The sequence below is a fragment of the Felis catus genome, chromosome A1 (assembly GCF_018350175.1).
Source record: "Felis catus isolate Fca126 chromosome A1, F.catus_Fca126_mat1.0, whole genome shotgun sequence".
Lineage (NCBI taxonomy): Eukaryota > Metazoa > Chordata > Mammalia > Carnivora > Felidae > Felis > Felis catus.
Genome location: NC_058368.1, coordinates 93,931,515 through 93,992,462, shown reverse-complemented (window position 1 = coordinate 93,992,462; position 60,948 = coordinate 93,931,515). Strand labels below are relative to the sequence as shown.

Below are 60,948 nucleotides of genomic sequence, written 5' to 3'. Positions count from 1 at the left end.
GCCTGTTGTAGTAAGAAGAGACAGGCAATGAACAAGGCAGCAAATAAGTGAACGACGCCGTTTCCTGTAGTAATGAATGTTTCCATGAAAACAAAACGAAACAAAACAAAACATGATCTGTGATGAAGCCTGACCTAAGCTGGGAGGGTGTCTCGGGCGTAATTATCAGCTCAGCATTTCTCTTTATACTGAATGGCTTTGACCACACAGGGACTAGTTGGAAATCACGTGTAACTACTAACACCTGGGCTACTGTGTCATGGTGAGTGGGGCAGGAAAAGAAGATGCAGAGACACTAACCCCAAGAACGTAGTCACAGGTTGCCAATCTGTCCTCAGTCTGGGGGAAATAGATGATATAACGGAACACCACACAAGTACATCCTAGCTTTCGGTTTTAGACTTTTTTCTACATCAGAACACAAACACAGGTTAAACACATGGGGCACCTGGGTGGCTCAGTCAGTTGAAGCGTCTGACCTGTGATTCCAGCTCAGGTCATGGTCGCAGGGTTGTGGGATTGAGCCCCGAGTCGTGCGCTGCACTGAGTGCGGAGCCTGCTTAAGGTTCTTTCTCCCCCTGTGCCCCTCCCCTGCTTGCACTGTCTGTCTCTCTTAAAAAAAAAAAAAAAAAAAAAGTCTTACCCTGCATAGAACATTGTGATACAGTTTTTGAGTTGCAGTTGGAGAGGACTCGTACTGTTATGTATTTTTATGCTTTATACCTTTTTGTAAAACGGTGCTGGGGAAGGTGACGATGTACTCTAGGTTGGAAGATTCTTAAACAGGAAACTGAAGGCAATACTGAATCGACAGAGAGGAATATTATAGAAACCTTGTTTTCTCAAGAGGACAATGGGAGTGTAGGCTGCTGGAAGCACTTTTATTTCTTTTTCTTTGAGTTCTCATTATTAAATAATAAAGCATGATCCTCTCTGCTTTAGCAAATCAGTGTCATCAAATAAGCCAGCATAATTAGACTCACGGATTCCAGCCTGAATTGCTGGTCAGCAAAAATGTGAAAGCAAATCAAAACCAAAACACTCTCAGTTCGCTTTTCTGAACTGTAACACTAATATAATTTTTTTTTTCTTTTCAGGAAGGAGAATGTTCTTGTTTATGGTTTCCTTTGATCAATTACCTCAGATCATTCCCAATGCTAAAAAAAAAAAATAGTCTTGACTGGAATCCTGCTTCAGCATTTGGGACTGATGCTGAAAGTAGTCTAGAAACATCGGATCTTTCGCGTGTTTTGCGACGGTAAGCTCCATGTTGTAAAAATGGCAGAGTTCTTACAGTCCCTGTTTGAGCATAGCAAATTCCTGGTCCGTGGGAGCGTGTTTGTATTGCAATGATCCTAATTTACCCATAAATAAATTATTCTCCTCTGAAGCCCATAATAAATACAGTTTTAATTGCATGCCAACTGTCAGACCCTAAAATTAGACAGCTTTAGTCCTCCTTTGCCAATGGGAGGGGCTGTTCTGGAATATTTGAGCCGAGATCTGCTGAGGCTCCAGAAGCACTTTGGGAGAGAGAGGAAAGAGGCAGAGATATTTCTGATGAGTGTCTGAACAGATTTCAGTTGTAGAAGCCTTATTTCTGGGTCAGACAGAAGTCACGTTCCCATGTCTGCCACCAACTGGAGGCGAGTGCCCGGACCCATGCCTTTTATCATCTCTCTTCTTTGGAATCTCCGGGGTCCATTTTCATAGACGGAGCCAAAGGGGGTGAGTCACAGACTGCCCTCCTGCTTGTTCCAGTCTTCTAGAATTAGCAGAGACAGCACTCACTTAGAAAAGATGTTTGTGCCCTTGTGACGAAGAGCCTTCAAATAGAGTCACTGTCTAAAAAAAAAAAAAAAAAAAAAAAAAAAGTAGGGCAATCTTATAAATTAGCTTGAGCACCAGGGAATAGAGGCCAAGTGTGAAATTGGGTCGGCCCCAATAGAAGTGAGGTTAGGAGCCATCAGCACTGCCTGGCACCCCCTCCCCCTGTGCCCAGCTTCCCAAAGGAGCCACTTGCTGGAGCTCAGTGGCGTTGGGCAAGTACCTAACCTCCTGACACCTGTTTCCTCATATGAAAAATAGGAAGAGGAAAGTACGTGTCGGCAATAAGCACTTGTGAGATTAAATCAGATGACGTTTGTGAAGTGCCCACATACAGGAGTGTCGGTAAAGAAAGTTGCTACCTCCCTCCCCTTTTCTTTTGGGAGCTGTACTCTTGAGTGAGTTATTTCCTGGCTGGCTTTACCTTTGTTCCCCACTTTTCTCTATACTCGCATTTTCCTTCTGTGAAATGAAGAAGGGTAGACGCACCAGGTAAGATGCCTTTGAGACAAGGGGGCTATGTGCTAACACTGGACCTCAGAATCCCACAGTTCTTGTCCACTGTGCCAACGGATAGATGTCATGGTTTGCAGGGGCCCCTGGGTGGCTTGTTTGGTTGGGCATCTGACTTCGGCTCACGATCCCGCGTTTCGTGAGTTTGAGTCCCGCATAGGGCTCACTGCTGTCAGCACAGAGCCACTTTACATCCTCTGTCCTCCTCCTCTCTCTCTGCCACTCCCCTGCCTGCTTGCACGCTCTCTCTTTCTCTCTCTCTCTCAAAAATAAATAGACATTAAAAAAAAAAATCATTGTTTCCGATATGGGATCCTGAGGAAGCTTCAGGACCAAGTTGTGACTAAGAAAATCAGGGTGGTCATGTCTGTGACTGTGGTGGCGTTCTAAAAACATTCTTTACCCCCTTGACTTATGACTTATTCTGGAGCAAAGCACCAAATGCCCTTTTATTCCTCAATTTCCATTTTTAACAGATGAGGGCACATCTTTTAAAACAATGTTTTAAGTGGTGTTAGAGGACCCTTGTCAGATAACTGAGGTCATCTCTCTTGCCTTTCTCCTATTAGAGATATATTTGCTTAAATACATTTGGAATGTCAACCACATGCCCGAACTCTTTATTTTGCAATTATAAAGGAGAATTTAGTTAATAGAAAAATTATTGGAGTTCCTAGTCTCTTTTCCCTTTGGGAGGAACACAGGCTTTGATTTCTCTTTCATGAGGGTCTTTTGTTCACCTCTGTGTTTTTCCCTCATTTCCTTACTCTTTAGCAGATCTGCAATTCCACGCTTCGGGGCATGTTCAAGAAATTTTTAAGAAGTCACCTAAAGCATTTGTGTGATTCTTTCTTCTTATGCTTCTTGGCTTCTTAGAATCTCCTTGGCTGGTGCTTCATTGTTTCTCCAAAGGTTAGAAAAGAATGCCAACCCTTGTGTTTGTACTACAAAGGAGTACATAGAAAGCAAGAGAAAGAGGGGAAACAAATTCTCGAAGCAAATTCCAGGTCTCAGTCAACCGCATACATCAATCAGGCCATTCAGGATTTCCCAATGATTTCTTTTAAAAATATCCCATTTGGAGGCGCCTGGGTGGCTCAGTAAGTTAAGCATCTGACTTCAGCTCAGGTCGTGATCTCACAGTTTGTGGGTTTGAGCCCCTCATCAGGCTCTGTGCTGACAGCTCAGAGCCTGGAGCCTGCTTCGGATTCCGTGTCTCCCTCTCTCTCTCTTGCTCATGCTCTGTCTCTCAAAAATAAATCAGTGTTAAAAAATGTTTTTAAAAATATCCCATTTGCACACAGCTTTGCCCCTAAGAGGGTGGAGTGAAAGGCTTGTGTTCTCGAAAAAGGGGTCCAGGCATCTTTGTTTATCTCCCCAGCACCGCAAGTTCCTTTCCTATTGGTTTCACTATGAAATGCATTTCTCCATTTTGCCTTTTACAGTTATCCGTAGAACTGTAGGAATATTCACATTCTTTGTATCACTGAATCACTCTTCAATTATTGAATTATTTGAATAATACGTGGACGTGTTTCATTCTTTTGTGGATCCACAAGGTAATATCATAAGCTAAGTACGTCCCCACTTTTGTTTGCTTTCATAACACTTTTCTTTCAGGAAGAAATGCACCAGAGAAATTGTTGGAAAGTGTCCCTCCTTCTCCAGCCCCATTTCCCCCCCTCCACATCCCCCCTCACCGCCCCCCACACCAGTCCCTGCCACCACTTTTATTAGATTATTTGTACACCCGTCTGAGACACTTTAAGCATAAACAAGTAGAAATGTACAGCTGACCCTTGAACGATATGGGTTTGAAGTTTGTGGGTCCACTTATACCCATTTGTCCCTTATCTTTCTTTTTTTTTTTTTTTTTAATATAATTTATTATCAGGTTGGCTAACCTATAGGGTATACAGTGTGCTCTTGGTTTTGGGGTAGATTCCCATGATTCATTGCTTACATACAGCACCTAGTGCTCATCCCAGCAAGTGCCCTTCTCCGTGCTCATCACCCATTTACACATATTTGTTTCAATAAATACGGTGGAGTACAGTACTGTAAATATATCTTCTCTGACTTATGGGTTTTTTTTTTCTTTTTCTTTTCTTTTTCTTTTAAGTTTATTTATTTTGAGAGAGAGAGGGAAGGGCAAAGAGAGGAGAGGCAGAGAGATAGAGGGAAGGAGAGAGAGAGAATCCCAAGCAGGCTTCACGCTGTCAAGTGCAGAGCCTGACACAGGGCTCAAAGCCACGAACAGTGAGATCATGACCTGAACCGAAGTCAAGAGTCAGATGGGTAACCGAATGAGCCAATCTGACTAATCACCTTTGCCCGAGACACCCTGAGTGTCTTTTGTAGATTCCCTTTCTGCTTCTGTCTGGGGCCTTAGGAGGAAGCCCAGGGGCCCAGGTGGGGCCTCTTCTTCCTGAAATAGGCTTGGGGCAGACAGGTTACTTGGGCGTGGCCTCTGGATGGTGTCACTTGGGCCTGGCCTTTTGAGAGAGGTGTGGCTGGGTTGGCAGTGGAGGTGCATGCCTGCAGTGTGGTGCCGGGCAGCCCTGATGAGTCTTGCTGAATGGCAGGCCTTTGCTGTAAGTGCAGTGTCCCCTAGACTTGGGCACAAAGGCCCCCTAGGTTTTGGAAGGCCCTATTTTGGGTCCTCTGGCTTCACCTCTGCCCACCCAGAGCCCATATCCTCCTTTCTAGACATACCCTGGGTCCCCTGCTCAAAGGGTCCCAAAGTGGTCAAGCCACTGGTGTGTGCACCCCCAGGCCCTAGGGGTGGCTGAGAGCATCTCTTGTGGAGGGAGAGTGGTGCATAGTAGGAACTTGGACTGGAGGGCTGGGCCTTCTCACCAGTGTGTATGAGGCCCCTTGTGGTGTGAACTGAGGCAATATCACCCATCTGTTCTGGAAAAATGATAGAATCTCGGACATTTAAACTATTGAGGCTGATGGGGCACGTGGGTGACTCAGTCAGTTAGCGTCTGACTTTGGCTCAGGTCATGATCTTTCACTTCATGAGTTCGAGTCTCATGTCAGGCTCGGGGCTGACAGTGTGGAGCCTGCTTGGGATTCTCTCTCTCCCTCTCTCTCTCTGCCCCTCCCCCGCTCCCCCTCTGTCTCTTTCTCTCTCTCTCAAAATAAATAAATAAAACTTCAAAAAAATAGGGGTGCCTGAGTGGCTCAATTAAGCTTCTGACTCTTCATCTCAGCTCAGGTCATGATCTCACGGTTTGTGAGTTTGAGCCCTGCACTGGGCTCTTGTGCTGATGGCATGGAGCCTGCTTGGTATTCTGTCTCTCCTTCTCTCTGCTTCTCCCCCTCTTGTGCTCTCCCTCTCTCTCTCTCAAAGTAAATAAATAAACATTAAAAAAATACTAAGTAGTTTGCAGCTTCGTATTAAAAAAAACTTAAGAAAAAATTTTTTTACATTTATTTACTTTTGAGACACAGAGAGAGACAGAACACAAGTGGGGGAGGGACAGGGAGAAAGGGAGACACAAAATCTGAAGCAGGTTCCAGGCTCTGAGCTGTCAGCACAGAGCCCGACATGGGGCTCGAACTCCCGAACTGTGAGATCATAACTGAGCCGACGTCGGATGCTTGACCAACTGAGCCACCCAGGCTCCCCATTAAAAAAAAAAAAAAAAACTTTAAAAGAATAATAATAAAATATTAGAAGTTGTTAAAGAAAATTCACCTTTTGATGGTTTTTTTTTTCAGTGGCATCTACTTCAAAGCTTTAGAAATCCACCATTGTTTCTAGGACTTCATTACTTGAATATTTATTTCCAAAGTGTTTATGTGTATAATGTTTTCTTAGCAGCAAGTCCTTACTCCCAAATTGGAGTCCGCTCTCTGAGGGCAGGAACTGGGTCTGAGGCATCTCTGTGGCCCCACACGGTGCACATGGTGGGACCGCAGCAAAGACAGACACCCTTCATTTTATTGTGCTTTACTTTATCGAACTTCACAGACAGTGCGTTTTTTACAAATTAAAAATCTGTGGCAACCCTCCGTCGAGCAAGCCTGTCGGCGTCATTTTCCCAACATTTGCTCGTTGCATGTCTGTGTCACATTTTGGTAATTCTTGCAATATTCCAAACGTTTTCATTATGATTGTACTTGTTACAGTGATCTGTGATGAGTGATTACGACTCCCCGAAAGTTCAGATGATGTTTAGCATTTTTTCGCAGTGAAGTACTTTTTAATTAAGGCATGTACACTGTTTTGTTTTTTTTTTTTTTAGACACGATGCTAGTACACGCTTAATAGACCACAGAACAGTGCAAACATAACTTTAATATACACGGGTTTCCAACTTCAGCTCAGGTCATGATCTCGCGGTTCGTCAGTTCGAGCCCCGTATCCGGCTCTGTGCTGACATCTCAGAGCTTGGAGCCTGCTTCGGATTCTATGTCTCCTTCTCTCTGTGCATCTCCCCCCACTCACACTCTGTTTCTCTCTCTCTCAAAAATAAAGATTAAAAAAATTTTTTAATATGCACGGGGAAACCAAAAATTTGCTTGATTCACTTTATTGTAATGTTGGCTTTATTGTCTGGTCTGGAACTGAACCTGAAATATCTCTGATGTGTACCTGTATTTACTGAAATCACACGTTCTATTTAGCATTTAGAATAAGCACTACTGTGTGCTTAGTGAGCATTTTTCAGATGCTAATTCAGTGCCGGTACCTGAGGGCTGTGGAAAATAGATTAAATACAAAATAACTAAAAATAATACATCTGTATTTATCACTGTCCTATAATGAGAAGTTTGAGGCACATTTAAAAGGCTATTAGTAAGGGTGCATAAAGGTTTGGGTAGAAGGGAAAATAGAGAGATTTCGGGGATGCTAAGTAGTGACCATCGTCTAGGAAAATGTCCCAGGCAGGAAGCCAAAGAAAGCCATGGGTGATCAGAAAAAAGACAAAAATTGCAATGGGGCGCCTGGGTGGCTCAGTCACTTGAGCGTCCAACTTTGGCTCAGGTCCTGATCTTGTGGTTTGTGGGATCCAGCCCCATGTCAGGCCTGTGCTGAGCACGGGGACTGCTTAAGAGTCTCTTTCTCCCTCTACCCCTCTCCCCTGCTCATGCTCTCTCTCTCTAAAAATGAAAATAAATAAATAAATAAATAAATAAATAAAAAGGACAGAAGCTCTCTTTCTTTGGTGTACTTGGGTGAAAGCCAGGATTCTTTGTGAGTTCAACATGGGAGCGCACTGAAAAGTGAAGCCAACCCAGAGGAAATTAGATGAACGCTTAGCAAGAGAGAGAGCGACTGATCCCTGGCATCGTTTGATCTGAATTCCGTATCCAGGCAGACCCAGCCTTGACGTTTGAGATAACAAATTCCCCTTGGCTCAAGCCCGCGGGTCTTGGGCTTTTTCTCATTTGGAACTCAAAGAGCGCCAACAGACATCCACCCAACAAGTGGACTTTCCTAATACTGTGTTTGTTAAACCTGTGCTTTAAGACCACACCTTCTAGAACAAAGTACTTTTCATCCCCAAACGCCAACAACAAATGCTATCTTGTTCTTCCTTATCTTCTTCCCTTTCCCCTGTAGAGTGTAGGAAAGTAATCAAGGGCCCAACATATGGTCTCCAAAGTCTTGCCTTTGGGCTTGTCCTCTGAACAGCATTTTCGTGCTCAGAAGGAACTGAGCCTGGTTCTCCAGAGCCTTGTAAAAACAGAACTTTAGAGAACAAACCGAGGGTTACCAGAGGGCAGGTGACTAAGGGATGGGTTAAATAATAGGTGATGGGGATTAAGATGCATAGTTTGTCATGATGAGCACTGGGTGATGGATGGAAGTGTTGAGTCACTACATTGTACACCTGAAACTAATATTACCCTGCATGTTAACTATACTGGCATTTAAATAGACACTTTAAAAAATACACGTCTAATAATAATAATAACCACAGACTTTGGGTCCAGTGTGATGTTCGTGTTGAAGGGCCTTTATTCTCGGGGAAACTTGGTCTAGGTCTTCCTTGGGATTGCTAGCGTCCCAGATCCCCCCGAACAACCCAAAATTTGGGCACATGATGAGCTTGGAGGTTGTTGGAGGCACAGCAACCAGAAAGCATTTTCAGAGAAAGGACAAGCTATGGAGGGTTTCAATACTACAGCTGTGGCATGGATTTTTGAACAGGCTTCTATACTCTGGAAGCATGGGGGGATTTAGCACTGTCAGTAAAGCAGGAGAGCTGGAGAGGCAGAGAGGCGAGGCAGGCAGGATATTGTAGATAATGAAGCAATTTTCAACCGGAAAGTGTAGCAACTTTGAAAAACCAGAACTGATACTTCCTTGTCTGCTCTTACTGTGTGAGCACTTTTTGTGTGTGTGTGTGTAACACAGTTTAAAAATCCAGTCCTCAGATTGTTCTGGGGGCGGGGGGGGGGGGGTGGTGGTGGTGGTGGTGGTTAGTTACTAAACCGGAGGAAATTACTGTCCACTGATATCCAGCAGTCCCTCTGTGTTGGACCCTGGAGCATACTCGTGGCTGGGGGGCACTGGCTGTGGGTGGTCTCCTCTGGGAGGAGGGAAGGAGGTGCGATGGTCTCCTGCTGGGAACGTGGCAGAGTGACTCAGAGTGTGGACGTTTCCTCCCTTTGCTTCGTGCAGATGCCCAGACCTCAAAAGGAGAAGAAAAGGGGCCGACACTGGTAGCTGGGTTTCTAAGTGAGACAGCCTGAGGTCAGCGTGGCATTGGCTGGGGATGCAGGAGGCAGAGAGCAGCGGTATTTTCCTTAACCAAATGCCTTAGTGGACAAAAAACAGCCAGCTGATCAGTTGTTTTGACATCTTTTAAGCTCCCCCTCAGCTTTCAATTTGCCTAGCTGGTGTATAAATATAGGGCTTTGTTCTCTGGAACTTCTCATGTGTTTTCCAAGCATCCCAAAATTCCTCAAAGCGTATCTGAGACTATGTTTCCTTTCCTTTTCTGTTGTCAACTTTTCTTAAAACCACACAAAGAATTCATGCCTTTTATAGAATCAGGAGAAAATTCAGGAACAGCAAAATGAGAAGCAGGAATAATCCCAGGGGTCATCTTTGTTGGCATTTTGTTACGTGTATTTCCTTCATTGTGTGTTTATTGCTGGGCAATCCTTTTTTTTTTTTTCCCTTTAATTGAGTATGTCCAGACATCTTTCCATGTTAACAAATACACTTCTATACAATAATTTTATTATTATTATTTTAATTTTTTAAAATGTCTATTTATTTTTGAGAGAGAGAGAGAGAGAGAGAGTATGAGTGGGATAGGGGCAGAGAGAGAGAGAGAGACAGACAGACAGACAGACAGAAGCAGGCTCCAGGCTCAGAGCCTGACGCGGGGCTCGAACTCACAAACTGCGAGATCATGACCTGAGCCGAAGTCGGACGCTTAACAGACTGAGCCACCCAGGCGCCCCTCTATACAGTCATTTTAAAGGTTGGCCGCATTGTGTCCTGTTGTCTAGATATAGATGATTTATTTTGCCAGTCTCTGTTGTTGAGTCAGAAAGTAGTAGCTGGTTTTCCTGTTGGGTAACATCCTTATGGTTATATGTTTGCCCACATCTTTGGATGTCTCTCATAACTTCCTTGACGTGCAGTTTTGGGTCAAGTTGTGATTGTTTTTGAGGATTTTGTGCCCTTTGCCAAATTGCCCTACAGGAAGTTCGTGATGGGTCACTAGTGCCCATGTCTTAAGCACCAGCTTTACACACTATAATGATAATTCCATCCAGGTTGGACCCAGCGTGCAACGAAACACAGAGACTCGTTTTCTTATTGAGTCTACTTACTTCTTCTTTAAGGTTTTACTCCTCATTATCCCGGATACATTAGGAACTTGCAGGAAAATGGAAATATCTTGTCCCTCCATACATTTAACCAATATTTGCTCAACACCAACCACGTGCTTAGTCTGGAGTCTCAGCAGAGCAGTGAACAGGACCCAGACCCTGTCCTCAAGGAAATTGCAGCATAATGGAATTAATTAGGACCGGAATTTCACATACATAATAGCCAACTTGTGCAGAATAATTTTAAGATCCCTCCTGATGTGTATTACCTCATTTAAAACCACAACGACATTGGTATCAGTATTACTACCTCATTTCATAGGTGAATAATACATCAAGGCAGAAAGATACCAGCTGCAAACTTATGGAACTAGCATGTGGCAGAGTAGCACCTCTAAATCACTCCCAGGGGAGCAGAAGGGAAAGAAAGTACTATATTAAGGACATTAGAAAGTCACACAAAGTTTTATTCCTCACCTGTTTCTAAATACACGAAGTTCTTTGTCTCATTGTCTCTCCTCTTTGAAAATCCTTCCTGCATGGGCTCGAACCCACAGTCCGTAAGATCATGACCTGAGTGGAAGTCGTATGCTTAACTGACTGAGCCACTCAGGCTCCCCTCCACTAATTCATTTTTATCCCAGAAATAAACTTGTCAATTTCACTGTCATCACACATTCCCCGCAGAGAGGTATATGTAAAGTCCAGGAGCAGGACAGTGGCTTTCTGACCCTCCGGTGTTGCTGGTATGAATTTCCAAGAGCAGGTGCACATCTCTGACTCTGATTTCATCACATTGGGAAAACCCAAGATGTGGAAGGGTCATTTTAGAAGTAAGGGGACATTTTTGTTTCTGTTCATGGACAGAACTCCTTTTGTTAGATAGCAGTTTTAAAATTGATAGTATCCGGGGCACCTGGGTGGCTCAGTTGGTTAAGCATCTGACTTTGGCTCAGGTCATGATCTCACAGTTCATGGGTTCAAGCCCTGTGTCGGGCTCTGTGGTGACAGCTCAGCCTGGAGCCTGCTTCGGATTCTGTGTCTGCCTCTCTCTCTCTGTCCCTCCCCTACTCCTGCCCTGTCTCTCTGTCTCTCTCAAAAATGAATAAACATTAAAAAAATTAAAAATTAAACTAAATTAATAGTATTTTTTTTTTTTTTTTTTTTTTTTTTTTTTTTTTTTTTTTTTTTTTTGGCTACCGGGAGCAAAGAGCTAATCTGGGAACTGATTGCAATGGCTTTCTGTAGCTTAGATTTTATAATTCAGTATTTTCCAATCCAGACCCCTCATTCATTCATTTTTATTTTGATGAGTAAATTGGATTTGGGACTTTTATCATAAACTTCCTCATTTTTTTTTTTAATAGGCGAGGAATAAAAGATCAATAAATGGAAGGAGATCTGAAAAACAACCACTTAACAGGCAGGCTGAAGGCGAAGGTGATAAAAATTCCTTTCTCAGTCACCTATCCCAGTGTAGACACTGCCTGGCTGCATTTTACCCAAGCCAGCTGCTTTTCTGCTCTCCACACACAAGGCGTGTGTTTATTCATCTAGGACTCGCTTGGTCCTGGACAGCCAAAAGAAGCCAGTTGGACATCACTTTGGCTTCTGCCGTTAATATTCTTTTTTGTTTTAATTGTTAATTTTTTTTTTAAGTTCATTCATTTATTTTGAGACAGACAGAGAGTGCGCTTGCAGGGGAGTGGTAGAGAGAATCCCAAGCAGGCTCCGCACTGGCAGCACAGAGCCCAACATGGGGCTCGAACTCACACACTGTGAGATCATGACCTGAGCAGAAATCAAGAGTCAGGCGCTTAACCAACTGAGCCACCCAGGTGCCCCAGTTGTTCACTTAGTTTTGAGAGACAGAGAGAGAGAGAGAGAGAGTGAGCAGGGGAGGTAGAGACAGAGAGGGAAACAGAAGATCCGAAGCAGGCTCCAAGCTGACAGCAAAGAACCTGATGTGGGGTTCGAACCCACAAACCGTGAGATCATGACCTGAACCGATGTTGGACACTTCACCGATTGAGCCACCCCGGCGCCCCATCCGCAGTTAATGTTCTTATGCAGGGCTTGAGAGCCTCTGTTGGGAGCGAGTGCTGTGTGAACACACCTGCTCTTCATGTAGTGTGGAAAGGAACCTACCGGAGCCTGAGTGGGCAGGGTTCCTAAACTACTCCTCTTGGAGAGCCAAAGCCCCGGCACTTGAAGACTGTAGCAGGGACAAGAGCAGGGGGACCCACAGAGCTTGCCCGGCAGCATGAGCCTGAGTCAGTGCGGTGTTCCTCTGAGATGCCACCTTCCAGTGGTGATCGTTTGTCTGTGCATCCCTCTGCCCTTGAGTGTCATGTGAAATTTCTGCTGGTGTCCTGGTCCCTGACTGTCTGCCTAGTGTTTTAGGGTTGGTTGTTGGGAAGGCTTTTCTGTGCGAGATTTTGAAGTGTGAAGCTTGAGGAAAATGGAGGAGACTCTGACAATGTTTAAATTTCTTTTTTAATGTTTATTTATTCTTGAGACAGAGACAGAGCGTGAACAGGGGAGGGGCAGAGAGAGAGGGAGACACTCAGCCCCATCAGGGTGAGCTCACTCCCTTTCTCTCTAACCCCTCACTACCCCTGTAGCTTCTGCACCCACCCAGGTCCACAGTGATCTCAATGATCTCAAGATCTAGAAGCTCACCTGGGAGTCGCTGTGAGCACACGCTTTGATTGCATGGGGTTAAAGTCTCTACAGAACCCTAGACAGTTTGTTTTTGGGATTACAGGAGCGGAGAAATCATATTAAAGTGACTTCCTGGCATTTTCTCCCTCCGCTCATTTACCAGTCATTCTGGAATATCAAATATCAGATCAAACATAATGAAAATTCCAAGTCTGCTCCTCTGATTAATTTTAATATATCCTTAAGAAAAGCGGATCTTCTCCTTCCGCAAAGTAGACAGATTTGCTTGCCAGCCGTTTCCTTTGCAAATGGCTGTTCTCTCTTTATTTTCAGGGACCACGCAAACACGGCAAAAATATTGGGGGCAGAGATTCATTTTTAACAAGTAGGAGGAAGTCTCAGAGAATTTAGAAAGATGGGGAGTCAGCAAGAAACAGAGACACCAAATGTTATAGTCCAAGTTCAGGGCACTTTTTCACTCGATACTATTTTTTTTTTTTTTTTAGAGGATCTACAGCCTCATCATTCTAATTCCTTGTTACCCAAAGGGTAGTATGCGGACCAGAAGATTTGGCATCACGTGGGAATTGTTCAGGAAAGTCCTGCTTGACATTAACAAAAAAGAGATTGCGTTAACTGTTAAGCTTGTAGGAAGAGAACACAAATTTCCTTTGCTTCCCTGACTTGACGGTCCCAGTAAGCTCTCGGTATCTGTAAGAATTCAACCTCACTAGCTCGGATTTCCCTGGCAGCGTCTAAGACAGGATCTCAGTTCACTTTCTAAGTACCTTTAAGCTTTCCTTGGAATCCTCAGAAGGTCACCCACATGCCACTTGGAGGGACAGATTTTCCTCCCCGACTGTTGCCTGTCACTTACTGCCTGCTGGGGTGTTTCATGGCAGCCCCAAATCCCCTCCAATGGGCAGACGTATTCAAGGGCCATGTTTCCTTCAATATTCACCACATCAAGATTCCATTAGGGGGTGGAGGGTGGACAATTGGGTGGAGGGGAGTGTGATATACAGGCTTCCAGTTATGGAATGAATGAGTCATGGGAATAAAAGGCACAGCACAGGGAATATGGTCAGTGGTATTGTAATAATGCTGTATGGTGACAAGTGGTAGTTATACTCGTGAGCACAGCGCAACATATAAACTTGTTGAATCAGTATGTTGTACACCTGAAACTCATGTAGCATCGTATGTCAACTATACTCAAACAAAATTTAAGCCCATTTTATTTAAAAAAAAAAAAGGGGGGGGCACCTAGGTGGCTCAGTTGGTTAAGTGTCCAACTTCAGCTCAGGTCATGATCTCATGGTTCATGGGTTCGAGCCCTGTGTCGGGCTCTGTGTTGACAGCTCAGAGCCTGGCGCCTGCTTCAGATTCTGTGTCTCCCTCTGTCTCAAAAATAAATAAACATTAAAACAAACAAAAAACCCCCTCAAATATCTTAAAAAAAAAAAAAGAGTCCGCTAGGCCATGAGCAGAGATGGGGAGGTACCACCTCCTGCATTTGCTGACGTAGCCTTGTGTGTACCCTAATATAACTCCCAGCCCTACTCTCCCCAGATTGAAGACATCTCCAAGGCCACAGTTTTGATAGGCACCTGTCTCCGCTTCCCATCTCCATTCCCAGGCACTCTGGCACTAAGCCCTCACTGCAAATTCCTTCCTCTGTGAAAGCCACCTCACGCAGAATGACCAATGCCCTGGGTCATCATTAGTACCAATGCATCATATCCTCACAGAGTCTGAATCCCCGCATAGGCTCAGCTGGAACCACACCCATGAGAAGCAACAGTGTGATGTAAATGGTTACACAACAACAAAAACCAACCACCATATCCACAGCCAGTGCTTGCTTTGAGTTCATTACCCATCAAACCAAAATACTTGGAGACGTATTTTTGCTAGATCACTGGAGACACTCATTGAGCTTGGCTGAGATCACAGACAGGAAAACTACATCTTAAGATAGATGTTGATAATATGGAGAGGGGCCAGATCTCAGCAAAGAGGATGTTGATGTGTCTGGAAAGCACTTACATAGGAGTGAAAGGAAGCAGAGAGGTTTCTCCTGGAAAATGGAGGCCAGGATAAGGTCTACAAAAATTTTTTTTTAATGTTTATTTGTGTGAGAGAGAGAAAGAGACAAAGTGTGAGCTGGGGAGGGACAGAGAGAAGAGGGAGACACAGAATCCAAAGCAGGCTCCAGGCTCTGAGCTATCAGCACAGAGCCAGATGCAGGGCTTGAACCCAAGAACCGTGAGATCATGACCTGAGCCCAAGTCAGACGCTTAACTGACTGAGCCACCCAGGCGCCCCTAAAGTCTGTAAATTTTAAACAGCAGTCATGTGGTCAGATAAGGTCTGTTGTTCTGGCTTTTCCTGATGCACAAAGATCAATGAGAGGAAATTACAGAGAGGCAGGTTCTAAGACCACAAACCAACTAATGAGGAGTGAATGCCTTGGGAAGTTGACTTCCCTGTCACTCATGCATCTCAGCTAAGAAGAGTATATTTCCATTAGAGCACTTTAGGAGAAATTATTGAATTAAATGGGGGAGAGAACCCTGACAACCTAGTATCTTGAAAAAAATGCTAGAAGGAATCTTTAATGTTTAAAGAAAATTTATGTATTTATTTTAAGATAGAGATAGAAAGAGAGAGCATGTGAGTGAGTGGGTGAGGGGAAGAGAGAGAGGAAGAGAGAGAAAGTAGGCTCTATGCTCAGTGAAGAGCTCAACATGGGGCTGGATCCCAGCTGTGGGATCGTTACATGAGCCAGAATCAAGAGTCAGACGCTTAACCAACTGAACCACCCAGGTTCCCCTAATCTTACAGATTTTTAACCAAGTTTAGGAGACTGACACCCAGAGTGGGGATTTGACTTACCCAAGTTCAGATGTCTAAATTACTATTATTGTTTTGTTTTAGAGAAAGAGAGAGAGTGTGAGCAGGGGAAATGTCCAGAGAGAGAGAGAGAGAGAGAGAGGAAGAGAGAGAGAGAGAGAGAGAGAGAGAGAGAGAGAGAGAATCTCAAGCAGTCTCCAGGCTTGATGTGGGGCTCGATTCCATGACCCTGGAATCATGACCTGAGCTGACCCTGGGATGGTGACCTGCGCTGAAATCAAGAGTTGGACACTTAACTGACTGAGCTACCCAGGCACCACTAGAGTCCAGATTTCTAATCCCTATCTGAGTATATTTCTGGCTACGTGCCATTCTTCCCTCTAAGATTCCATACATGTCTCAACTTCTTTGGTGCTATATCTACCCCAAGGGGGTCAGGTGAATTAATGGGAAAATTGAATAAATCAGGTAGGACTTGAATGATTTACTCTCTGGAAACTACCATGAAGTATATTAATTCTGTTAAGAGTAAACAGTCTACTTATCCTTAGACTTAACCAATTGAATCTCTTCATTCACAAATAGGTATATCTCTTTCAGAATATATTAGTAGAGTTCCAATCTATTCTCCACTTAAACTTTGACTTTATCTGAGAACCATTTCAACTGAATATTCTCTAGGACATAGGTTAGAAATTCATTTATTCTTTGGGTCAAATGAAATGAAACAATGATTGACCATTGAGATGTCATATTTAATTGTTAGAAAGAGCAGAGCCATTTGTAAACAAACAAACAAGCACAAACCTCTTTCAGACATATCTTGAACATGCACTGGCCTAAAGGACACCATTGACCCCGGGATTGTGAGGAGATAGTTCTTGTGGGAGATAGTTCCATTCACGGTTCAAGTTGAGCTTGCTGACACTTCACTCTCTGGTGCCACCTGGCCAACCCTTGCATAGGAAGCTTCTGCATCTGTGAAATAGGGATGTTTTCATCACTGTCACCCTCCAATTCCTCCAGGTCTATTAGGAGGATCATCAGCAAGGGCCACAAGACTTAACATACAAAATCCTGGGGCACCTGGGTGGCTCAGTCAATTAAGCATCCAACTCTTGGTTTTGGTTCAGTTTATGATCTCATGGTTCATGAGTTTGAGCCATGAGTCAGGCTCTGCCGTCACAGCAGGGAGCCTGCTTGGGACTCTCTGTCTCCTTTTCTCTCTACTCCTCCTCCTCTTGCACACACACACACTCTCTCTCTCTCTCTCTCTCTCTCTCTCTCTCTGTCTCTCTCAAAATAAAGAAATAAACATTAAATAAAAAAGAAAGAAAATAGGGGAACTCTATAGCATTTTCTTAGTGCCAGGAGCTTCAGCTGGGCCTTCTATTAGGAGTGTCTTTTGTTTTCATAGTGAGATCCTTTCAACCTTACCTGAGTGTGTGCCAATGAGTGACTCTTGGGGAGTGAGGGGGACCTGGGTAGCTTCAGCTTGAGGAGTGAAGGGAGCTAGTGCCAGGAAAACCAAACAGGTGATTAGAGTTTTGGACCTTCAGCTCCCCACCCCCACCCCACCCTACACTCTTCAGGGGTGGAGACGGAATTCAGTCACCAACAATTCAGTCATTTGTGTAATGAAACCACCATGAAAATCTCTGAAAAGGCTGGGTTTAGAAAGCTCCAAGGGGTACCAGTGAACCCACTTTCAGCAATTTAAGTTCTTAAGTTTTGTTAAACTTATTTTTGTTAACTAAAATTTGCTGCCCAGCATCCATCATTCCATTTTCCCTTTCTTCTGATAACAGCATGTTGATTTTTCCAGAGAGCATCATCCCTTCCTCCCTTTCAGACCATGGGGGAGCTGACCCACCCCCTGCTTACATGGTGGCAAGTCAACAGAGTTCATCCTTTAAAAAAAAATTGTTTCAAGAGTGGGCACATGAAATAAGTTAGTTTAATAAACCTAGTCTTTGGATGTTTGCCTGACATTGCCAAAGAAAGTTCTCTCTGTCCTTTGAGATTGCTCACCTGAATGGATGTAAACCAAGACCTTGTGGGGGCCATCTTGTGTCCATGGGGGTGATGTTGCCTGAGAGTGGAGCCAGGACAAGAGGAAATTGGAGGGAGTGTAGGGGAGAGAGGGAGAGAGAGAGGGGGGCGTCGGGAGGAGACTTTCTATTATAGGAGCCAATAGATTTCCTTTTCTTCTTTAGCCAGTTCAAGTTGGGTGTCTGTCATTGAGCCAAATATATCCTTCTTAGCATTTCCAAAGTGCCCTTCCACTCTGGTCCCAGATGGCCTGGGAGGAACATGGACAAAGCTCCTAAAGCTCTCTGCTGAAATTACTTGGGCTCCGGAAACTGAATTTAAGTCCTGGTGCCCCCATCATTTACTAATAATGATCATGACATGACATACAATAATAATACAATAATGATACAATAATGATCATGACATGACATACAATAATACAATAATGACATGCTGTATAATTGCCTGTAAAGCACGGATAAAAATACCTCCCCTACCTACCTCACAGGTTATTGGGATAGCAGAATGAAATGAAGCGTGTATACTTGCTATCTTAGTGACATGAACACGTTAAAATGTTAGCGAGGAACGGAGGAGAGAATCACTGGTGACTTCTGGTGTCCTCTCTGTGCTAGGGACAATGCCAGGCACTCCACATACACGATTGTCCTTTATCTTTATGACAGTGAGGCAGGCTGTGGTAAGCGTTCCCATATACAGCATCTAGTACATTTCCTGGTTGGGAGCGGTTGCTCAATACATATCAATTTCGTGTTGTAACTGTGCCACCGGCTTAGGGACCTAGGATAAATCACATCTACAGTTCTCAAGTTTCTTTAGCTGTAATATAGTGGCTTGAACTAAATAATATTCAGTATTCCAGGCAGCCTTAATTGTATAAGGTAGAATTTTTGAACTTGGCACTTGGAAAAAAGGCTTTATGATCAGACAAGTTGGGGACATGCTGGAATCAAAGTTACATAAGACTCCTGTGCAAGGTCATGTAACAAATCTGTAGCTGACCTAGGAAACTGGGGATATTCTATGTCCTGATAGGGGTTTGGGCTACACAGGTGCATGCATTCGTCAAAACACAGCATCCATAGACATAGTATTTGTGCATTTCATAGAACATAAATTTTACGTGGGAAGGAAAGATCTGTAAAAAAAAAAATATTGAGCGCTAGGTAACCCTATGCATGTTGAAGTATTTGGGGGAGAAGTGTACTGAGGCCTGTAAGTTCCCTTGAAATGTACCAGAATTAACATGGACTAATGGGTGAAGACAGGGTTAGACAGATGGATAGATGGGATACAGAAAGGATAGTCAAATGATCATGAAGTCATCCAGGTGGGGTGGTGCCCAGGGTTCACAGCAAAGTGCTTTCTACTGTGCTGCCTTTTTGAGGTTTTTCATATTAAAATGTTAGTTTCATAACAAAATGTTAGAGAAAACAACCATCGCCATGCCCAGTTTTCTGTCCAGGGCCTTATCTCTCTGACCAGCCCACGGTTCCAGCTTTGCTTTGGGCTCCCAGGTGAAGATCTACTGCCTGAGGGTCTGAGCTCTCTGCCTAGAAGGAAACAGGCACACAATTTATTGTGATGATTCCCTTCCCGGGCAAAAATCTCACCCTTTTTCTTAACAGGGAAAGCAAACTCCCTCCAGCTCAATCCCTTTGCCCTAGCAAGAGTGAGCGTGAGTTCTGAAAGATCCCCTCTGCCTCAGCTGTCACTGCCTCTGTTCCCCGCTGCTGCCTTGGCTTTGGTGGCTCCCCAGTCCCCCAACAGCCACTCTGTTACCATTGCCTCCACTCTGTCACCTTCCCCCATGGCCTGGCTTTGGGGGCTCCACAAGCCCTGGAAATACCGGAGAGTCCCCCTCTGCCTTCCCTCTCACAGTGTGATCTGGGGTCAAGTCCAGGGGTTTAAGCTGACGACTGTATTTATGGTTTTAGTTCATTTAATTAATCAGGCACATCAAATCTGCTACCCGCTATGTCTTAAACTCTGACCCCCATCCACTTTTGAATGATAATTATGCCTGCTGTTTGCCTATGCTTTTCTTAATTCTAAGCGCTTTGTCTCTCTTTCCATAGCTCATTGCAATTTTCACGAGATAGACAAGCATGTAGGTGTCACTCAGCTTTCACAGATGGAGAATCTGGGAGGCCGTGCAAACACATTTATTGAGTTCCTACTGCATGCACTCATTTGCTGCCTGTTTCCACGTCCCCGTCCCACTTTTAAAGCCCACAGGCTCCTTGCAAGGCGTTTAGTACACGGGTACCATGGTACCACTTTTGCAAATGGGGAAACTGAGGCCCAGAGAATACTTGTTGAGGTCCAACAACCAGACAGCAACAGAAGCACAGTCCCACAGAATATCAGAACAGGAGGGGTGTCAGTGGCTTCCTAGCCACCCACTCTACTTTCCAGTTGAAGGCACCAAGTCCAGGAGAGCAGACGTGAGCTCCTTCGAAGAAGAGCTTAGAATTCGAACTCAGGTCTACTTTTTCTGACTCCATTTAGAAACTGCAGAACTCCATATAAGACATAGACATATGGGGAAGCTGGAGCGTTTCACACCCGCGGGGTAGCTGTATGCCACTCTAGGCTGGCCTTGCAGTTTTTAAATCTGGCAGGAGCTGAATGCTGGGTTGCCTTCAAAGCTTAGCCACTCGCAGGCTGTGAGGCACTTGGGCAGCCCAGACGGAATCTATGTTCCTGGTGCAACAATCGCCTCACGTGCCAGGAGGCTTTGTAAGCCAAGGGCAGAATCAGTTCCTGCAATAAAAACATCGAAATGAGTAGCGAATGGAAAAAAACACATCAGACCCCAGAGCAGCTAGGCACCTGGACCTGCTTTTACAGCACCCCCCGCCACATCCTGACTCAGTTTGATTGGGTTTGAGGGTGAAAGGGTTGGGGGGGGGTGCAAAGGCCCAATTTTCTTACCGATGTGACATGCATCACCTCCCTGCAGACAGCATAAGCTTATCAGATAGCTTCTGGATATGGCTGTTCACACCCAAGTGTTGCAGACGGAAGGATGCTTACTTCTGAGCTGGCGTTTCGGTCCCTCTCCCAATAAAGTTGGCAGCTAGGTCTGAGGTTTGTTTGCATATTTAGTTGCTTGTATATTGCAAAAATCTCTCAGTCCTCTAACACACGGGCTCCCATCACTGAAGGTGAACCGTACTGGTTGAACTGTCCTGTGTACAGGTGGCTTGTATGTGTGAATGGCATGTGGCAAGCCCAGACAGACGTGAACTTCATTTGGACTCCTGAATCAGTAGAGCTCTCACCTGTTGCTTAAAAGGGACAGTTGTTTTTGTTTTTGGTTTTTTTTTTAGGTATTTATTTATTTATTTATTTAGAGAAAGAGAGAGAGAGAGAGAGTGGGGGAAGGGGCAGAGAGAGGAGGGAGAGAGAGAATCCCAAGCTCGATCCCACAAACTGAGAGATCATGACCTGAGCCTAAACCAAGAGTTGGATGCATAACCAACTGAGCCACCCAGGCGCCCCGGGACAGTATTGATTTAGCCACAGTGGGCCCTGGATGGGACCGGCGATGTCCCACATGTGACATTATAGACGACAAAATGAGCCAGACTTTGGTAGAAGTTCTGCTTTCTGACAACCAGAGGCTAAGTATTATTGGGTCTCTGGGGCCCACTCATTCCCCTGGTGCTGGGGGTGGGATGTGAACCAGATGTGCACCAAAGGGATGGGTATTCTCACGGCTTCTCCTAGAGCAGATTATTCCCAGGCAAGGCGATCCGGTAGCTTAACATCCAGACTAGGTCTGTCTGGGGAGGGAAAAGGGGGCCTATTAATAAAATTACACAGGCATATCAGGTGTGAACCAGGACTGACCGTGTGTCTCTTAGGACACTTGAGCAGAATAAGAGAAAATACTGCCTCCCTGGGCTCTGAGGCAGGAGAGACCTGGGGCACATCCCTGCCACAATGGCAGCAGGCTGGGCACCGAGAGGGAGAGGGACGGGAGGGATGCTGTAGGCTGGTCTGGGTCTTGGCATTTCCTGGAAGCTACTCCCTGAACCATATTTCCAATCCATCACCTCTGACAGTTCGGTGCAGATTCCTTAAATGTTGCTGCCTGGGCATTTGTGTGTGCAGAATGAACGGAAGGGAGGGGTGAGTGAGCAGAAAACACAGTGGGAAGGAAGCGTCCCCTCCCTTGAGGGCTGAGGGGTAGAAGCAGTCGGGGGTGGCATGAGGGGGTGTCTCCAGCAGAGCTCAGCTTTGCACAGTGCTACAGCAGCCTCCTGGAGGCGGCAGGACATGGGACAGCAGAGTGACAGCACCAGGCATGGACAGAGAGCAGGGGCCACGTGGGGGTGAGGGCTGGGGGGAGGGTCCCAGCCGGCCTGCTAAGGACTCTGTACCCTCTGTGCATCTGGGTGCTTGATTCACCTCCCCAAGCCCACCTCCACACTTCCCCGTCTGAGTTATCTTAACAGGGTATGCGCTTTGCAATCACAGAGACGCTTTCAGATTCTGTTGCTGTTCTGTTCCTTGTGTGGCTTCTCACGCCTGGGGAGATAACGGATGGCTTCGGGAGACAGTCTGAGCTCCCGGCTCCCCGGCTCTCTGCGCGCACCTCCAGGCTGGCGTTTGAGTTCTGAATTGTACTTGCTTGTCACTTATCCGTCTTGCCCACTCCCTCTGCTAACAGCAACTTGAGATTGCCGCATCCTCAGTGCCCAGCACTGTGCCTGGCAAAAGCGGGCCTCCAGGGTGTCTTTGAGCAAATGACGGCAAGAGATGGCAGTCACCTGGGGGGTAAAACAGAGGTCAGGATAGAGCCCCCATCCTCTTCAAGGTCTCAGACACCCATGCAGGTTCTCCAAGACAGTATAAAACCTCTAGTCTTGCTTTTTTCCCCCCCTATTGCTTTCAATTTGATCTTGTTGGTCTGCTTTCTATGCTACACAGAGAGAAAAAAAAAAAAATGACCTTACTCTTGTGGCTTGAAAATGACACGGGCAGGGGCTCCTGGTTGGCTCAGTTGGTTAAGCGTCTGACTTTGGCTCAAGTCAGGATCTCCAGCTCCTGGGTTCAACCCATGTGGGGCTCTGTGCTGACAGCTCGGAGACTGGAGCCTGCTTTGGATTCTGTCTCCCTCTCTCTCTGCCCCTCTCCTGCTCACGCTCTGTCTGTCTGTCTCTCTCTCTCTCAGAAATAAATAAACATTAAAAAAAATTTTTTTTAATTGACTGGGGCAAACAGGATTTTTTTTTCTCAATTTTTTAAAAAGTTTATTTATTTATTTTGAGAGAACAAGCGAGTGAGCGAGCGAGAGCACAAGCAGCAGAGGGGCAGAGAGAGAATCCCGAGCAAGCTCCACAGTGTCAGCGCAGAGCCTGGTGCAGGTCTTGAACTCACTAACCGTGAGATCACGACCTGAGCTGAAACCAAGAGTCCAATGCTCAACCAACTGAGCCACCCAGGCACCCTAAACAGGATTTATTTCTAATTAAGTGCTTCCAGAAAAATTTCTCCCATCGCATCTTTTCCTTTGCAGTTCTTACAACTCATAATATATAGGGGTGCTAGTTGTATCATTTTTTTAGTTTTTCCACAATACAGGAGTCCATTTGAAAAATTGCCATTATTGAGGGGCACCTGGGTGGCTCAGTCGGTCAAGCGTCTGACTTCAGCTTGGATCATGATCTCACAGTCCATGAGTTCGAGCCCCACATAGGCTCTGTACTGACAGCTTAGAGCTAGAGCTTGCTTCAGATTCTGTGTCTCTCTCTCTCTGCTCCTCCCCTGCTCTCACTCTCTCTCTCTCAAAAATAAAATAAAAACATTAAAAAAAATTGCCATTATTGCTTGGGAGTTCTGAAGTTATTTCCTATCATAATCTGAAAGAGTGTTTCCCTCTTGCAATTTGGCTTGCAGTTTTACTTAGGAATTTTTCCCTGAGTTAGGAGAAATTACATGATATACCTAGTCATGTGTTCAGCATATTATAATCATTCAGTACATGTTGCTTAAAGAGAATATTTCCTACTTACAAAGGCTGAACCAAGACTTTTTAAAAAATAAAGATCAGAGAAGTTGTAGCAGATATAAATATATGCATTTATTCTTCCAGGCTTTACATCTGAACACAGGTTTTTTAAAAATTATTTTTTCTTTCTATAATTTATTTATTTTTTATAATTTATATCCAAGTTAGTTAGCACATGGTGCAACAATGATTTCAGGAGTAATTACCCATTTAGCCTATCCCCCCTCCCACACCCCTTCCAGTAACCCTCTGTTTGTTCTCTATATTTAAGAGTCTCTTATGTTTTTGTCCCCCTCCCTGTTTTTATATTGTTTTTGCTTCCCTTCCCTTATGTTCATGTATTTTGTCTCTTAAAGTCCTCATATGAGTGAAGTCATATGATTTTTGTCTTTCTCTGACTAATTTCACTTAGCATAATACCCTCCAGTTCCATCGCATAGTTGAAAATGGCAAGTTTCATTCTTTTTGATTGCCGAGTAATACTCCATTGTATATATATACCACATCTTCTTTATCCATTCATCCATTGATGGACATTTGGGCTCTTTCCATACTTTGGCTATTGCTGATAGTGCTGCTCTAAACATGGGGGTGCATGCGTCCCTTCGGAACAGCATACCTGTATTCCATGGATAAATGCCTAGTAGTGCAATTGCTGGGTGGTAGGGTAGTTCTATTTTTAGTTTTTTGAGGAACCTCCTTCCTGTTTTCCAGAGGGGCTGCACCAGCTTGCATTCCCACCAACAATGCAAAAGAGTTCCTCTTTCTCTGCATCCTCGCCAACATCTGTTGTTGCCTGAGTTGTTAATGTTAGTCATTCTGACAGGTGAGGTGGTATCTCATTGTGATTTTGATTTGTATTTCCCTGATGATGAGTGATGTTGAGCATTTTTTCATGTGTTGGTTGGCCATCTGGATGTCTTCTTTGGAGAAGTGTCTCTTCATGTCTTTTGCCCATTTCTTCACTGGATTATTTGTTTTTTGGGTGTTGAGTTTGATAAATTCTTTATAGATTTTGGATACTGACCCTTTATCTGATATGTCATTTGCAAATATCTTCTCCCATTCTGTCAGTTGCCTTTTCATTTTGCTGATTGTTTCCTTCTCTGTGCAGAAGCTTTTTATTTTGATGAGGTCCCAATAGTTCATGTTTGCTTTGGTTTCCCTTGCCTCTGGAGATGTGTTGAGTAAGCAGTTGCTGTGGCCGAGTGAACACAGTTTTTTACAAATTGCCTGGTAAGTAACAGGTGGATAAATTTGAAGGTTAAGATGAAAACTTTACTTTTAAATATTTAAAAATTTTTTCTTTTAACACTTTTTATTTTAAAAATGGTAAGAGGAGAAAATGAAAGTAATAGTCATCCCATCTTTGCCACATTTTTGAGAATTATAACCTCCCCCATTATCACCACCACCAAAATCTAGTCACTGTTATTAACACACACACACGCACACACTTATACATGCTCCCTCACATACTCATACAAACTCATACATACACACTCACTCATATTCTCACTCACCCACATACACACTCCCACAACCACACACATGCACATTCACACCCACCACATACATACACTGACTCACTCGTGTACTCATACAAACACTCATATACTCTCACCCACATATACACACTCACATAAACACACACACTTACATACACACTCACACAAGTGTGCACACACACACACACACACACAGAAACTCACTCACATATGTTTCTAAAAAAATGGAATCATCCTTATTATACTGTACTGCCATTTTCCTTTTTCATATTTTCAAATTTTTTATAGACCTATTGCAAACTCAGAATGAGATAGTACCTCATTCTTTTTTTATAATTTTGTTTTTTGCATTTAGCCTTTTAATCTGTGTGAGATTTCGTTCTGTGTATGGTGTGAGACAGGGCTCCAACGTTGATCTTCTAAATGAACTGACAGGTGTCTCACCCAGTCATCAAAAACTATCCTTCCCTACTGATTTAAAATGCTGCTTTTTGGGGGTGCCTGGGTGGCTCAGTCAGTTAAGCATCCAACTCTTGATTTCAGCCCAGGTCATGATCTTACAGTTCATGGGATCTATCCCCAGGTCAGGCTTGGGGCTGATAGCGCAGACCCTGCTTGGGATTCTCTCTCTCTCCCTATCTCTCTGATCCTCCCCTGCTCATGTTCTCTCTCTCTCTCTCTCAAAATAAAAAAATAAACTTAAAAAAAAATAAAATGCTGCTTTTATCATGAACTGAATTCCTGTATGAATGTGAATCTGTCTGGACTTTTATTCTGTTTCAATGATCTATTTGTTTATATCTGTGCCACTTAATCATTGTTTAACTTATATAATTTATGAGGTAGTCAGATAGCTAATTGTCTATTCCCGCATAAAGTGATTTACAATTTTAATTTCCATTTTAATTTTTTATATCCAGTAGAAAAAGTTTCCCTGCATTGCCTCCTCTCTTTTCTGGTTTTATTTTTAACTTTTGAAAATTTTAACAAAATAAGATGTGTACATAATTTAAAAACTAAATAAATGAGAAGGCTTATAATTACAAACAACACTTGTCCTACTACTCCTCGTTTCCTCATTTCCTCTCCTCAGAGGTAATCACTTTTACCTCTTTTAGCTGGTATTTCTGGCATTAACCTTTAAATTTCTAAATAATGTTATTATACCACTAATTGCTTGATTGATCACTTTTTCACATCGTTTATTGACTTCCATTCATAAATATTCCTCTGTTTTACATCGTACCCCACTCCTTCTTCAACAGAGTTTATCACAATTTTGGCTAAATACATAATTCATGTTTACATTAAGATTGGACAAATACTTGGAGTATTTGATTAGTATATTAGTATTTATTAGTATATTATGTATATTAGTATATTATGAGAGTTGATTAGTATATTATGACATTTCCTTTCCAGTATGAATAAAATCCTTTCTTGTTTTTTTTTTTTTTTTGGAGTTATTAATTGCTCCTGTTTTTACTTGTGTGATTTTTTTTTATAAACATATCTCAGTTTTTTCCAAATATTCCATTGAAGGACCACATACCTATCAGCAGATTTTCTCCCATGCTCAGAAGCATTAGATAGTTTTTTTACTTCTTCCTTTACCTGGAAGCTTTCTTCCCAGAAACTTTTGTCTTCCTCCTCCAATTCCTTATTTTCTTCATCTCAAGTCTTTCTCTTTTTAAATTTGTTTCCTTGTTTTGTTGGAGCATGTTTTCCAGTTGCTGTCAACATTTCTGTATTCTTATGTTTTAGATATGTTATTTTAATTTAATTTTATTTTGAGGGGTAGGGGCAGAGGGAGAGGGAGAAAGAATCTCAAGCAGGCTCCTCACTGACAGTGAGGGGCTTGATCCCATGACTCTGGGTTCATGACCTGAGCCGAAATCAAGAGTCGGATGCTCAACTCACTGAGCCACCCAGACACCCCTAGATAGGTAACTTTTAAATAGTACATATTCGGGGTTGATTTTTTGATCTAGATGGGCAATCTTAGTGTTTTAACCGGCCAGTTAGTCTATCTACATTTAATCTAATTCTCTACATTGTGTTTAATGTAGAGAATTTAATGCTTAATGTTTTTATTTACCATCTATTCTATGTTTTTTTTTCTTCTCTTTCTTTTTGTTTTCATTGATTTTACTAGCTTGAAAATTTTCTTTCCTATCTGCTTGGAAGTTGCACACTTCATCTCCTTTTTCTTGGTGGTTATTCTAGAAGTTACAGTATGCATCCTTGACTTATCAAATGTTACTTAATTCCTTTACCTTCCTCCCAGACAGCACAAAAACTTCAGTATTAATTATCATATTCCCAAATTTCATGCTTTTATTGCTATGTATTTCAATTCTCTTTATATTTAGACACCTTAAGGCATAAAAGTTATTATTCTACATGGTCAATATTCATTTAGATTTACTCATGTATTTACTATTTTCTTTGCTCTCCTTTTTCCCCCCTCAACTATACCTTCTGCCCGTGATCATTTTTCTTGTGTCTGAAGTGCATTCTCTATCATATACTTTAGTGGAGATCTACAGAAGGCAAAATTTCTGTGCTTTTACTTATCCAGTAATGTCTTTATGTTGCCTTCATTTTTGAAGCATATAATTTTGCTGAGTTTAGAATTCTGGATGGGTGGTTATTTTCTTTCAATACATTGAAGATAACATTCCCTTGTGTTCTGGCTTTTTATTTTATTTTGTAATATTGAGATGTCAGCTGTCACTCCATCACTCCTTTGAAAGCAACTTTTTCTCTAGCTTCTTTTAAGATTTTTCTCTTTCTTGGGGCACCTGGGTGGCTCAGTGGGTTAAGTGTCTACCTTTGGCTTGGGTCATGATCTCATGGTTCGTGCGTTCAAGCCCTGCCTGGGGCTCTGCACCAGCAGTGCAGAGTCTGCTTTCAATTCTTTGTCTCCGTCTCTCTTGGCTCCTCCCCTGCTCTCTCCCTCACTCTCTCTCTCAAAAATAAACATTTTAAAAATTAAAAAGAAAAAGGCTTTTCTCTTTCTTTTTGCTTTCCTTCCAAACCAAAGTGTGGATTTCTTTATATTTGTCCTGAGAATTTATTGGGTTCCCAAATTTGTGAGTTGTTGTCTTTCATCAATTCTTAAAAGATTATTAGTAATTTTTTTTCTTAGATTATTGTTTTTACTCTATTCCTCTCTACTGTCCTCTGTGGTCTGATTGGAGAACATATGTCTCCAAGATCTAACATATATATATTAGATCTTTTTCTATGACAAACCATGGCCTGTGGGTCAGCCATCTATTTTTGTAAACAAAGTTTTGAATATAGTCATGCTTATTTATTCACCTCTTGTCTATGGCTTTTTTTTTTTTTTTAAGCTACAGTGGCAACCGACACAGTATAGCCTGCCTGCCTGGCCTAAAATATTTACTACCTGACCTTTCAAGCAAAAGTTTGCCAAAGCTTACCTGATGTTTTTTATCCTCTCTTCTGTTTTCTTTCTCATCCTTTTGGCCTTTCTGTAACACATTCTGGATCTCTTCTTCTGATTTATATTCCAGTTTCCTAGTCTAATCTTTGGCTATATCTGCTGGACTGTTAGACTCCGCATTAAATTCTTAATTATGGGTCTTATATTTTTCAGTTGTAGAACTTCTACTTGCTTCTTTTTCAAATCAAAGTCACTTTTTTGGTTTCCACATCCCAGCTGAAAGTTTCAAGCTTTTCCTTTTCTCTTTTAAGACAAGAAACATGGTTTTGGAGTCTGTGCCCAGTACTTTCACTCTCTGAAGTTGGGGTGTCTTTCTGGGTTTGTTTGAATGGTAATATTCCCAGCTGCTGGTTTTCACTCATAGAGAACTTGCACTTGACATTGCACTTAAGCATTTTTCTTTTTTTGGAGAAATGATCTGAGGCCTAGGATGAAAATATATACCACCACAGAGAACGTTCATTTGCTTCTGACCCTTTGGGACCACATGAACTGAGATCCCAGACTTGAGATTCTCAGAGTCACCCACATGAGAACAGTGTTACTTCCACACACTGGAAGGTTCCCAAAGTCATCAGCACACTGGAATCACCGGGGGAGCTTCCAAATCTACTGATGCCTGTGTCCCACCCCCAGAGACTGTGACTTCATTGGTCTCTGGTGCAGCCTGCACTTTGGAATTCTTCAAAGCTCCCCTGAAGGGATTCCTGGGTGGCTCAGTCGGTTAAGCATCCGACCTGGTCTCAGGTTATGATCTCCCGGTTCATGGGTTTGAGCCCCACGTTGGGCTCTGTGCTGATGGTGCACAGAGATTGCTCAGGATTCTCTTTCTCCCAATCTCTCTCTGCCCCTTCCCTGCTTGTGCTCTCTCTTGAAAATAAACAAATAAACATTAAAAAAAAATAATAAAATAAAAGCCCTCCTGAGATCCTACTATGCAGGCACATTTGGGAAGTCCTGCTCCAAGAGTAAAGCCCTTCAGGACCTCAACTTAATGTGTGTGTCTATCAGACTCTCCACTTGGCTGTTCCTTTTATCTCTTTTGTCCAGTGAGGTTGCCAGATACCGCAGCTCCCTATTGCAGCCTTTTCTTCCTAAGCAGAGCAAAAACAGCGGTGAGACCTTGCTTCTCAGATTCTCCAAAATTTGGCCATAGTAATCCATCACTATCTTACCAGCTTTTTGATGCTTTGAAGAAGAATTGAAATATAAATATGTTATTCATATTTGTAAAATATAGTTTAATTATATATTTCAGTCTAGTATCTTAAAAATAATATATTTAATATTTATAAATGAAAATATGCTAATTATAAGATAATTATAAAGACATATACATATATAATATATTTAAATAATTAAAATTGTATCTGGATATATTGTTTCCCTACAACTGTTTTTTTTGTTTTGTTTTTTGATTTTGTGTGTGTGTGTGTGTGTGTGTGCACGCACGCGGAAGTATCCATGCTGCTTCCACTCCCAGGAATGTTTTATTTTGTTACTTCCTTTTTAAAAAAAAATCATTTATTTATTATTTTTGAGACACAGAAAGGGACAGAGCATGAGCAGGGGAGGAGCAGAGAGAGAGGGAGACACAGAATCAGAAGCAGGCTCCAGGCTCCGAGCTGTCAGCACAGAGCCCGACACGGGACTTGAACTCGTGAATTGCAAGATCATGACCTGAGCCGAAGTCAGATGCTTAGCCAACTGAGCCACTCAGACGCCCATCCCTACAACTGTTTTAGTTGACCTCAGCGGGAAGGTTGTTATAGCCTACAATCCAGAGAGCGGAAAGTTCTCTACTTGCTTTTTATAAGGAACAAGGGGAGTATTTTACAGTTCTTATCCTCCTGAAAATGTCCATTTTATCCACTCCCTGAAATTACAATTTGACCAGGATTTGAAATCTAGGCTAAAACTTAATTTTCCTTTAAATACTTGAAGGCACCACCTTTTTGGTCTCTAACATTCATCGTAGCTGTGAATAATCCTATTTTTACCTCCTGTTTTCCTTGTAAATAGCTTTTTTTTTTTTTTTCTCCTCGGGGGAACCATTAGGATCTTCTCTTTTCCCCCAGAACTCAGACATCTCACAACTTACGTACTTTGGTATGGGTTATTTCATCCATTTTCTTGGGCATAGAAGAGGTACTTGCAACCTGGAGACATTGTTTTCAGTGCTAGAAATTTTATTGCTGTGTTACTTCTGTATTTCCCACCTCTCTGTTTTCTCCCTTCTCTTTCTTAAGAAATCATTTTGCTTGACTAGTGCCTCCTCTTATATTCATCCTCTACATTACTTTTCTTTCCTTTCCTAATTTTTAGTGCTATGTCTTTTTGTGCTAGTTCTTGGGAGAGTTCCTCAGCTTCTTCCTCCAACCTTCCTATTGAATATTGGATTTTGATTAAGTTTTTATTTCCAGCAGAAAATTTGACTTCTTGTTCTTTGATTTTATCCTTTTATATCACCTCTATTTCTGGGTATAAGGGTACAGTTTCTTCACTTATTTCCCTAGTGTTGTAAGGAAATCTTATATCCCCTTCCGTTTGTTTTCTCGAGATTTCTTCTTTTTTTTTCTTTATTCTTGCATTGGTCTTTCTCTTTCGTGCTGGAGGTTCTCATCAATAGTTTGGGAGGGTTGGCACTCTGATTCTATCTAAGAGTGAGCCTCTAAAATATTGTTTGGAGGGCCTGAGTGTGTGGACAGGATTTGTTGACCTCTGGGCTACATTTAGGGGTTATTGAACAGAGAGTTCATAAGAAGCAAGAAAGCAAGAAAAGAAAGGAAAGAGAAAGAAAAAAGGAAGGAGGGAAAGAAGGAAGGAAGGAAGGAAGGAAGGAAGGAAGGAAGGAAGGAAAGAAGGAAGGAAGGAAGAGGGAGGGAGGGAGGAAGAAAAGAGAAAAATGGAAGCTTCATCCTTAGGGCCATTTAGTTTGTACGAAGAGAGAGAGAGAGAGAAATAGAGAGAGAGAGAGAGAATCTTCTGATCTTCTTTATGCACCTGTCAGCATATGGAGCGCAATTTGGGGAAAGGGAACCATGCAGTTCAACCATTTCTTTTGCAGAATTCCGCGTGCCTCCCCTCTGCTGTCTCCATTTGCGTAAGCCTGAGTCTCATCCTTGCCCATTAAATTAAACAGAAAAGAACTCTTCAATCCATGGTCTGGGAGATTAGTAGCCTGACTGCCTGAGGTGGAGGAAGGATATGGCTACCCCATTGACAAGCTTCGAGCAACGCCGATTTTTAGCTCTGCACTTCAACCCAGCCTTTCACTGAACCTGCCATCTCCAAAGCTGAGCATCTCAGGTTTTCCTTTGCGGTGATTTGGCTCACTTATTAGCGGTCATTCCCCTCCAGGTGACTTGGCTCATTACTTCCTTCGCATGCTACAATCAGTCACCTCTCCCCCATCCAGTTCCGTCTTCCAAAATTGCATCTCTTTACAGGTTTCTACCTTCTTTTGTCATCCTAGTTGCCTTACTCTCAACGTAGTGGAGTCTCCAGCAGGAGAGGAGACAATAATCTTCCTACTTCACACATATCCCAATCAACTCTAGATGGCCTGTCTATCAAAAACAATGTTCTTAAGGTTTTACCAGGATTACTTTTGAATGTCTAGGTTAGGAAGGGACAATTCTATGTTACTGTGTCTTCCTATTTGAGAACATAGTAAATCTCTCCATTTATTTTTATTTTGTTTATTTATTTTAATGTTTATTTATTTTTGAGAGAGTGCAAAGAGTGGAGGCGCAGAGAGACAGAGGGAGACAGACTACCCAAAGCAGGCTCTGTGCTGACAGCAGAGAGCTCGATGCGGGGCTCAAACTCACCAACTGTGAGATCATGACCTGAGCTAAAGTCGGACGCTTAACCGACTGAGCCACCGAGGCGCCCCCTCTCCATTTTATTTTGTTCATTATGACGTTCCGCAAGGTTGTACATTTTTCATGTTAGGTCTGTCACTACTAGTATTCCTCAGACGAAGGGCACAAGGGACACACATGAAAAGCAAATTCGTGAGCTTGCCGATTGACCTGAAAAATCAACCCCGTTACATAACGCAAAAGGACAAAGAGAAAAAATAGGAGGGAACAGCAAAGAGATGTCGAAGCAGATCCAGCAGTCCCAACAGCTTCTAGTAAGAGTTTCACAAAAAAGAGAACAGAGAGAGTAAAGGGGAGAGGTCAAAAGAAACGAAAGAATCTGAGTTCCTACAGTTGCAGAATGAGAAGAACACACTAACACACATACCCTCTTTCACAACGTGGGCAACATTTCAGAAAGATAAAGAGGAAATTCTAAAGGATTCAAGAGAGCAACAATGAGCTACATCAATTTATACCCCGAGGGCTTTCTCCGTTGTGGTAGACAGATTAGAATCACTGACTAGCCAGCGAATGAAATCTGCAAATGTTTGTCTCTTGGGAGCAAGCATCGTCTGTCACCAGGACTCAGAGGCTCTTGGAAGTTTTGCCAGCATTGCATTCCTGCGTCTGTCACTGTATGTGCCACCATTGAGGGACCACTAGTTAACAGCAGATAGCACAGGGGCCATCTATCTTGCAGGCAATGACGATGCCTCCAGACTCCCTGGTGCTTCATCAAACATACTCCATTTGGAGAAACGCCTCCTCCTCTCATCCTTCCAATGGCTCAGAATCCCCCCAAACACTTTGGAACAGAAGAGGGGCTTGGACACTTAGCAGTGAAATCTCCACTGCTTTGGAATGGAGAAAGAATATCCTTTTTTTTAAAAAAAAATTTTTAATGTTTATTTATCTTTGAGAGAGAGAGAGACAGAGTGTGAGTGGGAGGGGGGCAGAGAGAGAGGGAGACAAAGAATCTGAAGCAGGCACCAGGCTCCGAGTTGTCAGCACAGAGCCCACACGGGGCTCGAACTCACAGACCGTGAGATCATGACCTGAGCTGAAGTCGGACGTTCAACTGACTGAGCCACCCAGGCACCCTGAGATTTTTTTTTAAGTTTATTTATTTATTTTTTTGAGAGAGAATGAGAGAGAGAGAGAGAGGGAGAGAGAGTCCCAGGCAGGCTCTGCACTATCAGCACAGGGTGTGATGCAGAGCTTGAACTCACCAGCCATGAGATCATGACTGGAGCTGAAGTCAGACACTTCAACAACCGGGCCACCCAGGTGCCCCTTTCTCTTGAGATCTTTAACTACTCTGTCCAGATCTGTCTCTAATAAGATGTGGGGCAAATCGATGGTGTACCTGATAAGTAAATGTATATACCTGTATGTATCTACAGACACACACACACACACACACACACGAAGAGGAAGGACCTCAAAACCACCTTATAAGGCAGGCTTTATCCCTCATGAGCAAATGGGTTATAAATGGCAGCCTGAGAGCTGTGGCTGGATAGTCTCGCTTGTCATGGAAAGCTTGTCATAGGGCTATGGAAAAGGGACATATGCATGCTGATTATGTGTACGAGATACCTAATCTGTTCTGGCACAGACTGTTGAAACCCTGTCCCTTTACCCACCCCCCACCCCTTCACTGCCTCTGAGTGACTGTCCAGCTTCGGGTTTGGGAATCTGCAAAGCATGAGCATCTGAGTCATTGCCTGAGATCTAGGACTAGCCTGAGAAGGTGAGTCTGTGTTCCAGCCCATTTGAGCCCATTCACTCAGTAAACTTGAGCTTAGTGGCTGGCGCTAGGGAGACAAAGATAAACGTGGCTCTGACTTTAAGGAGCTCACATTCCAGCTCCATCACCTCCTGGGCAAGTAGGCTTGGATAAGTCATTGAAGCTCCCGGATCCTTCCATTGCTCATCTTAAAATTTTTTTTTTAATGGTCATTTATTTTGAGAGAGAGAGAGAGAGAGAAAGCATCAGCAGGGAAAGGCAGAGAGAGAGAGAGAGGGAGAGAGAGAATCCCAAGCAGGTTGTGTGCTGTCAGTGCAGAGCCCCATGTGGGGCTCGAACTCCCAAACTGTGAAATCACAACCTGAGCTGAAACCAAAAGTTGGATGCTGAACAACAGACTGAGCCACTCAGCGCCCCTAATTGCTCATCTTCAAATACAATGCTAGCTTTGCCTACCTGCCTCATAGGGTTTTACTTGTTTGTTTTTTTATTTTTGTTTTTGTTTTTGTTTTGGATGGATGTCATCAGGTAATACACATGAAAGTAGTTATGGGAAAACCTGTAGGACGTCGTTATCATTTTCCTTATGATGTCTTTGTCCGAATCTGACTTTCTAAGTAAACCATGAATTCAACTAATGCTTTCCTTCCCCTCTAGCATGAGCTGTGTCCGCTTCTTCGTGGTGTGTGGCTGTTCTATCTCCCTTCCTTCTCATCCCTCGTCACTTCTCCTCCATTGGATTCTGCAGGTGCGCCTGAGTCACTTCTGCTCTGGGTGACTAAAGTTCTCGGCCCTTCTCTCGAAGCACCTGGAAGGACTGGATGCGATGCCGCTGGCCGGGAGGACCCTCCCTGAGCTCTCCTGGGTGGTGCCATCCACCATCTTTGAACTTCCCAAGGAGTGTCTCAGCTGCTGTCCTGGAACGGCGCTAGAAGAGGAAGGAGGCTGGTTTCCCATCGCTGGAATTCGAATTTCCAATCTTGGGTCTCCGGTCAGTACATACCACCTAATTAAAAAAAATTTTTTTAATGTTTATTTTTTAGAGAGAGAGGGAGAGAAACAGAGCACGAGCAGAGTAGGGACAGAGAGAGAGACAGGGTCACAGAATTCGAAGCAGGCTCCAGGCTCTGAGCCATCAGCACAGAGCCCAATGTGGGGCTCAAACTCATGAGCTGTGAGATCATGACCTGAGCTGAAGTCAGATGCTTAAGAGATGGAGCCACCCAGGCGCCCCTACATACCACCTAAATCAAGTTAATGACAGTTAACACTTCAGTGTTCTAAGAACTTCGCATGTATTAACTTACTTAGTCTCCATAGCAACCCAGTACAATCCTGAGTCCTGGAGGAAAACATTGAGACTCCAATTAGCCAACAAACTTGCTCCAGGTCAAAAAGCTGATGAGTAGCAGAGCTGGGATTTGAGCTCAGGAAATCTGTCCCCAGAATCTAGGCTCCTAACCACATTGTCATCCTAGCTCTTTAAATGAGTTTTGCTTAAGTAGCTCAGAGTCCAGAAAATCTCCCAGCATTTTAAAGCCTCTTGCTGGATTCTGACATTCCTTGATTCTTTGAGGATTTAAATAAATCATTGATGATTTAAATGAATCTTTGAAAGTCATCTCTGAGGTTCCATCCCTAAAATCCCACCTCCTCTGGTCCCAACACTCTAGCCAGTTGAATACTAATGTCCTCAGTGCTTGACTAGAAGGCTCGTGGCAGGTTGAGTCCTATGAAATTGTCAATATTTGCCCAGTTTTGGGTCCTATACAAATGGCAGATTCAACTTCATGTTTGCTGAGCCCCTACTTCGATGCCGGGTTTGATTCCAGACCCTTCCCTCATGTTATCTCATGTAATCATCATGACAATTCTTCAAAGTGTTCTTAAGCCTAATTTTTCAAGTAAGAAAGCAGGCTCCGTCTAACTAGCAGATCATGCAGCAATTTTTTTTAATTTTTAAACTTTTTTTTTTAACATTTTATTTTATTTTTTGAGAGACAGAGACAGAGCATGAGCAGGGGAGGGGCAGAGAGAGAGAGGGAGACACAGAATCAGAAGCAGGCTCCAGGCTCTGAGCTGTCAGCACGGAGCCTGATACAGGGGCTCGAACCTGCGAACGCAAGACCCAGGCGCCCCCCATGACCTGAGTCAAAGTCGGACACTCACCCAGGTGCCCCATTAATTTTTTAAAGTTTATATTTGAGAGAGAGAACGAGAGAGGCAAAGACAGAGGGATTGAGGATCTGAAGCAGGCTCTGTGCTGTCAGCACAGAGCCCCACATGGGGCTTGAACTCAGGAGCCTCGAGATCACGGCCTGAGCTGAAGTTAAATGCTTAACCAACTGAGCCACCCAGGTGCCCCCATGCAGCAGTCTTTAAATGGTAGGTCCAGGGATTCTGTTCTCAGATGGGTTCACTGCATGGTGTCTATAGGTTGAGCCCCGGGAGCCGGCTACTGCTGGAAGACCCAGAGGCAAAAAATGAAGGGTCATGTTCACCTGGCAGATTCAAGTTCTACAAGTTTTGAAGTGACATGAGTCAGAAGGGAAACGTAATACAACCTCCGGAAGACAGGCAGATATGACTCAACCAGCAGCAGGTCAACTTTGGAAACCGGCATCACACCTGCTCGGTTTCTCTTCAATATTGTCACGGCCATTGGAGTTCACAGACCCGAGGGTGTTCTTGGGGTTGGAGGGTGCTTTGCCTCATTGGAGAACCCTGTTGTGGGCAGAAGAGCAAGGAGAGGCCAGATGGAGGGCCTCGGGAAGAGCCGGAGACCGTTGGGACTCAGGTTAAGTCAAGCACACGTGGAAAACTGAGGGGTCGTTTGGGGAGGAGGCTGGATGGGAAGGTCTTTTGTGGTGCAACCAGAAAAGCACGAGAATGCGGAGCTCTCCAGATTCTCCAGTGCTGACTGAGCCATCTGGAGCTTGGGAATCCAGTCCAACCACCTGCAAACATTTTGGGATGACGCTAAGCTGGGAGTTGTGGAACCCAGGCTGGGAAAGGAGGAGGGAGTGTTAAACGGGTGCAAACACACTGAGATGTGTTCCACTTGGGTGGAATATTATTCGGGGATAGATGCAGAAATAGTTGAAGTGGTTCATAGGCTTTCATTTTAATTCTTTGGTTTTCCTCTGTGGGGAACTACTTTCATCTGGTTCTTTTCAATATGGATTGAGTCATATTCCCTTTATTTGCCACAAGTATTTTAAAGCAGTGAACAATTGCTGCCTCCCTCGTTCTCAGGGGGTTGATTGGGACACCCTTGCTGAGCCCCTGTCTCACCACGCGTAGGAGTTTGACATGAATTCCCAGCCACTGGAACAAAAACACCAAAAGAAAGTATGAGCGGATGTTGGCATCGATCGACAGATCTTTGTTTTAACTCTTTTTTGGGGCAACTTGCCCCGTGTTGGGAGTCCAAAGACTTGAAGGCTGCCTTCTAAGGGTTTATCATCTCTTTAGGGGAAATGTAATATACACACAGAACATAAGACAATGTTTTGTAAATGCCAAATGTATGGTAAACAGATAATGAAAATCATAGGATGCAAGGGGCTGGCATTTGCAATGGAGCTAATAAGGCAAATGTTCCTGGGGAGGTGATGTTGAAGCTGATTTTTAAAGAATGAGTCTTCAGGGGTGAGCAGAAGCATTGCAGATAGAAGGAATGGTGCACACACGTGCATGCGCACACACACGGGCACACACACGCACACACATATCCGGGGGTGGAAGAGCCTGTATTTGCCTAGAACCCAAGTAAACCAGTTTGAACAGAGTGGCAGTTTTGTTGGGAAATTAGCATGAAAGCCTCCTCCTTTTCTCTGTCTACACCTGGCCCTTGAACAATGTAGGGATTAAGGGCACCAAATCCCCCCCCCCACCCAGCATGCAGTTAAAAATTCATGGATAACTTTTGACTCCCCACTACTTAACTACAAATAGCCTACTGTTGCCCGGAAGCCTTACCAATAACGTAGTCAGTCAATTAACACATTTTGTATGTCCTATGTATTCTATACTATATTCCCACAATAAAGTAAGCTAGAGAAAAGAAAATGTTATTAAGAAAATCATAGTGGCGGGGTGCCTGGAGGTTCAGTCGGTTAAGTGTCTGACTTTGGCTCAGGTCATGATCTCACAGTTTGTGAGTTCAAACCCAGCATTGGGCTCTGTGCTGACAGCTCAGAGCCTGGAACCTGATTCCGGCAGGCTCTGCCCCTACCCTACTCATGCTCTGTATCTCTCTCAAAAACAAATAAAACATTAAAAAAAATTTAACGAAAATCATAAGGAAGAGAAAATGCATTCACAGTACTGTGCTGCATTTACCTCCCCACCCCCCAAAATCCAACAATAAGCAACTTAGCAGTTCGAACCCATGTTGTTCAAGGTCAACTGTACGTGCTCCCAAGTGATCTCATTTAGTCCTGCACATTTAAATACTATCTGTGTGCTGATGGTTCCTGGATTTATATAACTCAAGCACAGACCTTTCTCCTATATTCCAGACCCGCTCATCCAATGACCTTGTCAATGTCTCCCCTTGATAATCCCACCAGAATTTCACACGGAACACACCCACAATGGACCTCCTGGTTTTCACTTTCCTAACTTGTCCCTGCCCTCCCACATCCCATGTCTTTCCCCTCTTGGCAAATGGCCTCTTTCACTTTCCCGACTTGTCCCTGCCCTCCCACATCCCATGTCTTTCCCCTCTTGGCAAATGGCCTCATGATTCACCCAGGTGACAAAGCCAGAACCCTGGGATTCACGCTTGACTTCTTTCACTTACTCCGCTGAGTAAGTTTACCTCCTTACATACTTGTTTATTATCTGGCTCCCTCCATTAAAATATTAGCTTTATATCGGAAAGATTTGTGTGTCTTGTTCAGCTCTGTATACGCTGTAGGTGCTTAGTAAGTGTTTGTTCAATGTGTGAGTGGGTAAATGCAAGCGTACGTGACTCTGCATACATTCATCTTGATGGGAGGGAAGGAAGGGATAGGAAACATTTACCATAAAGGACAAGAGGCACAGCTGGAAAGTACAATCTTCCTTCTTTTATTTTAACCCTTTGTTTTTATTAATTAAAAAAAAAATTTTAATATTCATTCGTTTTTGAGACAGAGAGAGAGAGACAGAGAGAGAGAGAGAGAGAACAGGCAGGGGAGGAGCAGAGAGAGAGGGAGACACAGATTCTGAAGCAGGCTCCAGCCTCTGAGCTGTCAGCAGAGAGTCCAACGTGGGGCTCAAACTCACAAATTGTGAGATCATGACCTGAGCCGAAGTTGGAGGCTGAACCGACTGAACCACCCAGGCACCCCAACTGTTTGTTTATTTTTGAGACAGAGAGAGAGAGAGAGAGAGAGAGAGAGAGAGAGGAAGGGGCAGAGAGAGAGAGAGAGAGAGGAAAGGAGAAACTGAAGCGGTTTCTGTGCTGACAGCACAGAGCCCGATGCGGGTCTTGAGCTCATGAACTGTGAGATCATGACCTGAGCCGAAGCTAGACACTCAACCGACTGAGCCACCAGGCACCCCAATCTTTCTTTTCCTTGTAGGCTTTATTTACCCGGAAACCGTGGAGCAGAGCGTTCTACAAAGGAGGCCATCACAGCTGGATGTGTTCCACACAAGCCTCTGTCCTGTGAGTCAGGGCTGCAGACGGGTGAACCAGGTGGTGTTGGATGCAGGTGCCAGACAAGGGCACAGCCTTTCCCTTCCCTGCACATCTCCTTCAGGAGCCCCATCAGGCTGCGGGCTGGCCTTGGCCAGAGTTGTTGTGCCAGGTTGAGGTAGCAGGTGAGTGTTACATCTTCCTCTTTGTAATGGGGACCACCCCTTTATCTGGAAAGGTCGTGGAGGGAGGTGGGCAGTCAAGGGTGAAAGGTCCTGCTTCCCTGACCTTGTGGATCTTGAATGCACCACTGGTGACAACGTGGTGGCAACAACAACAACAGACGTGGGTCTAGTGCTTGCTTCGTGCTGGCAGTGCTCTAAGTGTTTCATGTGTATTAGCATGTTTAGTTCCTGCAGCCACTGAGGTCGATTACAGCTGGCCACAATTTCTTTGATACTTTTCCCATTGAGACGTGGGGGTATGGCCCCTCCTGTTGAATCTGGACAGGCTCTGTGACTGCTTTACCCAAGAGAATATGGCAAACGTAATGACGTGTCTGTTTGAAACTGTCTTTGAAGACCCTTGCCTGGGGGCACTTGCTCTAGGGAGAGCCAGACCCCACGTAAGAAGTCTGAGTACTGTGCTGGAGAAATCACAGGAAGGGGACCTGAGACCTCACGGGGAGAGAGAGGGACCAGCAGAGCCCTTGCTGTTCTGTCCCCTCTGCAACGTGGCTCCCCCCACAGCCCCTTAGCTACTCGCAACTATTGTTTAAAACTGAGATCTCCATCCATGTTGTCGCAAATGGCAAGATTTCATTCTTTTTGATCGCCGGGTGGTATTCCATTGTGTATATATACCACATCTTCTTTATCCGTCCATCAGTCAATGGACATTTGGGCTCTTTCCATAGTTCCGCGATTATCGATAGTGCTGCTATAAACATTGGGGTGCACGTGCCCCTTCGCATCAGCATGTTTCTATCCTTTGGATAGATTCCTAGTAGTGCAATTGCTGGGTCGTAGGGTAGTTCTATTTTTAGTTTTTTGAGGAACCGCCATCCTGTTTTCCAGAGCGGCTGCACCAGCTTGCATTCCCGCCGGCCGTGCAGAAGGGTTCCTCTTTCTTCGCATCCTGGCCAACACCTGTTGTTGCCTGAGTTGTTAATGTGAGCCATTCTGACAGGTGTGAGGTGGGATCTCATTGTGGTCTTGATTTGTATTTTGAGAATGTATAACATTCTCAACATTGTGAGAATGTTGAATGATTCTAAAAAGAAACCAAAAAACTAAGGAGATCTCCTCTCGTCCAGGACTCCTTCTATGGCGTCTCTGCCCCTTTTGTGCTCCATGATGCCTGGGGGTCTTTCTGCGGTACAAATGGAGATGTTGGCCCAGCCATGTCACGGCTGTTCCGTTAGCTCCATAAGGACAGAGACTCTGTCTTACTTGTCTTTTATACCTTCACTGTCGAACACAAGTCCTGGCTGGCTCAGTGTTTGTGCTCGGTAAATTCTTATTGAAACAGTAAATGAAGGGGCGCCTGGGTGGCTCAGCCGGTTGAGCTTCCAACTCTTGGCTTCAACTCAGGTCATGATCTCAGGACCACGGGTTCAAGCCCCACATTGGGCTCTGTGCTGACAGTGCAGAGCCTGCTTGGGATTCTCTCTCTCCCTCTGTCTCTCTCTCTGCTTCTCTCCTCTGCTTGCTCATTCACTCTCTCTCTCCCTAAAATTAAAAAAAAACAAACAAACAAACTGGTAAATGAACAAAGGAATGAATGAAGCTATCCATTGCGGCAGTTTGTGGTGCATGGGCTCTTGAGTCAGCTGAAGTTGGATTGAATCCTGGCTCTGCCACTAACCAGCAGCACAGAGCTTGGAGACTTAGATAATCTTGATTTTCCTCTCTGAAGTAGACACACTGAAATATCTACATCACAGGATGTCGTAAGGAGCAAAGGAGACGTCATCTCCAAATCACGTAGCGCGCTGCCCCTCATGCGGTAAGCGCTCAGGAAATAGTATCTTCTACAAAACAAATGAATTTTATGATTGTGTGTGTCCTGCCTCTTCACATTCCTTACACTGCTGTCCCTGCATCTCAAGCAGGGTTTGTTGGCACAGACACTGATAGCCTCTGATTTCTTTTTCCTCGAGAATTCCTCACCGTTGAGCTTTTCCCTACTCAGCGCTGGGTTCAAATTCGTACAGTTTTTTCAGCACAGCCACCAGTGCCACCCCACCTCTGTGTCCACTGACTGACCCAGAGAGCGAGGGACAGGTCATCTGAAGCTCTGAGGAAACCCACAACTTGACATTGGAGAGGAGTCAGGCTCAGGTGATCAGATGTCTGCGCTTTGTGCTCGGGGTCTGACGGCTGGACCGGGAACCAGAGAAAGGGAGTCAGCAGGGAGAGCCAGGGGAAAGGGGAGACCATGGGTGGACTATGGACAGTGGCATGGTAGCAAAATGTACTCATCACCCTTCCCTCCATATCTGGAGAACATTGCCAGCAACGAGCACAGTGGCATGTCATGTACAAATACTCATGGCAGAATGCATCAAAGCTTGAACAATAAAGGGACTCAGGATCTCATCTGTTATGAAATCCGGCAGAAAGACATCTGCAGGATCGGTTAATTTAGCTACTCAACAGTATCAGCAAAGACTCAGATTCTTTCCATCTACAGCATGCCGGTTTGTCTGGTTCCCGTGGTGCCAATATGGCTGCCACAGCTCCAGCCTTCACATATAGTCAACAACGTGCAGAGGCAGGAAAAAAAGTACTCTTGCTCTCTCACGCACCATTTTAAGAGCTGAAGAAAACATTTCCAGAAGTCTTCTGAAAGCCTTCCTCTGTGTCTCATTGGCGAGCATTGGTTCATTTGTCCATCCTAAACCAATCCCCGGAGGCTTTAACCGATCCCTGAAGTGCATGGAATCCTTTGGGGAGAGTGAACAAAACTTGGGGTCTGTTCCTGTTAAAAAGGGGCAGCCAGGTAAATGATTGTCGGTGAGGTTTTAACAGTGTCAGCTATGTAAGTTTATCCCACCCCCCTTTTTCTTGAGGGGTTTGCCATGTGGTATAAACATGAAAGTGTTCTGAAACCATGAATAAGGGCAACAGGTAATGATGTATCTGGGTAGCAGGTTGTCAGGGTTTGTGGCCTCGTGTTGGACCTCTGACAGTCTGTATGAGTTGGGTGGGACCCCCCGTCCCACCCACCCCCCATCACATTTTCTGGTTTTAGTTTGCATCTCTTCCACAGTAATTCAGAGGTTCCCCAGACAACCCATGTGGAGTTCTAGCTAAACACAGTTCGTGTGCATGGCACAGGACGTCTCAGAAAAACAGATTTTTAAAGAATGTTTATTTATTTATTTTGAGAGACAGAAAAAGGGGGAGGGGCAGAGAGAGAAGGAGAGAGAGAATCCCAAGCAAGCTCTGCAGTGTCAGGGCAGAGCCTGACGTGGGGTTCGAACCCACGATCCACGAGATCATGACCTGAGCCAAAGTCAAGAGTCTGTTGTTTAACTGACCGAGCCACCCAGGCGCTTCAGAAAAATAGATTTTTAAAAGGGGTTTCTCTCTCCACAAAGCCAGGAACTTTTTGAAGATTTACTGATCACTTCATCATATCCTAGCTGTGCGGCCGCAGGCAAATTAATTAGCCTCTCTGAGCCTCATCACTAAATTGGCAATAAAAATTATACCTTCCTTCCAAGGGTTGTTGGGGTAGTTAAATGACTGAGGAAAACATGGAAGCTGAAGTATAGTACTCAGTCAACGCTGTTATCATTTTTAGTGGTATTGGTACTACACCATTGGCATCATTATAGGCGTGCCTCAGGGACGCTGTGGGTTGGGTTCCAGACCGCCTCAGTAAAGCAAACATCTCAATAAAGAGAGTCAAAATGAATTTTTTGGTTTCCCAGTGCATATAAAAGTTATGTTTATACTATCCTGTAGTCTATTGAGTGATAGCATTATGTCTAAAAAACCTGGGCGTACATGCCTTCATTAAAGAAAAAAAATGTATTGCTAAAAACTGCTGACTGTCATGTGAGCTTTCAGCGAACCATACTCACTGATCACAGATGAGCATAACAAATATAATAATAATGAAAAAGTTCGGGGCGCCTGGGTGGCTCAGTCAGTTAAGTGTTCGACTTTGGCTCAGGCCATGATCTCATGTCTGTGCCTTCAAGCCCCGTGTTGGGCTCTGTGCTGACAGGGCAGAACCTGCTTGGGGTTCTTTCTCTCTCCCTCTCTCTGCCCCTCCGCTGCTCACTCTCTCTCAAATAAATAAGCTTTATAAAAAATAAAATAGTTGAGTCTTTAAGAAAATAGAAATGCATTTTTTAAAATGTTTATTTACTTGAAGGCAGGGGAGAGAACCAGCGGGGGAGGGGCAGAGAGAGAGAGAGAGAGAGAGAGAGACAGAGGATCCAAAGCAGGCTCTATCTACACTGTCAGCACCGAGCCCAGCACGGGGCTCAAACCCACGAACGGTGAGATCATAACCTGAGCCGAAGTCGGACGCTCAACCGACTGAGCCACCCAGGCGCCCCAAGAAACTCCTTTCTAAAAGCAGGCCACCACGGCAGGGAGACAGGGCTGGGTGGCAAGCTGTGTAATGAATTCCCTCCTGGGAGGTGCCTACCAGCACTTCCTTGATGCTGTCGGGGACAGTGCCGCCGATGAAGCGGAGAGGAGAGAGCCTCCCTGTTCAGACGTGACATCTCAGAGGAGAGAGCCTCCCTGCTCAGACGTGACATCTCGGACGCAAACCTGCAGGATGTTCCCGGAGGGAGCTGAAGTTGCATTTGGTGTTTGGTTCTGTGCCTTCATTCTCGAGGGCCCAGCCCAGCCCCAGAGTCTGTTTTATTCTTGCTGGAGAGTGGGCAGCTGTAGCGTTGCAAAGCCCACACATCTGCAGAGACTTTTTCTTTAGTAAACCAGCTCTCGATGACAACCATTGCGTGTGTTCTGGGGTAGGCGCCAGCTGACTCAGGAATTAATCAAACCCTTTTATGCCAATTCCCAGCAGCTTTCAAAGGGTCTTCACACAGAACGCTCCTAAATGAGTAGCAAATGAATATTCATGGGTAGATTTTCCCCACTGCCTCGCCGATCCGGAAGGACTCTGCGCTCAGAGCTGTTGGCTGTTCCTTCGGTGGAGGGGGCTGGGTTTTGCTTCCCCGCTTACTGTAGCGGAGAGGGAAACCTCTGACACCGAAGAGATAGAACGTCCTTCTCTTGACCGTGATAAACTTGTCAAGGGCCACGAGTTGGCGAAGGAGTCAGAGAGGTTAGAATCGGAGCTCTCGTCTGCAACGTGTGCAACAGGCTGGCACCTGTATTCTCCAGACGACCCAGGTTGCCCCCCAAGGGACCCATGTGACTGGGTTTCTCATTCCTTTTCCTGGCCCGATGCAAAGTTCTCAGCATTCTGATTGGACATTGCCCTTCAGTAGCACTAACCCCAACATTTGAAGAGCGCTTTCCAGTTTTCCGGGAGACGTGGATCCACATTATCTGATTCCCTAGACGCAGAGCATGGAATCCATTGCTCAGGTGAGGGACCCGAAGCTCGGAGAGCTACTTAAGTCACAGAAAGGCAGGGGACACTGAAGGGCAGAGGTGGGATTAGAACACACGAATCCTGATCCCCAGGTGTGCACTGTCCACACTGTGGCCCCACTGCCCTCCAGCTGTTCACCAGGGTTTCAGCCCCAGACACGGAAAATCCCATAAGCTCAAAAACCGGTCTTGTCTGGGTGGGGGGGGGGGGGGGGCATCAAATCATTTTTTTAGTTCTTTTATCCAAGGGTTTGTGGTCTTTGTTGGATTTCTGTTCTGCAAGAGGTCTCCCAGAGGGCGATCACGCTCTAGAGCCCTTTCTAAAACCCAGAGTAACTCAAGTGGATTTGGCATCTCTCAGATTCGCTCCGGGGTTCTTCTGGATACTGCTCCGGACAGCATGAAACCATCCGCTGCCTCCTGCCTCTCTCTCACGTGGTGTCTGCAGGGCTACCCCTGACCCACAGAGCCATCCATCTTCAAACGTTTCCCCTGCCAAGCAGGCACTCTGCTCCAACGCTCGCGAGGAGCAAACTGGCCACCTGTGTGGAAGACGGTGGGGTCGCGTCCCTCAAAAATTACGAATGCACTGATTCTTGGATCCCGCTCTCTCGCTTCTGGGATTGCCTTCTCACATATCACCAGGCGTGTGTACAGGATTTTCCATTGCAGCCCAATTCGTAGTAGTGAGGATTGAACCCGATCTGAGGGACCATTCACAGAGGACCGGTAAATGAGCTGGGATGAAAGCAGGTGGACCCTTCATAGTTGCAGAAATGAGTGAGGAAGTTCTCAGTCAACTGGTGGAGAGTGATTGCCAGCAACACGCAGAGCAGTATGTATAATTTGCTACCGTACTTGAGGAACTAATAAAACAGTTACTTGTGGGTGATGGTGGGGAAGAGGGGGGTCAGACTTTTTGATGGGCGCTTTTTACATCGTCCTGAGTTTTGAGGCATGTTAATGGAGTCTTTATTCAGATAATTAAATTCAACGAACTTGCCCCCTGCCAGCCAGCCGCCATGGAGGCTCCTGGAGATCCACGCATTTCAACAGAATCCAAATCCTTGACCCTTGGGCCATCACTGGGAATTCATCAAGTTGCTGGGGGCATTCTGTTACCTCCGGGGGCTCAGTAAGAGAGAACGTGTCACCCCAAGTGTAGATACGGTGAAGAGTATGGAACGTCGTGAGCTGGGTAGGAGTAGAGTGATTGCTTAGGGGATTGAGAAGCTGTCCGAGGTTCTTTCAACGACTGGGATTTTGTGGAACCCAGGGCCGTACCCTTTGGAGTTCAGGTGATGCCCCAGGTCATCGTCCCGCCATGCCCTGGCTTGACTGGGTCCTGTGGCACCAAGGTATGCCGCTCGAAGAATGAGTAGATATTCTGATGCCAGCTCTCTGCGAGCATGGCCTCGCCTGGAATGAGGCCTGGCTTCTAGGAGTGAGGTCTTGGCACCGACTGCTCCATTCCACTATCAGGGTGATGCTGGAGACCTTAAACTACCCCAGGGGCATTGAGTTTTCCCAACCGAGCGTGTTCTGCTCTGGTCCTGCCTGGGGGAGGCTAAACAATCACACTGTGGCTTACCTCCCCCGACTCCTGACGCAGAGCCTGCGCTCCCCGCGTATCCCCCTCTCCCCCTGCTTTTGGTATGGACTCAGTTCAGGAAACTCCATATGCCTTCATTTTACTAGACAGCATTTCAACGAGCCCAGCCAACGAGCCCAGCAGGGCTGTCTGGAAGCTCTGGTGGTCATCATTTGTTGTCCTGAACCACCTCCACTCACTAGGGGGCCGGGCCATGTGAGGGAGTAACTCTGTCAGTCTTACAGTTTTCCTAGAACGGTGAAAACAACGTAGAAAACAGCAGATTTCCTCTGCCGAGCGGCAGGCTCGCATCCCACAGCTGAGACTGTCTCCAGGTCGGCTTCGTTTGTGAGGAATTTTGAACTGCAAGCTTAGCACAGTCGAAGTACCCCGGGGGCACTGGGTAAGTGCCTGGGGACTGAATGAGGCACACGGGAACCTCTGGACCGTTCCTTCTGGTGGGCAATGGAAGCACACAAAGAAAGCGGGGGTCTGCTGAGCAAAGTGGCTTCATTTGGCCAATGCTGGCCACTCATTTGCTTCCACCACAAGTGACGGAAAAAAGTTGTTTTATTAATTGAAGTATAGTCGACACATGAGGTTCTGTTCGCTTCCAGGGTACGACATAGTGATCGGACACTGTGTGTGATGCGATGTTGACTCCAAGTGTAGCCACCATCTGTCCCCATACAATGTTATTACAATACCACTGACTCCGTTCCCTGGGCTGTGCCTTTTATTCCTGCAACTTATCCCTTCCATAACCGGAAGCCCGTAACTTCCACTCCCCTTCACCCATTTTGCCCATCTCCCTACCCACCATTCCTCTGGCAGCCATCACTTTGTCCTCTGTATTTATGGGTCTGTTTCTGCTTTCGTTTGCTGTTCATTTGTTTCAATTTTTAGGTTCCACATGTAAAGTGAAGTCATATGGTATCCGTCTTTCTCTGGGTTCTTTCACTTAGCGTGATAGCCTCTAGCTCCATCCGTGTTGTTGCACATGGCAGGATTTCATCCTTTCTTATGGCTGACTGATATTCCATGGTGTATGTATACACCACCTCTCCTTTATCCATTCCTCTCTTATGGACACTTGGGCTGCTTCCGTGCCTTGGCTTTTGTAAATAATACTGCAATAAACCTAGGGGTTTGTGTATCTTTTCGAATTAGTGTTGTTTGTTTTCTTTGGGTAAGTTCCCACTAATGGAATTACTGGATTCTATGGCATTTCTATTTTTAATTTTTTGAGGAAACTCCATGCTGGTTTCCACGGTGGCTGCACCAATTTGCATTCTCACCAACAGGGCATGAGGGTTCCCCTTTCTCTGCATCCTCCCCAACACCTGTAGTTTCTCGTCTTTTTGATACTAGCCGTTCTGACAGGGTAATGTAATGGATATTACATTGTGGGTTTGATTTGCATTTCCTGATGATGAGTGATGAGCATTTTTTCATGTGTCTGTTGGCCACCTGTATGTCTTCTTTGGGAAAATATCCGTTCAGGTCCTCTGCCCATCTGCCCATTTTTAAATCAGATTGTTTGTTTTGGTGTGTGTTGATTTGTATAAGTTCTCGGCATATTTTGGGCAATAATCTCTTATCAGATATAACATCTGCAAATGCCTTCTTCCATTCAGTAAGCTGCCTTTTTGTTTTGTTGATGATTTCCTTCAGTTTGCAAAAGATTTTTATTTTGGTGTAGTCCCAATAGCTTGTTTTTGCTTTGGTTTCCCTTGGTGACAGGAGACATGTCTAGAAAAGTGTTGCTAAGGCCAATGTCCCAGAGACTGCTGCCATGGATAGACTAGAGGGATTACGCTAAGTCAGTCAGAGAAAGACAAATACTGTATGATTCCACTCATAAATGGAATCTTGAAGAAGTGAACGAACAAACAAAAAGCAGAAGCAGACCTATAAATGCAGAGAACACACTGATGGTTCCCAGAGGGGAGTGGGGGGTGGAGGGGAGACTGGGCAAAATAAGTGAAGGGGAGCAGGAGATACAGGCTTCCAGTTGTAAGATGAGTAATTCACGGGTATAAGAAGCAGAGCATTAGGAATACAGCCCATGGTATTGTAATGGCGAGGTAACGGGACAGATGGCAGAAACTTGTCTGGTCACTAAATTGTACACTGACTAATGTAACATCGTGTGTCAACTGTACTCAAAAAAAGAAAGAGGGGCGCCCAGGGGCTCAGTCGGTTGAGCATCTGACTTCAGCTCAGGTCATGATCTCACGGTTCATGAGTCCGAGCCCTGCATCGGTCTCGATTCGGTCAGTGCGGAGCCTGCTTCAGATCCTCTGTCCGCCCCCTTTCTGCCTCTCTGGGGCTTGTACACTCTCTCTCAAAAATAAATAAACAGAGAGAGAGAGAGAGAGAGAGAGAGAGAGATTACTGCCTATGATTTCTTTTAGTAGTTTTATGGTTTCAGGTTTCACACTTAGGTCTCTAACCCATTTTGAGTTTATTTTTGTGTGTGGTGTAAGAAAGTGGTCCAGGTTCATTCCTGTGAATGTTGCCATCCAGTTTTCCCAAGACTGTTTATTTGTTTTTATTTATTTATTTTTAACTTTTTAAAAAATATGTATTTTTGAGAGACAGAGAGAGAATGAGCAGGGGAGGAGCAGAGAGGGGTACAGAGGATCTGAAGCAGACTCTGTGCTGACAACAGACAGCCCGATGTGGGGCTTGAACTCATGAGCCGTGAGATCACGACCTGAGCCGAAGTCGAAAGCCTGACTGACTGAGACACCCAGGTACCCCTTCCCAATACTGTCTATTGAAGAGACTATCCTTTCCCCATTGTATATTCTCACTTCCTTTGTTGTAGATTAATTGAACATATATGCATAGGTTTATTTCTGGGCTCCCTACAGAAAGGGGAGTGTTTGTTTGTTTATTATTTATTTTTAATTTTATTATTTTTTAAAAATATAATTTATTGTCAAGTTAGCTAACATACGGTGTATGCCATGTGCTCTGGGCTGTGGGAGTAGATTCCTATGACTCATCACTTACGTACAACACCCAGTGTCCATCCCAACAAGTGCCCTCCTCAATGCCCATTACCCATTTTCCTCACCCCTCTGCCACCTTCCCTGCCATCAACCCTCAGTTTCTTCTCTATATTTAAGAGTCTCTTACAGTATGTCTCCCTCTGTTTGTAACTGTTTTTTTTCCTTTCCCTTCTCCCATGGTCTTCTGTTAAGTTTTGTCACATTCCACATATGAGTGAAAATGTATGATATCCATCTGACTTATTTCACTTAGCATAATACCCTCCAGTTCCATCCACGTTGCTGCAAATGGCAAGATTTCATTCTTTTTCATTGCCAAGTAGTATTCCGTTGTGTGTATATGCATATATATACACAACATCTTCTTTAATCATTCATCAGCTGATGGACATTTGGGCTCTTTCCAGAATTTGCTGTTGTTGATAGCGCTGCTATAAACATTGGGATACATATGCCTCTTGGACTGAGCACTCCTGTATCCTTTGGATAGATTCCTAGTAGTGCTATTGCTGGGTCATAGGGTAGGTTAATTTTTTGAGGAAACTCCATCGTGTTTTCCAGAGTGGCTGCACCAGTTTGCATTCCCACCAACAGTGCGAGAGGGTTCCCAGAAAGGGGAGTTTTAATTGTCTTTGTTTTCTCCCTTTATCCAGATAGAAGAAATATATATATTTCTGAGTTGGGCATCTAGGCTCTGATCCAGGCTCTACTATAAATAATCTGTGGTTGATTTCATCACAGTCTGTGGTCCTCAGGATCCTACCTGTGGACTGGGTGACGGGAATCTCTTTTGCATGTCTTGGTGGACATTAGGGAAATGAATTAACTGGTCCTTCACCACTGTTTTCCTCTCTTCCCACCCAACCCATCTTCTCCATGGTCCTGTTAGAATTCCCCTTGAGAACACCCTGTGTGAAAATCCCCAAAGCCCATGTTTTTAAGGAGCTCACTGTTTCCAGCAGGCAAGAAACAAAGTACACACTGTTGGGAAAGACTGAGAAGAGCCAGATGCTATGCCATCAACAAGAGTAAAGTCATTTGGTAGGATGGTGAGCCCGCAGCCAACAAGCCCATGAGGGAGAGGCGGGAGGGGGGCCCAGGAGGCATAGAGTCAGGTGCTCAGAGCCAGCAAAATACGTCGCTGGGTGAACAGGGCCATCCTGCAGGCAGGATCCAGCTCCTTGGCTGCCAGTTCGGGACCCCTGGGCTGTCAGAGGGTCAGGGAGGGAGTAATGGCCGGAGCTATGACTTCCCAGCCAGGAAGAACAGAAAGCACATAGTGAATGCGTGGGGAGTGGTCGCCTTGGGAGACGGGGGTCCGAGTGCTGAGAAACCCCCCTAAGGTAAGCACTTAGCTCATTTGTCTCTGACGCTAGGAGCCCCAGCTGAGAAGTACTCTCAGCACCTCAGAGGCCCAGAACTGTGCATGCTCGTGTTATTTTTTATTATGGTCATTACAGTCTTCTGGTAACCACACGTAGGAGCAGGAACTTTGCGAGGCCCACTGGAGCCCGCCCACACCCCATGCCCAGGACCCTGACTCCCAGTCACGGGAAAGGTCTCGGGGTGTGGGCTGCCTTCTGCACGCAGGAGCTGGGGACCCTGATGAGTTGAATCATCAGCCCTTAGGTCCTCCAACACCTGCTCAGCTGCACGGCTCGATGTTGCTCATCTTAACACACTCATCCAAGAGCTGCATTAGGTCCATTTCTAGTCACAAAGGAGGCTTAGGAGATAGTGTTCACCAGAAAAGCCTCAGCTTCTTCTTCTTCTTTTTTAAAGGGGGCTTTATGCCCAGTGCAGAGCCCAATGCAGGGCTTGAACCCATGAGCCTGAGATCAAGACCTGAGGTGAGACCAAGAGTCGGATGCTTAACTCACTGAGCCACCCAGGCACTCTTGCCCCTGCTTCCTTAGAGTTGAGGCACCTGGAAAGCTAACAGGATCTTGCCCCTTATTTGCATTAAAAACAACCTAGGGGGAGCCTGAGTGGCTCAGTCAGTTCAGGGGCTTAAGTGTCGTACTCTTGATTTCAGCTCAGGTTCTAGCCCAACTTGGGATTCTCTCTCTCTCCCTCTCTCTCTCTGCCCCTACCCACCCCCCCAAATAAATAAATAAACTTAAAAAACAAGCAAACAAAAATGACCTAGGAACCATACTCCTGATGCATCTGTATTGTGTTTCTCAGAAGTTCTGGAAGAAGAAAAGCATAGTCAAATCTTAACCAATGTACAAGCAATTGTAATATAGATCTCAATTAATTTTTATAAAATTATTTATAAATTGTAATCATATACATTAAATATTAATTTTCTTAAATTAATATTAATTCTATGAACCAAATATATATAGAATTATCAATACACACACACATATTAATTTTCTCTCAGAAAAGACTGGCCGTGGGGAATGACTCCGATTTACAGTAAAACTTAAGGAATTTGATGACACATGAACTGAACACAAACTTCCACTTGAAGAAACGCCCTGTTTCACTTCTCATCTGAGCTGGGGCCCCACCCAGCAATTTCCTTTTCAAATCCATCATTAGTATTTCTGCTAAGCCTAAGGGCCAAGGGAGTTCAGTCTATATACAGACCACACTGTCTTGCTCAGCTGTAAGAAGCTAAGTCTATAGGAAATTAGGTAACTGGATGGAAAGGGGTAGATTAAATTAATCATCTGGAAGATTCGTGGGGTCCCCAAATATCTGTTTTATAAACCAGATACCCCAAAGGCTTCTGGAATGTTCATGTTTTATCTAAAAGCTCTCTTGGGACAGTGGTGCTGAATCCTTTCTTAACTTGGGCATTTCTCTTCATTTCTCCGTGTGATCCCAGAGGACGCCAGGCCACATAAAAGTGTCTCTAAGCGTTTGTTCTGGGAAGATACTCACACTAGAGATGGGTTGGCAATCATCGGTCTCATTTGTTCTCTAAGGAGAACGAGGTTGAAAGCTAGGTTTTGTGTAGGGTCTTGGCTTGCTTCCGCTTGAAGCAGAGAAGAAAGGCAGAAGGAAACGGAATGAGGTCACAGGCAGTGCTTGGCACAGGGAATGGCCCCACAGATCCCCTGGGAAGAGGGTCTGCATTTGTCAGCCTGGAGAGGGATGTCAGTGTGAAGTCTGGAATACTGTTTCACATGTTGTCATAGGAAGAGTCTGACGAGTGGGTGGGCTACACAAGGAAATTATGGTCCCAAATGGCTTAGATGAGGGGTTGCTGAGTCTATGGGGACCAGGCTCTTACTTTAAAGAGGGTCAGAGGGAATTGTGGCAAAGTGGAGTCTGAGCCCGTGGTAAGGAGGCACCGAATCAGCTCCAGCCGATGGGTGTCCAGCGGGAACATGGTTCCAGTCTTGCTAAATGTCATTGTTTTTCAAGAGAGGGTAGATATCCAGGTGTCCATATGCAATCTTTTGATTTATTAAAGGCTTTATTATGTATTTATTAAAACAATTACTGAAATAATTTAAAAATATGTAAAACCTTGGGGTGTGTGGGTGGCTTAGTTGGTTAAGTGTCCAACTTTGGCTCAGGTTATGATCTCACGGGTCATGAGTTTGAGACCCCACTGGGCTCTGTGCTCACAGCTCAGAGCCTGGAGCCTGCCATGGATTCCGTGTCTCCCTCTCTCTCTGCTCCTCCCCTGCTCGTGCCCTGTCTCTCTCTGTCTCTCAAAAATAAATAAACGTTAAAAAAATATTTTTAATATTTAAAACCATAGGAGGATAATCAAAATATATTTGCAATCAGTATATTGCAATCTGGCCTGTAGTCAGCCTGTGGCCCATCAGTTTGCTATCACTAGTTAAGGTATTCTTTTGGGCTTAAGGCAGGGATGTATTCCAGGTCTTTTTAAGTCCATGAGATCCTCCAGTGACTGAGGTTTACTGAGATTTCTGTGTCCCACACCACTCTGAGCTCAGAGAGTAGAGGGAATAGAGGCGGAGAAGGCAAAGTCCTCACCTTTACTTTAAATTCTGGAGGAGGTACAACGTGAACACGTATTCCTTCCTTCCACAAATATCAATGAAGTGCCTTCTATGAGCAACACTTTATACTGGTGGATGTAGCTTATTTTCCCTTCCAGATTGTAAACTCTTTACCTCTACAGGGGTAGAGCCATAATACAGATTAAGCCATAATAGAAAACGAGAGGTACACAAGATACTTCAAGGCAATATGGTAAAATGCCAAGATGGCGAACAAAATCTCTGGATTCCAGGGTAACTTTTGGAAAGAGGGCTGCAAAGGAGAGAGCCCAAGCGAAAGCATGGAGAACGAGAAACCGAAGTGTGCTTAGGGACATGGAGAGGCTCAGTTGCTGGTGGAGGGACGGCAGTGAGGTGGCTCTTGCAAGGGAGGGGGTGAGTGAAAAGGAGACCTTCACCAAGATGGCGGCCATGAGAACATAAAGGGAGGACACAGTTTCAGAGACTGTGAGACATGTTTTGTTGGTATAAATAGTGTTTGGAAATGAAGTGGCTGTGGGGGGCAGGGCATAACAATGGTCAGAAAATACCACTCAACTTCAAGTTGAAACCCAAGTACTTGGAAATTAATGGCACATTTGTAGAGAGATCAGTACCAGGAACACACACATACACACTGTTTTGTTTTGTTTTGTTTTGTCTTGTTTGTTTGGCAAGGAGATAGACAATGACTTCTGGATATAATAAAATTTAGGTGCCGGAGGGACAGCTAGGTCGAGAGGTCCTGAATATGGGGAAAGGTTATGAGTCTAGAGTTTGCAAGAGACTCTGGAGCTACAGATACACATGTTGGAATCTTCTTTATCAAGGCCATGAATTTTGAAGGTAGAGAAGATTGTTAAGGAGTTGGTGGCAGAGAAGAGAACACGGCTAAAGGAAATTTTTGGAGAATACTGTTCTTAGGATGTCAGATAAAGATGATTCCCCTACAAATAGAGGATCGCACAAAGAACAAAAGAAGAACATGCAGGAAGAGCCCCACAGGCAGCTGCAGGCCAATGACAGGGCGGTCCCAGCAGAATCTGACAAATAATGTGCCGTCTAGAAATCTCCAAGGACCAACTTTACTGAGGTGCGGGTGGAGAGCAGAACTCAGGGTACACAAATGTTTAAGGGTAAGTGGGTGGTGAAGAATTCACAACAAGAGTAAAGGGAACTTTCCTTTCTTTTGAGTTTATTTTTTTAAAGAGGAACAGATGATACGAATGGGGGAGGGGCAGAGAGTGAGGGAGACAGAGAATCCCAAGCAGGCTCCACACTGTCAAGCGTAGAGCTCACACCCGTGGAATCATGAGATCATGACCGGAGCAAAAACCAAGAGTTAGACACTTAACTGACTGAGCCCCCCAGGTGCCCCAAGGGAACTTTCTATCACTGGGGAGGAAAAGAGCCGGTTCAGCTCAAACAGTACTGATGAACACAAAATGTAATGGTGGCAGATGATCTTTGAAATACTACTTGAGGGTGCAGTTTCCTATATGCCCTTGTACCCCAGACCTTTCCCCCACTCAGGCAGCTCAGCCTTGCTGTACGTACAGTTTCAGTGATGGGGTGCTGCCACGGGATATCATCAATAATTTTGGAGGAATATGAGGCTGCTTGGTCATGTGACTACATAAAGAGCCCCTGGCTGAGGAAGGAAGAGAGTGGAAGGGGAAGCAAAGGAGATGCTAACGTATTTCCTGAGAACGACCACCTGTAGTTCTATGATGGTTAATTTCATATGTCAACTTGGCTAGGCGATGGTGCCCAATTATTTGGTCCAACGATGGTCTAGGTGTGGCTTTGGAGGCATTTTTAAAAGATGTGGGGCACCTGGGTGGCTCAGTCAGTTAAGCTTCCGACTTCAGCCCAGGTCAAGATCTCATGATCTTTCAAGATCGAGCCCCCACATCAGGCTTGCTGCTGTCAGCTCAGAGCCCGCTTCAGACCCTCTGTACCCCCCACCTCTGCTCCTCCCTTTGCTCATTCTCTCCCTCTCTCAAAAATAAACAAACATTTAAAAAAATGCAATTAGCTTGTACCATCAATAGACTTTAAATAAAGCAATTGCATGCCATAATGTAGCTGGGCCTTGTTCAGTCAGTTGAAGGCCTTTAGATTAAAGACTGAGATTTCCCTCAAAACGAAGGAATTCTGCCTCCAGACTGAAATATAGAAAGCCTACCTGAGTTTTCATACTTTGGGCTCAAGACTGCAAGTTCAACTCACTGAATTCCAGTCTGTTGGTCTGCCCTACAAATTTTGGACTTGATGGTACTTATAATTACATGAGCCAGTTCTTTAAAGTCTCTCTCTGTGTATGTATATGTGTATATATCAGATATCCACCTATATCTATCTGTCCTATAAAATCCTGACAAATACAGGCTCCTTAAAACTCCCAGATGGGTTCAGGGAACCTGAAAGCAATGGTTGTAAGACCTCAGAGAAATAATGATCACTGGGTTGCCATGGGGAATGGAATCTGGTGTTATCAGACAGTGTGATTAATTAAGAGAAGGCAAAATCCAACTTAATATGGGAAATCACTTATAGGAAAGGTTTTATAGAAGAGATCGGTTTTGAGCCTTCCCACAGAAGCACATCCTACCCTGAAGTGAGGAAACGCTGGGTTTGAAGCCATATAAAATAGGCCTAAGCGCCCCTTTCACAGCCGGGGACCTCTCTCCACACCCTGGAAAATATATTGCCTGGGTCTGAGCCTCTCTGAAGAAAATTAATGATGCTCTCTTTGGTTAACGGACATGTTTGCTTTTCTTTGACCACTACAATATTTGATTGTTTTAAGCCTCAAAGGAAAAGAGAGGAATGAAGAGGGCTCCTCTTTTCGTGGGCTTCCTTTATGTCATGTGTTTTAATCCTGTCAGATACATTTTTCAAAGGCTTTAAATGAATGGAGCTTCAGGGGGACAAGTTAACTTCCTGAAACTTCAAGCCAAGTTATTTCTGTCTTGTTACTTTGAAAGGGCACCAGAGCTCACAAAGCAGAGACAAGAAGGAACAAACAACTAAAGGTGAAGGGCGAGCCCTTGCACGTAGGAGGCAGGCTCGCGTGGAACATGAGGTTATGTGGCAGGAGGTATGGAGGTGAATCACGAAATTATATAGCCGTTTCATTCCCCCAGGAAAAAAAAGGTTCGATGAAACAGACCAACCTATCATTGAAAGTGACATAAATGCTGGTTAGTGCTGTTGAACCATAGAAAGCTCAACTGATTATGATTTCTTTTTTCTTTTAAAAAGCATCTAATTGCCATAGATATATTTCCTCCTGCTTTTCAATGCATTCTGATCTTAGGACGAATCCGATGATTCATGTAATTGAACAAAAATATGCATTATTACATAAGAGAAGGGAAACGATTAAATTATCCCTTGGGTGCCACTTGTTTCTAGTTCATTCTGCAGTGCGTGGAGTAACTTGAAGTTTTCTCTTCTCTCAATAGGGAAAAATGTCCTTTGGCTGAAAAGGTTGCATCTAAACCATTTGCAGCAAGAATTCAGCACCCACAGCAGTAATCCCCTAATTCCGGAAGTTTGCCCTAGAATATGCGGACTGCCAGATAGCACTGGGAGCATCCATAGAAGACAATGATTTCTAATGCAGTGAGTGAACTGCGCATGGCAGATGCCGTTGGCTACGGGGCCACACTGGCTACTGATGGGGTCCCTGGGAGGTATGCTTTTCCAGGGCTCATTGTTCACCCTGTTCAGCTTGCCCTTCTAGAAGACTGAAAAATGAAATAGGATAATGGTTCTCACCCTCGGCTGAAAATCAGAATCACAGGGACAGAGTTAAATATATTGATGCCTGAGCCTTATCACAGAAATTCTTATTTCATTGATCTGGGTTGCAGCCCATGTGTCAAGGTCATTTTTCAAGCTCTCAAAACTGGGCCCTGGGTGGCTCAGACATTAAGCATCTGACTTTGGCTCTGGTCATGATCTCCTGGTTCATGAGTTTGAGTCCCACATTGGGTGAGCTCAAGTCCCACTTCGGGTGAGCCCCGCTTCTCTCTCTCTCTCTCCCTCTCTTTCTCTGTCTCTGCTCTCTCTCCCTCTCTCCCTTGTAGGATTCTCTTTCTCTCTCTCTGCCCCTTGGTCACTTGCGCCCCCCTTCTCTCTATCTCTCTCTCTCAAAAATAAAAAATAAAATTCTCAAAACTATTTGTAACGTGCAAGCCAAGGTTGGGAGCCACTGCTCTGTTACAGACCTCAGTAAGTTACGGATTGTAGAATGCCAGAACTGGATGAGAACTAATTCCTAGCTTTACAGACAAAGCAGCTGATACTCATTGACACCAACGGATTTTCTCGAAATCACATATCTTAGTGTGGTGACTAGAACCCATCGCAGTGTTTTTTTTTCTGTAACACTTGACGACACAGGGGTTGGTTGATTGGCTGGGGAGGAATGAGGGACTTACAAGTGCTTGAGAAACTCAACATATTGTGTAAGTAGCTAGCCATGCCCCCCTATATACGGGACCAGCCACAAGTTCACCATTCAAAACTATGGTGCTGGACTACTGGGTATCTAGATCTAATTGGAGCCACATTTTCCAGCCTATCCCTCTTTGGGCTTCCTGTTTGAAGTTAAAAAGCTTTCTAAGAGGGGCACCTTGGTGGCTTGGTCGGTTAAGCGTCTGACTCTGGCTAAGGTCATGATCTCGCAGTTTATGAGTTCAAGCCCCACGTCGGGCTCTGTGCTGACAGCTCAGAGCCTGGAGCCTGCTTCAGATTCTGTGTCTTCCTCTTTCTCTGCCCCTCCCCTGCTTATTGTCTCTCTATCTATCTCTCTCAAAAATAGACAAAAAAGTTTTTAAAAAATGCTTCCTAAGATAGGCAAGGTTCTACAAAGACTCATTAATAACTGGAGTAAGTTCTGCACTTCGGTGAGGTCCTCTGTCTTTGCAGACTGCCATGCGTGGCCGTTGCACAAAAGAAGCCCCCTGTTTTTTTTTTTTTTTTTTTACTGATCTGTGCTAGTCAATCAATGGATCAGCTAGCAGAGATGAGCACCCAACTAGTGAGGACAACCTACAGTAGCTGCTTTGAGCCTGAAAGATGCGTGACACGGTTGCTGTTTCTAATCAACATATGACACAAAGGAGGGATGATGGGACATTATCATGGACATATTTTCTTCCTTGCCCAGAATCTGTTGGGGAACCACCCCTTTTCATTCCTGGTTCATATGTCTGTGGGCAGCCCCATCTCCAGGTTTATGGCTGGGCATAAACCCTAGCTGTGGCCAAAATAGCCTGAGACTAAGGAATGGCTAGTGCTCCAAGTTGAGCCAAACAGGGACAGACCTAAGACTTACTGGGGCTGTTGAAAGGGGCTCTGGTCTGTGGCATGACTCCAATTTTGCAGGCAACCAGACCTGGGGGAGGAGAGAAAGGAGCATTGCCCTGATGGCACTGCTTGAGCCCCTGGATTCAGCCTTACCTGAAGTCCTCTGGACTTTCTTGAAAACCTAGGACTTTCCAGGTGCACAAATCACAACCTCCTCACCTCCCTTTCTTTTCTTGAGCTAGCTGGAGTTGGGTTTTTCTCCTTGTCAACTAAAAGAGTGTGAAGTCATGGAGCTTTATCTCAGACCACTTGAATTGTTTGGATAGTCTGTTCCCATTCATCTTCTGAACGTCAAACCCAGCAGAGGTTTTTGGCCAGCATGAGTGGTGATAAATTAGTTGTGCTGCCAGACCTGTCTCCTGGCTACTTTAAGGTCAATTCATTTTCAGGAGCCCGTGGAGAAACTGCTGGGGACATTTGTTTGGTGATACGTGGATAAATTCAATTTTCACTGGTAACACCCTCTTTGGATGGGGCTCTGGCATCACAACAGCCATTAAAATTTTTTTAATGTTTATTTATTTTTTGAGAGAGAGAGAGAGAGAGAGAGCAAGCTGGGGAGGGGCAGAGAGAGAGGGAGAGAGAAATCCCAAGCAGGCACTGTGCTGTCAGCATCAAGCCAGACACAGGGCTCAATCATGACCTGAGCTGAAACCAAGAGTCGGATACTTAACCGACTGAGCCACCCAGGTGCCCCACAGCAGCCATTTCTGATGAGCTTGCCAATTTCCTGTGAAATAAATTCATCACCTGTCTGAATACTAACCTGAGGACCAGATTTGGGGTGCTTTAATTCTTTGGCTATTAGCACGTATGTCAGGTGTAGGTGACTATGTGACTTGGGACTTCAGCTAGCTTTGCGGTGCTTAGTTCTATACCGCAAAGTGACCTGTTATCACGGCTGTGTCACTGATGGCATTACTGAATAGGCATACTCAGCCTGTGCTTACGGTACCAGAAGAGACAATGCGTATTTTCAGAATACATTTGATATTTCTAAAGAAGCACCAAAATGTTCATCACGGGAATTATTAGAACTTTGTTGTTCTTTTTGTACAGATTGTACTGATTTTCAATTACACATCAGTAGAGAAAGGGAAACGTACCATAATTCAGCCTCTAAAGATTTTAATCTGTCTCTTGATGTCAAATTGCATACCAGCAAGAACTGAAGAAGAAAAAGGTTTGGGAAATGAGGGTCCAAAGAATGAGAAAGTAGGGAAGGGTCTTAAATTCTGTAATCATTGGGATACAAAGCACTTTTTGGTAGAGAATGTTCTAGAAGGTTTGTATTATTTTATGCAGAAAGAGGAGTCTCAGTTCTTTTGTAAACAGTCTGGGGTCTCAAAGACTCTTGGGATTTCTAATTTATTTAAAACACCCATTGCTTTACGGATTGGCCTAGAGCACTCCTGGTAAGTT

At 44.6% G+C, this 60,948-nt stretch overlaps 2 long non-coding RNA genes across 2 annotated transcripts; one reads left to right on the top strand and one right to left on the bottom strand.

Moving 5' to 3' along the window:
- Positions 1–625: 625 nt before the first annotated feature.
- LOC109499806 lies at positions 626–57,989 on the top strand. The gene is made up of 4 exons (XR_006597888.1): positions 626–1,258; positions 35,094–35,336; positions 39,919–40,159; positions 57,615–57,989. It is a non-coding gene; the product is annotated as an uncharacterized LOC109499806 (long non-coding RNA).
- LOC102900481 lies at positions 16,396–18,015 on the bottom strand. The gene is made up of 3 exons (XR_439490.4): positions 17,701–18,015; positions 17,107–17,181; positions 16,396–16,647 (listed from the first exon to the last, which is right to left on the bottom strand). It is a non-coding gene; the product is annotated as an uncharacterized LOC102900481 (long non-coding RNA).
- Positions 57,990–60,948: the final 2,959 nt, after the last annotated feature.